This window comes from Anas acuta, chromosome 1 (genome assembly GCF_963932015.1).
Source record: "Anas acuta chromosome 1, bAnaAcu1.1, whole genome shotgun sequence".
NCBI lineage: Eukaryota > Metazoa > Chordata > Aves > Anseriformes > Anatidae > Anas > Anas acuta.
Window position 1 is genome coordinate 90,221,895 of NC_088979.1, and position 70,308 is coordinate 90,292,202.

At 42.0% G+C, this 70,308-nt stretch overlaps 3 protein-coding genes across 9 annotated transcripts; 1 reads left to right on the forward strand and 2 right to left on the reverse strand.

Annotated features, from left to right (window-relative positions):
• Window positions 1-2,223: 2,223 nt before the first annotated feature.
• SAT1 (spermidine/spermine N1-acetyltransferase 1) lies at window positions 2,224-5,150 on the reverse strand. The gene is made up of 6 exons (XM_068687383.1): window positions 4,862-5,150; window positions 4,554-4,605; window positions 4,384-4,467; window positions 3,129-3,230; window positions 3,007-3,047; window positions 2,224-2,714 (listed from the first exon to the last, which is right to left on the reverse strand). The coding sequence occupies exons 1-6, from the start codon at window positions 4,925-4,927 to the stop codon at window positions 2,544-2,546; spliced, it is 516 nt and encodes a 171-aa protein (XP_068543484.1). The 5' UTR covers window positions 4,928-5,150; the 3' UTR covers window positions 2,224-2,543.
• A 4,627-nt stretch (window positions 5,151-9,777) lies between these two features.
• Window positions 9,778-32,690, forward strand: ACOT9 (acyl-CoA thioesterase 9). 6 transcript variants are annotated; one of them, XM_068687323.1, is made up of 16 exons: window positions 9,778-9,926; window positions 10,875-10,966; window positions 12,591-12,617; window positions 15,449-15,494; window positions 19,138-19,308; window positions 19,401-19,438; window positions 21,874-21,957; window positions 22,551-22,654; window positions 23,449-23,522; window positions 26,117-26,184; window positions 27,021-27,132; window positions 28,248-28,338; window positions 28,820-28,905; window positions 29,652-29,739; window positions 29,928-30,078; window positions 30,333-32,690. In XM_068687323.1, exons 2-16 carry the CDS (start codon window positions 10,885-10,887, stop codon window positions 30,389-30,391), a joined length of 1,281 nt encoding a protein of 426 aa, XP_068543424.1. In that variant the 5' UTR covers window positions 9,778-9,926; window positions 10,875-10,884; the 3' UTR covers window positions 30,392-32,690. The 6 variants fall into 6 exon arrangements, with proteins under 6 accessions (XP_068543424.1, XP_068543386.1, XP_068543413.1 ...); XM_068687285.1 differs by lacking the exon at window positions 12,591-12,617 and having other exon boundaries at window positions 9,779-9,926; XM_068687302.1 differs by lacking the exons at window positions 9,778-9,926; window positions 12,591-12,617 and adding an exon at window positions 14,059-14,123 and having other exon boundaries at window positions 10,887-10,966.
• A 2,508-nt stretch (window positions 32,691-35,198) lies between these two features.
• Window positions 35,199-43,935, reverse strand: PRDX4 (peroxiredoxin 4). 2 transcript variants are annotated; one of them, XM_068687348.1, is made up of 8 exons: window positions 43,642-43,935; window positions 41,304-41,421; window positions 40,110-40,226; window positions 39,505-39,627; window positions 38,318-38,448; window positions 36,673-36,707; window positions 35,675-35,721; window positions 35,199-35,323 (listed from the first exon to the last, which is right to left on the reverse strand). In XM_068687348.1, the coding sequence occupies exons 1-8, from the start codon at window positions 43,889-43,891 to the stop codon at window positions 35,320-35,322; spliced, it is 825 nt and encodes a 274-aa protein (XP_068543449.1). In that variant the 5' UTR covers window positions 43,892-43,935; the 3' UTR covers window positions 35,199-35,319. The 2 variants fall into 2 exon arrangements, with proteins under 2 accessions (XP_068543449.1, XP_068543438.1); XM_068687337.1 differs by lacking the exon at window positions 35,675-35,721 and having other exon boundaries at window positions 43,642-43,934.
• Between the last annotated feature and the right edge of the window lie 26,373 nt (window positions 43,936-70,308).

The window sequence follows — 70,308 nt, forward strand, 5'->3', positions numbered from 1 at the left end:
CGCCCCACAAAGTTTGCAAGCTTTCCTCCTTCGGGGCAGTCTCGCCTTCCGCGTTTCCTCCCTGTGGCCTCACAAGGGAGCGAGGGGAGAGCCCAGCCGCTGGTAGCGCTGCCCGCGGGGCAGGACGTTTTGCAATCGCTTCCTGCCTTTCTGCTCCACACGTCACTGGTGTTTTTCCCCTCCACGTCGTGTCCGCGAGACCTCTGCGGTCAGCTGGCGGGGCTCGGCGATGCACAGCTCCCGGGCCAAAGCCGCAAGCACCGCCGGGCTGCTCTCGGGACAGCTCCGCAGCCACCCCTGCGAGGACAAGGAGTGGAGGGGGACGTGGTGTTTGTCTCACACATTTTATGTTTTAATTGCAGTGGTGTAGACAAAAAGCCGCCCTCTGCGCTGTCTCTATGGCTACGGTTGCGAGGGAGCCCGCGAGCAGGAACACCGCGAGCAGTGAGACGGCAGCAAGTGTCCCTGTCCCTGCCCCTGGGTCCTTCCCCTCCACCCGAGGCCACATTTTCAGCCCCACCACATGGGAAAGGCTTTAATTGCGGCGACTTTGCTGGCTCGCCTGCTGTAAAGAGACTCTCTCCAGCCTGAGAGCAAGGGTGAGCGTTGCCCTCCCCCACAGACATCACCATCTCTGTCGTAACACCTGCTTTCCAGCTCTTCCCCAGAGGCAGGAGAAACGCAAGGAGGAAATAAGATAAATAAGACAACCGCGCTGCCTGCAGCCCCCACACAAGTCCTGGGCTGGTTCCGCACTTCCTGCGCTGGAAGGAATCGCTGCCACAATAACGTGAGAAGAAGTTATCCAAGGACTTCTTAGCCTTGGTCTTCCCTCGAGCCAGGCCACAGCCACATCACTCCGATAGAAGCTCTGCCGTCACAGCCACAGGAGGGGTGCTGCTGATTTTCAAAACCCTGCCTCCTAACACAGGTCACATCCAGAAAGTTCAGCCAGTGCCTGTCCTCACAGCTGTGAAGGCTGACCGCGGTTACGGGTGGCTGAGGAAGGTCTGCTCGTTTGCCATTGGCAGAAGGAAATGAGTGAGATAGAAACACTTGGAAGTGGCTTGAAAATTTGCCTGTTTACTTTCCTAATTACAATGCCTAATTAGTTAGCTCCTTGCGTTCAGTCACGCAGCTTTGATAGCCTGATTGTGCTCCTGAAGCCTGGGGCTGGAGTGTCAAGCAGTTCTGTCCCAGATACCTAATGAGCTGTTAATGCAAGAATAAAAACAGTCTTAAACTGCCCTGCTAGTAATCTAAAACCACTGGACTGACACACAGGGCAAAAAGCACCAGCTTAAAGTAATTTAAACCAAATCCCAGTAGTGAAATCCAGTGACTGATTCTGGGCTCAGCCTGCCTGTTTGGCCAGACAGCCCCTCGGACACACACACACCCAGCAGAGCTCCAGGAGCTCCTCTGCTTCTTGCCCCTGAGGTGAGCAGCCAGCAGCAGCAGCTCATGCCTGGGCAGAGGCAGCACGTGGCTGCCCATGCCTTAGTCAGAAACCAAAGAGAAAACAAGAGCAGCAGCTGAATACCCCGCACAGCCTCCTGAAGGAGCCAGGCAGAGGGGTGTCTTGGTCTGCCCTTTGGGTTAGGGGTGGCTGCCTGTGGCTGACGCAGCCACCGCCCACTGACACCCTCCAGATGATGCGTGGTTTGTGCAACAGCCAACATCAGTTCAAAACCTTGTTTCATTTAACCTGCTGCGTGTTACAAGGCACTTCCTTTCTTTGAAGTGAGAAGCAGCCTCTCATTTGGGGGTTCCTATAGGGCAAGAGGAGAGCAAAGTGAAACCAGCACACATCCGCTTTCACCACCAACCCAAGAGAAAGGCAGAGGCAGCAGTGTGAAGCCCAGGTGATGTGTGTGCTTTGGAAGGGATTAGAAGGTGGATGAGAGGCACCAATTTCACTTTCACAGAGGCTGAATGCAAGGTGTGAGCTTTCCCCTGTTTAGCACTGCACTACCTGGAGGCACCTCACCTCTGCTGCCAGCCACACAGCCCCACAAGTGCCAGCATTCTGGTCCAGAGTCATGTGTAGGGAGGACTTCGAAGTGCTTCTGGAAGCACTTCATCACCACCAGGTCCCGCAGGCACACAAGGCCACCTCATCTCTTGGGAACTGTGATAAATAGTGCCCCGCTTGTGAAGGTCTGTTTGGGTGACTGAAGGTACATAGGCTGCATGTGAGAATTAAAGCCAAAACCACCACCGTGAAGTGAAAACTATTTATTCTTATAAAAGGAAATAATTAAAACAAACCCTACCAGTGTGTACATTGTACACATTTGAATGACTTACAAGAATGAAGTTTTACATACATTTCAAAGATTACAAGCCCACACTGGTAAAGGATGCATATGAGCACACTCAACTTCACAGATGCCTCAACTCCAGCTCACAGTACCACTTACTCCATGACCACGCTTGCATAGCATTGGCATTAGCAACCACACTACTTTATTCCACTACTAACACGAAGCAAGAAGTTTATTCAGAGCACATATAGGCAGAACTCAGCCGCTGGAATCGCCTCACTCTTCCGTTGCCATCTTCAGGAGGTACTCCTTGTCGATTTTGAAGAGTCTCCACCCCTCTTCCGTGGACAGATCCGATGCCCCCCTCCTCTTGTAGAACCTGATGGACGGCTCGTTCCACTCCGCCACCAGGAAGTGCATGCTGCTGCAGCGGCACTTGACAGCGACCTGCGAGTACAACAACACCTTTCGGCAGCAGCCCCAGGTAAGCCTGCTAAGAGCCAACTGCTATCACTGCGAGTCATCGAGTTCACTCTACCTCCCAGCTCAGCACTTGTCACTGTTTAACAGCCCAGACAATGTGTAAAGCTGTCTGCTGCCCTGTCAACCTCCTTGAACTCAGACAGGTTAATGACTTCTCAGCACTCAAGGAGAGCTGGCATGCAGTTAAGAGAAGCACAGCACCACCACTATCCTGCATCCATCATTCTGCTCCTTTAGGCTTATCACTTCCACATACCTGACTCAAATTCTTCAGAATTTCTGACCCAATGCCAAGTCCTGAAAGAACAAAAGCAACAGTAAGTTTTAAAATTGAAGAAGCCCCATGGGAAGCAACCTGTCTGATTCCGGAACACATACCTCTGTACTCAGCCATCACATAAAAATCTTCAAGATACAGCAGTTTCCCAATCCATGGATCGTAGGTGAAGTAATACATGGCAAAGCCCACGATGCTGTGTTCTGAAACAAGATGTGCAGCTTTAGCCAGTCTGAATTAAAAAGGTAAAACACTATTTTCAAGTCTTACATGCATGTTTAAATACACAGATGCTGTGACATGCAGCCATTTGCTATTAGGTTAGAATAAGAATTAAGCACAACTGAAAATACAAATACAAACTTATCAGCCTAACAGAATGAAGACTGCCCTCTTCGCACCCTGAAATGCTCAAGAGCAACGTTACATTAAGCACCAAACACAAGCCCTTCTCTACAAATATATACCCTACTGATTTATCAGTATTTACATTCTGGAATGCAAATAAAAACATTACAGAGCAGTTCAGAACCTAGAAAACTGCTCAACTCCGCTTTCTTGACAAACAAAACAGTCTACTGAATTCTAAATAAAACTTCAAAGTGTATTCTTCAGTGAATACTGAGAGAAGGCATGCTCACAAACAATTGTTACAGCAGAATTTCTAGCACTGCAACTTGCACTGATGCTATCACACTCTGATCTTCAGCACCAACAGGTCACGCTAAGTAAAGCTACAGCTTCAAGTAAAATTCCATGACTCAGGAGGGAAGAGAAACCAACTCTTCCAACTGTAGTACACTCAAAGCTAAACCCTGAGAACTACAACCACATCTGCTGTAACACTCTGCACATACTGTAAGAGAAGCGTGCAAACAAGTTTCTGATCTATTGTGTCTTTGGTAAAGGTTTGGGAATAGCACTTGTCCCTGTAGACCTTACCTCATGTTATGATCATCTACTTTATTGTGTAACGGATCTTTTAGTTACCTCCCCGCCCATCCATGTACACAGAAGGGCCATGTACATGGCGAAGCTAGAGACTGTAACCTGAAGATTGGGGACAAATTAAAGAAAAAATGTGATTCAACAGGATTACATTAAGTTAAGTTAGGGTCAAACAAGAAAAGCCATTTAATTAACTGGAATTAAGTACATTGTTTACACCTGATCTTCCCACATCTCCAGGATTAGCAACTACTCCAGATGAGTATCACTATATGTTACTGCATTTAACAGTTAGCCTGCTCCTCCTACCCCAACTCATTGCTGAAACCTTATATATCATGCATAGCATTAAGTACAAGACATCTTTGGTGTGTTTAGCATCTAAAAATAAGCAGCAGGAAGCCTCACCTTCGGATGACCACTGCTCTTTCGGCAACTCAGCAACCAGACAGTGGTAGAAAGGGTGCTCACCGAAGCCATCCTCAAGTAGCTCTGAAAAAGCAGAACAAAGCAGCCCCTAAGCCTCGAGGCACGGCCGCCGGGTCCCCCTCCCAGGCGAGGCAAAGCCTCACACCCACCTTTCTCAGTTAGCACCACTTGATCCTCCATGTCCTCGTACTTGGCTAATTCCTGGAAGGCAGCGACATGTCAGCAGCCCTTCCCCTGGGCCCTCACCCGTCCCCTCCTTCCCCCCCCCCCCCCGCCGCCCAGCCTTGCGCAACGCCTTGTTTGCGACCAGGCAGCGGCCGAAAACACCTCCCCCCTACCCCACACACACACCAAAACCCCCACAACGCCCCCAAAAACCCCCACAACGCCCCCTTCCCAGCCCGGCCGCCCCCTCCTGAGGCACCAACGGCCGCCAACGGCCCCCCAACGGCCGCACCTTGATCAGTCGCAGCAGGTCGGGGCAGTCCTCGGGCCGCGCGGCGCGGATACTGAACGAAGCCATTTTCGACGGCGCTTCCCCCTGCGGCCCCCTCGGCTGACGAGTCCCCGGTGCGTGAACAGGAGGAGCAGCTGCTTCTTCATTCGTGTCCCGGGCGCGGCGGCCACCTGCGGTCAGTCAGGCTGCGAGCATGTCCCGGCGGCGCTCGGCGTGCAGGCGGCTCTCCCCCTCCTCCTCTCGCTGCTCCCGCGGCGGCGCTCCGACCCCGACTGGGCAGCCGGCCGCTCCGCAGCCCTATTTATAGATGCCCGCGCTCCGCCCCCCCCGCGCACTAGCCAATGGGAGCGCCCGCTCTGCTCGCCCTCAGCCAATGGCGGCGCCGCTCCGCGGAATCCTGCCTCGCCCTGCCAGCAACAGCTGGTGCGGGTGTCGCGTGACAGCAGCCCCCCCGCCCTCCCCCCCCCCGCCCGTTATGGCGCCCCCCGGCGGGGCGCTGAGGGCCGGGGCTGTGGGGCCGGGGCTGTGGGGCCGGGGCCGGGGCTGTGGGGCCGGGGAGCTGAGTGACAACCAGAACTGGGTGGCCACAACGTGACCAAGCAGCATCACATAAATTGTACCCCACGAATTTCCCCCGGCACAGCCCTCCGCTCACCACAGGCACACAGAGCCGCCCGGCTTGCCCGCGCTCCCTGGCAGAAAGACCAAACGCAGACCCCTTAAATAAGAATAAATAAATCTGAACACAAAGGCGCCCCCCTGGAGGAGAGGTGGAGCCGTGTAGGCTGTCAGGGGGTTGGCACAGTATTGAGTCCAGCTGCTCACAGACAGGATTGGGGGGGGGGGCTGGAATCCTTCTATCTGTTGCAGCCCCCAGTCTTTATTTATTTATTTATTTTTCTAGCTATGTTTGAATGCAACCTGGTAATTTACATTATTAGTCGTGCTTGTTCCCTAGGACAGAGTAGGATTTGCAAATAGCTGTTTATATAGGGAAAAAAAATGTTCAAAACAAACTGAAGTTTTGCCTTGGGCACATATTCCTGCCTGACAGGAAAAAAAAAAAAAATAAATAAAAAAAAGCATTTACAAGAACCGTAAGTGACCGGGCTGATGAACCTTACCGGGGAGGGAGGAGCAGCACACAGCGGGCAGCAACAGGTGGAAATCTGCCAGGAGTCTGCTCTAAGGAAGGCTGAGACTCTGTCCAGGAGGTGTGAACATCCTGGAGGACAAAAGCGTGTTGAAGAAATTCAGCCTGAATAAGTAGAGCTCCCCAAGGCAGCTTTGGACTCCGAAAGGAAGGAGGAATTATCCCCAGCCTGGTTCTTCTTCCCCTGAACACAACCCAGAGCTAACAGAAATGCATACTGCAGAGCGGGACCTGGATCCTGACCGCAGTGATGTGCCTGTCTATAGGCACACTACGAGGCCGCCTGGATAGAAGTAATTATTCAGAATACACATGGTTTTCTTTACACCCTCTTCTATAACCTTTGCAACTACCATGTCCACTCCTTATTTAGCTTAATCTGACTTGTTTTAAGAGCAATTTCAGGTATGGGAAGACATTAAGTCAGGCAGAGTAACAGTCCTTAAAACCTGGATTCCTAAACTCACTCACAACACTCACACCCTATTTTTCAGTATGTGTACAATGACGTAGGAGGTTCACCTTTCATTTAGACATAGGGGCCGGTATGCAACATGATACTGCAAAAGATTTGCATGGAGAAGTACGTATTCTGGTGGCCACCGTGAGTCAAGAAAATCCTGTGGCATGTAGTGGGACAAGCTTAGAGTCCTGGAAGAGAAATTTTGAATTTATGCAAACGCCCTAAACACAGTTTACCCTCTGCTGGAGCAAAAATTGAGATGCCCACAGAACAGCAGCATTTCCAAAACAAGACGTTAAGGCCAATGGCTAGTAGAAGATCGGTACAGTAAGGGATATGGAAATCCTTTGGGACTGAGCTTCTGGTAGGGAGACTGAACAAACTACCAAAATATAGACCTAGCCTAACCACAAGGGATTCCACGAGCATACATCTTTCCACGTCCTAGAAATAATCACTCCAGGACCAGAAATAGGGGATACCATCTTTGTCAGGCAGTGCTTGTGTTGTCTTAACCCATGTCCATTTTAAATGAGGAAGGCGTACTATCAGAAAGCTTACTGTTGTGTAAGAGCAGAAAGTGCCTGGTTTCTTTCAATTTCAAGTCAGAAAAGTCATGTGATATTAGAAACTGAAGTTTCAGAAAAAAAAAATACTTAAATACTTTCCAGCTTGACTGTTTTTGAGAGTCCTGCTTTAACTAGCTTAGAAATATGCTGATGCTGTTACCCCAGTTCACTGGAGTTATCTCTTGAAATCATAAGGCAGAAGCAGAAAATATTTAAAAAACTCCTAAAGTGTCAAAATAGTTTTGTGAACCAATAGGAAATACAGAAAAAAAAAAAAAGACAGAAAAAAGAAAGATGATAAAACACACGACTAAGATACCTAGATTTCAGAGTCTAAGCTGCATTTTTTTAGATAAATATTACTGTAGTTTGTTTTGTTTTGTTTTGTTTTGTTTTTTCAGTGTAATGGCAAGCATATTTTACAAAGAGCTTCTGAAATAATTCAGTTTTGTGAATAAATCAGACTTCTGGGCCTTGTACTTTAGAGGCAGCTTCTAGGATTTGCCTCAGGTTCGTTCACCTTTGAGAAGGTTTCGTAACATCTTGATGTAGCTGAAGTCAATACTGAAATTCCTGACGACTTCCACAGGGCTCATATTCTGTCCTTGAGCGGTCAGCCTATTTTATCTGCACTTTGGACAGGAATAAGTAGCGTAAGATTCCTGAAAAGGATCAAGCTTTTTCAAATGATATGTGGAAAAAATATGTAAATATGTGTGCTGTAAAGTGGTTAGCAAATGCCATTAACGTAAAACAATGTTGAGTTCTTTCTTCTGGTAGCAACCAGCAGCTTCTTGCACACAGAGACTGCTGGCTGTCTATCGGTGGTTTCACCAAAAGAGATGATACTTTGGTGGTTGAGGGGTAAAATGGTTACAATTATCTGAAAAGATCCTACACATTTATCCCCTCATTCTCATTTTATCTTCTCTCTTAAGTTTACTTGTAAGTGAGGAGACAGAAGATGTAATTTTCTGTACATTTTCTTTACAGTGATTTTGTAAAGTTGGGCCAGGGGAGGTTTAGGTTGGGTGTCAGGAAGAACTTCTTCACCAAAAGGGTTGTTAGGCATTGGAATGGGCTGCCCAGGGAAGCGGTTGAGTCACCATCCCTGGAGGTCTTTAAAAGACATTTAGATGTAGTGCTCAGTGATATGGTTTAGTGGAGGACTGGTTAGTGTTAGGTCAGAGGTTGGACTGGGTGATCTGGGAGGCCTCTTCTGACCTAGATGATTCTGTGATTCTGAAACGCAAAACAGAAGAAAGCAAGCAGTAATTTCTTTTCAAGCATGCAGCAGGAACTGGTGTTAATAAAAGCATTCAGAATGCTATGTATGTTACTGAGGCACGTTTCCCCCACATCCTCAGCAGATGGAAGTCCTGTTTAGTCTCAGGCTACAGGAAACAGCCCTGCTGGTTCCGCAGGACCCTGTCATGGTGACGCGACTTGACAATTTATCAGAGTTGGGGAACCTCTGCTGGACACTCATACAGATAGCATATTTTTTACTTGCATCTAAATATCTGAATTTCCTCTTATCTTGGAGACCAGAGGGAAAGGCTTGTAGTGGGCACCAGTTTGCTTTCTTCAGTGTTCCACTAATCAAACTCTTCTTTACTTCTGGTATTTTAATTTTTGATTTCCTCCTTCGCTGGAAAGATTCCTCAAATTCCTATATGAATGCCTCTCTCATGCCTCTAAGGTTCACTGTTTATAACAAATAAAAGAGAGAAGGATAAGATCTGCTTATTCCACACTAGAATGCAGTGAGCGAATCGTTTTTTGATTACAGTATTAATTGTTCTCAAGCATTTCAATCCAACTTGTATCTCTTTGTCAAATCTCTGGAGCAAAATACAGAGAATGCATGTTCAGTTAGTATTCGCTGTTGACCTGTTACTTTTCCTGACTAGTCTCTGGACAGCGTTCGGGATTCACTTTGCATTTTCAGCGATTTTTTCCCCTAATACTGAGAACTTGAATTGATGAGTTCACAATTGCTTCCAGTTCAGAGTTTCTTATTTTTCGAGCAACTTACAGTAAGGGTTTATCTACACTAGGCCGTACGTAGGAAAATAATACTATTTCCTGTCAGGAAAGTAAACAAATATTGCAGTAGCACTGCTCCGAATTTGGGAGAAATGCAAACTTGTAAGAAATATGTACTAACAGGACAAGAGGGAATGGGCTAAAGTTGTGCCAGAGGTGTTTTAGGTTGGATGTTAGGAAGAACTTCTTTATGGAAGGGGCTGTGAGGCATTGGAATGGGCTGCCCAGGGAAGTGGTGGAGTCACCATCCCTGGAGGTCTTTAAAAGACGTTTAGATGTAGAGCTTAGGGATATGGTTTAGTGGGGACTGTTAGCGTTAGGTCAGAGGTTGGACTGGGTGATCTGGGAGGTCTCTTCTGACCTAGGTGATTCTGTGATTCTGTGATGAAAATGACACGGATGTCCATGTACTGGAGAAGAAAGGATGACTGCTTGGGCTGCTGCTATGAGGACATGTTTTAGGTCATTAGTTTATTCCTGTAAGCCGGCACATTGGGATGCTCACTGTCATAGTGTGAGGTGATGAATTTGGGATTCAGCCACCTCCCGCTGCACCCACAGATCTCCCGCAGAGGGGGCATAACATTAGGCCGGGGGGTAAAAAAATAGCGATGGGGGGTACAAAATCAGAGACAGACAGGCTGTAAGCAGCCGCGGCAGGCGCCGATTCATCCCGTTTTTCTGTCGGGCGCGGAGGCAGCGCCGCGGGGCGGTGCCGGGGCCGCGGCCGGGGCCTTGCAGCGGCTCCGGAGCCTCCCCGAGCCTGGCGCTTGCCGGGCGGGGCCGTGCGGGCGGCGCCTCAGCGGCGGGTGGCGGAGGAGCGGCCGCACGGTGAGGCCCGGGGCTGCCCCGGGGGCTCGGGGCGGATTTTTCCCCCCTGTGCCGGCTCCTGCGGGCAGGGCGTGTGCGTGGGGGCTGCGGGCTCGGGGCTGCCCCTGCTGGCTGGGCTGTGCCGGGCCGGGGGGGAGCTTAACGCTGTGCTCTGCGCTGCTGCCGGGATCAGCGCGGGGCCCAAGGGGTGGCACCAGGGAGGTTCAGGTTGGCAATGAGGAGCCATTTCTGCTCAGAAAGAGCAGTCAGGCGCTGGGACGGGTTGCCCAGGGAGGTGGTGGAGTCACCGTCCCTGGGGGTGCTCGAGGAAAGGCTGGGCGTGGTGCTGGGGGACAGGGCTCAGTGGGTGACACTGGCAGTGTGGGGGTGGTTGGACCGGGTGATCCTGAAGGCGTCTTCCAACCCTCATGGCCCTGTCACCCTGCACGTTAGGGTTATTTGGAGCTGCACCCACGCTGAGCCGTGGGCTGGATGCCAGGGCTGGCTGAATGGCACTGTGCTGGCACCTTGCGATCCCCATCCGAGGGGGTGCCAGCCAGGCACAGAAGAAGTGGCTGTTTTGGAGTCACGGGTGGCTTTTTAGATGTGCACAGCCACCATGTCAGGATGTCCGTGGTGTTAAAGCTGGTATTCGGTCTGAGCTGGTTGTCACAGGGCCTCTGAGTAGTCAGTGAAAAGAACGGGTGCCTGCAGTGAATCACTCGTCCTTCCTGTGTGCAGGTAATGGCAGGTGCTGGCTTGAGTTTCGTCCGGCTTGAAGTGCTGTATGGGCTGTGTCTGATTCAAAAAATCAGGCTGATAATAAGGAGCGGGGTTTCTGAAGTAATCAGTGGCATTCAGAAATAACTTTTAGTGAAATCTTTATGAAGACATCGTGATCTTTATGAAAATAACTTATTTTCATGGCGTTAAAACTAATGACACCAAATTCTCCCACACTGTCTATAGGTTGTGCACCATGTGGAAGCTTCCTTCTTTCCTGGCCCGGACGCTCACTTCTGGGACCAGTGGCTTGCCATTGCTTCCAGACATGGCTGAAGGTAAAGTAGTTGGCTGTGCTTTGGAAGGAGATTTGGAAATGTTTCTGAAGAGGTTATTCTTTCAGGTGGTGGCCCTTAATTAGTTGTTGTGGTTTGCACACATTGCATCTGGGCATGTCCTTGACTGTTTGTACCATGTGTATGTTTGTACCATTTATACCATAGCTCATGGTATAAATGTTCAGGAAGTATCAGAGTGTACGTGTTTGGAGATTGTTGGCTACAAATACATGCAGGACACTGAATTTACAGGCTTAGTGGCTACTCTGCTTCTTTAGACTTGGAAGAGGATGCAATTCTTTTTTTAGAGGAACAGCTGCTCCTTGAGGAGGCTCTAGGTAGAAAGTCCATGTGATACAGAGAGGTGCTGAGGAGCCTGGCTAGAATGGCTGAGAAATGGAGGAACTGAGTGGAAATGAGTCATACAGGACTGTTAGGGTGTCACTACTGCTAATTTCACACAGTGAAAGAAACCTTTTAATCAGATTAGTTTCATGAAAATGCACTCTCTCAATAGAGTTTTGTGTGGAAAGATTGTTTTAATAATCTAATAATAATAAACCAGTGTTCCTGTTTCAGAAGCTTTAAGAATGTTTTCTTGCATTCTTATCCCATGTACTGAGAAAAGGAGAGCAGAAAAAGAACTGAAACAAGATGCAAATAATTCCTTCATGGATTTCTGCTTGTTTCTAATGCTTTCTTTTCCTCTTTGTTTCTGAAATAGAACTTCAAGGTTACCCAGTAAAAGAGAAGAAGGTTATTGGTTGTTAGATAGACATTTATCTAGACTATTGAGAAAAAAACAAACACAAAAACTATAGGTTAAAGATAGTAATTCGGGAGGTCAAAGGAGAGAAGCAAGGATACAGGACGTTGCAAAATTGCAAATATTACCTCGCTCTTTTATTTGGATGTTTTGTGATGATGCTATCTAGAAGGCCAGTAAAAGTAGTGGAACCATCCTGGCCTTGCCTCTGTTTTTGTTCTAAGGGATGCTAATATTTCTTGGACTATAATAGCTGCAGATATTCGAGATTCTGTTCTAAAACTGCAGCATTTAAGTAACATTTTGCAAACTCGTGTTGATATATCAACTAATTCCCTTTAATTTGGTGTACGTGCTTTCACAAAACACCAGATACTCTTACTAGCTTTTCATGTGCTTCCTCCCAACGGTGGGTCCCAGTTGTGAACACCCTCAGTTCTTCCATGGTACTCCTAGAGGCACACCAAATGGATCTTCAGAAGCTTCCTCCGAGTTAACTCCTTTCCTGGAAAATGCTGCAGATAGGCTTTGCAAAGCTGTTAGTCAGCAATAAATGGTAGCACCAAGCTTGAAAAAAATATTTGGACTTAGACTGCAAGCAAGTTCTATGCAGAGCCTGCAGACAGAGGAACTGGAAAGCTGTGTTTGAGGGAGGTGACTGGCTTAATTGAAATCACAAAGATACTGGCCCTAAACCTTGGCAGTGAGCAAGGGCACCTTGCTTAGAGTTGGTTAAAGTTAAGGGACATGTACTTAAATGGAATTTAAGCAGGTGAAATAATCAGGTAACCCCTTAATGGATGTCATTTGTATCATTTCTTGTAATTGTTAATCTAACCTGTGTTTTCCACTCCACAGGACACTTACCCATTCATGTGAATAATGGTGTGTTGTGGTAATCCGAACATATTTTGATATTTGCTACAATGCTAAACTTACTTAGCTACTGTTTTGCCTTACTTTATTGCTCATGAAAAATGAAAACTTCTTCTCTGCCGACTTGCTTACAGCCTCTTTGCCTTCTTTAATGTTGTGAGTCACGATGAGTGAATGTCTGTGGTCATCTTTCTGGAAATGTCCTACTAGGTCTTGGACAGCACAGTGTATTTCTGATGGCATGCTGGATAATGCATTTTTTAACAGCCTTGTGGGATACAAAATCTCCTATGTAGCATCTCCTGCAGTACATAGCTTCATTTTAGACATTGGAATAAAAAAAAAAGGCTGTGGTTCAGACACGGTGGATTTCTGCATCTTTCACTGAAGGCCAGACGAAGCTCTACGCCGGACTGGTGGTAAAACACCCGCGTGGTCTGCCTGAACCTGGGGAGGTACCAGCACCAGGCGCTGTGGATGGCAGAGATGGATGCAGCGAGCTCGTTCAGCTGCCCTCGTGTCCTTCGTTACTGTGCTGTGCAGCTCAAATAAACTCAGGCCCTGCTGCTCTGGCTTTAGTGATCCACTGACCACAGCTGAGGAGTTAGTGTGAAATACGCAGTGTGTTAATGATGAATAAAAGCCATTTGTTGGAACTGTTCTGTGTGTCTAAGACATTTGCCAATGAGAAGAGAGAATGCACGAATTTTTATGCTTAATTACCGAAGTTTATGTTATAAAATCATTAAAATCTAGAAAAGCAGTATAATTTTTCTAGGGGAAGGAAAGAAAAGAAGATTTACAGGCCTTGAGCCTGTAAATGGACTAGATTTAGATTGGCAAAATCTTAGAAACACTTTTACGCTTTGTCCTTTTATTATTCAAATGAAAGTTACGTGGTCTCAGCCTGGCAAATGTTTACTTGTATACCTAAAATCAGAAATATTAAATGGGACTAATGTTGTATACATGTTTGCAGGTTTGGACTCGAGGTTTTTCAGAGCTTTTTACGTCTCTAAAGCTGAAAAGGAAGATGAACCTAGTTTAAACCAAGAGAGAGAAAGTGCTGCACGCTGTTGGAAAATTGAGGTTTTGTGTTCTAGAAGCTATGACAGTGTTTCTGCTAACACTGTGTTAATCAATGCATGCTATGGCATCTTCACAGCTGGAGTGTGAGTAACAGGAAAGTAGTAATTCCTATTATGTAAACAAGCCTGTTGCTTCTTAATAAAAAAAAAAAAAAAAGAGAATCAGATCCCTCTGGCTCTTCCAAAAAATCAGCTCTAAAATTTTCAATCAGTTCTTTTTCATTGAATATTTTTTGTTATTGGAATTAGTAATGGAACTTGTCTTATTTCAAAACGTATTTTCAGCTTAATTTCCAAAAGAACCCAGGCCTAAGTAATCTATTTTTGTCTTTGTCTGTCCTCTTGTCCCTTTCTTCTTCCAGACTCCTTTGTTGCTTGCTGCCAGCCAAGATAGATAAGCACAAATCCCAAACTGTGTTCCCACAAGGTTTGTGAAAACCAGCTTCTGAGTCAGAGGTTTGATAGGGTGCCCGAGTTAGTGCTGCGTGCGGGTCAGCCTGTGTCTGATGGCAGCTGCCAAGTTCCTGGGGTCTTTGTAGTGGCCAGCTGTTAGCTTGGCAGAGCCCTGGGCTAACCACAGCTCCTAACAGTGCTTGGCTGGAGGCCTGGCAAAGCAGAGGTTGGTTTAGAGGTTTGGGAGGGGAGCTGAAGGTGTTGCAGTAGGGGATGAGCAAATGGGGGGCTAGAGGAAGGGGTATGTGATATCAATCCATAGGGATCAGGCTTTGTTAGCTCCAGGGGTCACAGAACAGCTAGCTGAGTGCTGTGAGTACTCTGACCTGGCATTTAGTGTGTGATGGTGTCCCAAGACTTAAAGAGATTCAGCTCATGAGTCACCAGCAGCCCTCTTTCTGTTTGTGTGATGCTTTATTTCTGTAGCCCTTCCCTGATGTGTCACTATTTTGTCCTATTATTTTGGGCCTCTCGTATTAAAAATCTTTGGGAATAAGCAAGGGATTCCTGCTGTCCAATTCTCAGCTCTATTCAGTTATGAATTTGGGAATTGTTGCTGCTTGTTTACAAGTGTTCCCGGGTAGCACATATCCTGTCTCTGTTAGGCAGGTGAATATCATGGTAGGTTTGGTGAGACCCTAGCACATTTAATAGCCCCAGCAGGAAAGAGTAGAGTAGCTGCCTATGCAGAGCTGGTATTAACTCTGATAGCACAACCAGTATGGGAAAGCAATTTTACAGGTCTCACTTCAGTGTCTTGATGTTGTGTTCTTTGAGGCTTCTAGAAGTTTAGGCTATGAAACCCTCCTGGCAGCAGCCTGTCTAATTAAAAAATACTTTTTTTTTTCCAATCCCTGTCTCCCAGCTGCACTGTCCTTTTAATGTTCCTTTTACAGCTTTATGATCTGCGTTATCTCCGCTGTTTGTTTGTGTTTAGGCTGAAATATTTTCACATCAGAATTCCTCAATCCGGTCTTGATCTGCCGTCTCTTTCAGTTGTTAATGCAATCAAACGCCTGCGGTGCTAATTAACAACCTCTCTAAATGCATTCTCTATTGGCTGTACAAAATAAGCTACACAATCATGTTACTCAGTCCATTGTTGTGATATGCCTACTAACAGCATCAGTGAATTCGGCCAAACTTTTGTTTTTCAGGCTTCTATTTGCATGAATTTGCTTAATTTTTGTTTGTTCTGGGATGAGGACTGTGCCTTTTCGCACCAGGCAGCCAGCCTCGTGTTCTTCCCTTGCCCAACTAAGCTTTGTTTGCTTTGATTTTTTTGTTTGTTTGTTTCAGTGCGAAGCAGATTGAGGGAGATAGTGGGAGCATCTACCAACTGGAGGTACAGTGTACATTAAATGTATTTTACTTTACTTGTCAAACATGGGGAGAGCTCAGAGTTGCAGTAGAAATGTGAATTCAAATTGAAAAGTAATGCAGACGCTCTTGGATTGTTACTTTGTGGATCACAAACTGCTGAGATTTTTCTAGCAGATCCTCAGCACCAAGGGAACAAAATGCAAGGTCCTGATGGTTACAAGATTCTCTTGCGACCCTGGAATCTGATGGAAGTTTGGGAGCTTTAGGGCCGTACTGGAAACGTTATGTTGCAATTACCTCTTGATTTATCTGCTGGTGGACTTATCCTGGTCAGGTGTAGCTCAGGCATTTCTTTTCTCTGCCGGAACTTAATTGTAGACCAATTTACATCTGCTTTAAATCATCTAAATTTTGGCTTGCCCAGTTTACCTGCCTCCCCCTCTGTTATCATGGATGAGCCAGAGTTGCCTGTAATCCTGCAGCTGCTAACACTTCTGAGGACGTCAGTGTAGCCATCAGGGGAACTTGTGTTGCTGACTGGTTGGCCCCGCATTTATTTTCTTGATGGGTGATTATCTTATGACTGTATTTGCTGAGCTCCTGTTGCACATTTTTAGAACTGATAAGGAAAGGAAAAGGGGTTTGCCTGGATGGAGTGTCTGATGGCCTTCTGAATAGGTTTATCTCAGCGGCATTATAGGCCTGCTGAAGAAAATGCCTGAATTGGGGAAGTTGAGCTTTGTTTAGGAAGATTGGTAAGTAAGCATCATGGGGCTTGCAATTTTTATAAGGAGTCTAGAAGATGGCTCTTAAGAAAGCCTTTCCAGCAGCCCATAGTGGCTAGGGAGGAACCATTCCATGTGGAAATACCACCTGAGGAGTGAGGCTTTAGAGGGCCCTGGTCAAATCTGATCCTCCATCCATTTCTTTTCCCCCTACCAAGTCTAGGTGCATTTCTTGTGCAGTAAAAAATGCAACAGAAACAGCTGAAGCATGCAGTGCCTTGCAAACTGCCATGAAGAAGGAAGCCCCTTGTCAGGAGTGCTTGAGAATGACAGGCTTAATTTAATATCTGGGGAGGTTTGGAGGATGTGGGTCGTGTAGACTTGGAGAACCCACTTTTATGTTGGACTGACACAGAGTTGATACATGTGGAGGGTCAACAGCCAGTGCTTTCATCAAGCTAGACCACGGAATGACGAGAGGGGACCGACCCAAGAAAAGAGCTTGATAGGGTTGTGAAATGGGAGCTGGGGAAGGACTGTGAGGGCCTGATGCGTATCCATCTGGGTTGCTGGGAGGTGTGCGTTGGGAGAACGCTTCGAGCTATTAATTTTGCTGCAAGGAAGCTTTGGTTCATGATTTCTCTTGTAAATGTCAGTGGTGTTTTGTTTTAAAAAGTAACACCTTGCTTATAAATGCCTTCTGCTTTCCTACCCGTGTGACTAAAACAATGAGTTTGCTCATCACTGATATAGCGCAGTGATTCTTATTATAGGTCTCACATAGGTATTAGATCTAGGTTATGGAGGATTTAGACCTTATTGAAGTCAGTAAGAATTAACTAATCCACTGAATTAGAAGGCCTGTAAAATTTGTCTGGGGTACAATCTGATAACAGATTCGTGGGGTGACTTACATTACGGTTTAGGTAGAGTTGTAGCCATTTCAGAAACAAATAATGCCATTTCCCAGAATGTTTTGGGCAGCTATTAATTAATACTTTGAAATATTGTTACTGTATGACTGATAATTGCAGGATGTAGAAGTACTTGGCCATTGAAAACGTTATTGCCTTGAGCCCAATATTTCTATATATTGAAGAGTACATTCTGAAGGCAAAGTGAGGAGTTCTGCTGCTGCCCTCAGAGGAGCCAGGATAGGACTGGTGAAAACAGAGCATAGTTGCATTTTTGTCACTTGTTTTCTGTGTGTTTGTAGTCAAATTTTTTATTTAGTCTCTGACTGATTTCTCTTAAACCTTTCAATGAAAGCCCTTGAAAGCAAACCTTAAAAAAAAGCAAATACAAAAACCAAACCACCACCATAAAGGAGCATCGTCTGGGACATTGCACCTTTCCTTAGTCATCTAGGATATTCTATTTCTATGCGGTTGCCCAACTTCAAACATAAACATACTGGAATAGGTTGTTCCCTTTTCATTTTTTCTGAACTCTGCAGTTGTTGTGTTGCCCAGGCAAGGTAAGCTGTGTTTCATATGCTTATAAACAGTAAAATTTAAAAGAAAGATTTTCTGCTAAACCTTTACTGTCTTTGATTATGGATTTACACTTCCTCCAGAATTATTAAAGAGCAAAGAGGGAGTATAAATGTTGAAATGTGACTTTTCTACCCCTTCTCTCCCAAAAATAAAAACCAAAGCTAAAAAAGTTATACTTTTAAAGTATGTCTGATACCCAGAATTCATCCAAAGTGAAAACTTCGGAAGACAAGTTTTTGGTGAGCTTCTTGGTGAAAAGCTTCTTTCTGTTGTTTAAGATTTTTATTTTTTTTTTGGCCTTATTGAACAGAGTGGCTCTCAAATCACAACGGTACAGCATGCACAGCTGAATGAATGGCGCACATTCTCCACAAGTTTAAAATTATGTTTGGTTACTTGGAGCATGAGAAGGCATAAAACACCACAAATTTGATTAATAGTTGTGCACACTCTTTTGATTTTTGTCTGAACTGTTGCATGCTTAACTTTCATTTATGTAGTGCTTTGTTATTGATTCTAGGGATGTTATGAAATACTTGCTTTATTAGTTAGGCTGCGCTTCTAAAGGGAGGGTGCTTTGGAGGAACAGGCAAGAGGGTATGTTGGGCAAGGTTGCTGTTATCTATCACAGATTCCTGTGCAAGGAACCAGCTTGGAAAGAGTTGGAAAGAAGTGACAGTACATTGGCCCTGTCTTCCTTGTGAGATTTGTAATCTCTCTGGCCTCACGGTGCTGAAAAAGCATCTCTGAATTAATTGTTCCCTTTTTTGTGTTATTTATTTTCACACCTTTCCTGTGTAGTTGTAAAGACGACTGGGTAGAAAGGGAAATATGTAGACTAACTTTCCCTTTTTTGTGTGCCTCTTTTATGTATGCTGCATGAATAACAGTTGTTGCTGTAAAGGAAGAAGTCATCTGTAGGTGATAGCAATTCCTACCAGATCAGCTCTCTTTGTCAGTGCTGACCAGTACTGTACATCTGCTTTACTCCTTGAGAGAGATTCTAAGTTGACAGTCCTGTAAAATTGACGCTGTAGGAAGAGTTGTAATACAGTAGCTACAAAAAGTGTGAATGAACGTAAAACCTTATAGGTTAAATTAGGCATGATCTGTTTTTTTTTTTTTTTTTTTTTTTTTCTGTTAAAACTAAGTTGTTTTCAAGGGGAACCATTTTTGTAGCATTCAGAATTGTATAAATTAAATTTGTCTCGTTAGTATGTGCTTGCAACTGGTACACAAAGCTATTTAAAACTTTTTGGCAGTAGTCTTCCTTTATCTGATTATGTGCATTTCTCTTTCTTTTCAAGACACACTTTGTCTTCCTATCTTTAATTTGTTTTTTTGTTTTGGTAATTTTCAGTGGGACATCTTTTAGCTAGAGAGAATTTCAGCAGCCTAATATACTCTTCTCATACTCCAGATGAAGTGTTTCTTTTCTTACTAGGGATCATGTGCAAGCAATGCAAGAAAGAAAAGCTCTCCACACTTTACTGGCAAAACGTCAGGAAGATCTCCCCCCTAGAAGAATGAAAGATAGCTATTTGGAAGTTATCCTGCCTCTAGGAAGTCAACCTCAAATAAGAGAGAAGTATCTGAATGTATACAACAGTGTAAGGTAACAAAGTAAATATATTACACATACAGGAAAGTGTTAACTTTAATGTATTTTGGAAACAGTTATTTAATTGTCAAAAATGTATCTTACAGGTTTGGAAGGATACTTGAAGACCTTGACAGTTTAGGAGGTAGGTATCTGTGCCCTTGAAAAGAATACACAAATAATGCAGAGTGAATTTGACTACTGATACAGTATGACCTCAGCAAGGATTGCATCAATGTGCTGTCTCAGAGGGGAATTAAAAAAGATACTGATGCTGAAGGAGGATGAAGTATAAATAGGAACAGTCAGAAGCAAAATGCTAAGCTTCAGCTTCTGCCAGTTTGTAAAGGAGCAGCTATAAGAATAATTACACTCAGTCGCTTCACGAGTTAGCTTTCTTATTTTATTTTTCCGTGTCATTTATTCATGGTCTTTAAAATATCAAGATCTTTGATTCCTGTTTTGCAGCTAAAATAATTGCTGAGTTGTTAGTATGACTTGATCTTTTTCTCTTAGAAGTGAGCAGGAAATTCAACAGAGAAGATGTCAGGTTCTACCCCTGGGACAGAGCAATGCTGGACACAGGCACAGACTGGGAGCCGGGTGTCTGGGGAGCAGCTCAGCAGAAAGGGACCTGGGGGTGCTGGTGGCAGCAGGCTCAGCATGAGGGCAAACCACTTTTTGGGGTGTATTATACACAGCACAGCCAGCTGGACAAAAGCGGTGATTGTCTCACTGCATTCAGCGTTGGTGTGGCCTCGCCTTGAACGCTGCATGCAGTTCTGGTCAGCAACATGAAAAGGATGTGAGGGCCTTGAAAGTGCCCAGAGAAGGGCAACAAAGCGTGGGAACGGCACAAAGCTGTGCCGGGGAGGTTCAGACTGGGCATTAGGAAACGTTTCTTTGCCGTCACACACTGAAACAGGCTTGTTAGGGAGGTGGTTGCTCTCTGTGCCTGCTGGTGCCCAGAGGCGTCTGGACAGTGCCCTCAGTAATAAGCTTAAGATTTTGGTTAACCCTGAAGTGATCAGGTGGTTGGACTCCACAATCTTTGTAGGTCCCTTCCAACTATTCTGTTCTGTCTTAAAATGTCACCAGATGACGTCTTTCTTCAGTAAAGTTCTGTAGCTGGTCAGTAGCATTCTGATGGAGCTTTTTTTTAAAAAAAAATGAGTGCTTGTTAAGGGAAAGGTCTGAGGGGGAAGCATGTACGTAATGGTTCCTTCAGCAGGACAGAAAGACCTTCTGTGGGTCCGGATGGCCAAGAGTGAGGCAGGCAGAGAAACAAGTGACTGTGTGTCACCTTTCTGTGAGGATAGGCAAAAGAGCTAGATGACTTGTGTTTTGTGCTGGGAGATGGAAGATAGTAGCTTCAGGACCTGTCCTAAATTAGAAAAGGAGACTTGAAGCTGGTGGTTCATTTCATCTGATGAGATGAGCCTGTTTTTCGTTCTGTGCCTTGCTTATTTTCTCTGTAGACCTGTGAAGATCTTGGATTTTTCCTGGTAACAGCACAGAATGTCCTTGCCTTGTTGTAGTCATACTTGTCTCCAGTCAGCTCTACTGGGGATATATTATTCCGGAGAAATCAAGATTCTGTGCCAGTTACACAGTGTTCAGAATGGTGGTAAGCGGTTTTCATGGGAACAAATACCATTCCACCCTCTCCCCAGCATATCCAGTGATCTTGGCAAATGTGCCATGTGAATGGCTGATCAATTTCTAAGTTTTTGTCTTTGACATTAGGGTTCTGGTAAATCCTATTTGGACTATTATTGATTGTATTGATGCCATGACTGATAGGCATCACAATTTTTAGAATTATGATTTTAGTAATTTTTACTTAAATTTCCTGGAAAGACAGAGATTTTCCTTTTCTGGAAAGTATCTGCACCTAATGAGATGCTTTTGAAATCTTTATTGAGTGAAAATTACTTGAGTACTAGGAAGAATAAGTCTTTGCAACATTACTCTTCACTATTGCTCTGAGTCTGTTATTACTCTGAGGAGTCTGTTTACTTGCATATGCCCTCGTGAGCAGAGCTTATTAATCAAGTAATCATTTGGCTAGTAATGATTACGGTGTGATAATTACCTCTAACTATGCTTTCATGCCTGTAGGGCACAGTTTATCTAATCTGCACCTCTTTAAAGGAATCAGTATCTGAAAACAAGTCTGCAGATAGTATGTATCCTTGAACAACCTGCATGAAATCGAAGTAGGAGGTAGGAAGGGAATGAATGATCTGAGAGAGTGGGCTACAGGGATAAGGGAACAGATTATGTGGGATTGGAAGGAGTGGAGTGACAGGTTGATTTAAAGCACTCAGTTAAATTTCTCATTGTAAGTAAATATACACGTAGCTGAGACAGCTGCCGAATCACTGTTTTCTTTATAGCATTCTCCTGAATTAAGTACATGAAAATGTGTAAGTCGTGCACTCCTACGCTGTGATATTTCGGTCTGTGTTTTGCAGGTACCTCTCATGCTTCACAAAGATGGGTTTGATCTGCTCTGCTAAAATTCTTGTTAAAATACAAGAGAACTAAATGCTGACTCTGTTTTTGGTCTCTCCACAGTTCTTATTTGCTACACTCACACCAAGCAGGAAGCGCAGCCAAGGTCTCCCTTATCGATAGTTACAGCCCTGGTGGATAAAATTAGTAAGTGGCAATTTGATCAGCAGGAATAGTTTCATCTGTTTATCTTCCTCATTCAGCAGCTACTGCATTCCTGTTGTTGTTACTGGGGATACCTTCTTCCCTCCCCCATTGAGTTGCCTTCATGTTGCTTTGCCTTTGACCTCTTAAATATTCTGCCTTTTATAGAAGGGAGGAGGGGAAGAGGGTTAAGTGGATGCTTTTCAGCATTTCAGATTTCCCTTCCTTTAAAAGCACAACTTCAGTGTCTCCTGCACCTCTGTGTTTGGTTTTGTATTAGCATGTGAGTTTCTTAGCTTCATTTTTAAACAGTGTGTGTTCTGGTGAAGTTGGACCTTGCTTGTGTCGCATGTCCTGCTGACCACCTCTGTGGGTCTGCCAGCCATGTGCCTGTTTCTTCCTCTTCTGGTTTTAGTGAAAACAGATAAGGCAGGAACTGCAGGCTAGCAGTGTGGTCCTGTGCAAGAGCCATCTCTTCGGGGTTGTTTGTGTGCTTTGCTGCTTACACAACACAAGAAGACCTTAGAGGAACCAGTCTTTCTAGTATTAGACCTGAGTGATCTGTCTCCAGTAACCTCTAACGTTTATTCCTGCAGATTTGCGCAAGAAGGTCGTACACCCTGACTGCGACATCAAATTCACCGGCAATGTTTCTTGGGTTGGGAAGACCTCAATGGAAGTAAAGATGCACATGCTGCAGGTTAGTTCCTGGCACTTCTGTCTCTCCTGCAGTAGTCACAAGGTGTTTCAGAGTGAATTCTGGATGATGACACTAACAGCCTAAATTACATTTCTAGAATAACCAAGGTGACTTCCAGTAGGTTAGGTAATACGTTATTAAACACTAAATAATTAAAAATAAATAGGTGTTACTACTCTACACTGTACAGGAAGCAAAATGAATATTAATTTAATTAAAAATCCCTAATATTTCTATTGAATACTTACAGTCAGTTGATTAGTTAGCTGAAACATTCAGTATTTTAATTATTTAGAGTAGCGAGGGTAGTCTACTTACGTGATAGGAGTGGCTATGAGTCAGATAAACAGGTAAATATTTTTTGATTCGGTTTGTGTCCTTAAGTGAAGTCTCTGATGTAGAAGATAACGTTACACCTTTGTTGTCTGAACTGCCTCCCAGTGCTGACAGTGGTGCCAACTTGGTATTACTTATAAAATTGTTTAGGCATTTCTCAGAATAAAGAGGAACTGGGCAATTTACAATTTTATTTTATATTTTTTTTTCCCTAGCTGAAGATAGTAGTTAATCAGCATTCCTCTGCTTAATGGTTTTGTTACAGAATTCCCGAAAATGGAGTTCTAAGTTGTGTTCTTTCCTTCTGTTCAGCCTACTGTGGGAAATCTCAGAAGGGATGATAAAATGAAAGTAAACATTGTGATAACGATGTGAGTGTGTAGGTGGTACCAACTGAATAGCTTGCACTTTTTATAATTTTAGAGTTTAAAGATAAAATTCTTTCCTGTCTCTCTCAGCTGCATGATGGTGATTACTGCCCTGTGTTAGATGCAACCTTTGTCATGGTGGCCCGGGACCCAGAAAACAAACGGTAATTTGTAGGACAGGGAAATAGTCTCCAGGCTCCTGTTGTGGTGAAAGTGGCAAATGTGGCAGCTGTGTATGTGTGAAGCTGTATGGTGTGGGTTATAAATGAATCGTATAGTTGATGTTTTCTGTTGACAAATGTTACTTTCCTGAGGCAAGCATCAGAGCTTTGAATTCAGGAGTCAAATGATACCAGGCATTGCTGTTAGTCTTTGGATCTGTCCCTTTTCCATAACAGATTTTCCCTGTGTTTGAATGACTGGCCTGATGAACAAAGAAGTAAATCAGTGGACTACTGACCCATGTGCATTGTACAGTAACTGTTAAAATTGATTGCTTTCTTGCCCTAAAAAACAAACAAACAAACAAACAAAAAACAGAAAGATTGAGTCTCAGTGGTTCAGAATCACAGAACAGCTTAGGTTGGCGGGGACCTCTGGAGGTCATCTAGTCCAACCCCCTAGCTCAAGCAGGGGCACCCAGAGCAGGTTCCCCAGAAGCACATCCAGGAGGGTTTTGAAAACTCTGTGCCAGTGCTCTGTCACCCACACAGAGCAAAAGTGCTCCCTGATGTTCAGATGAAGCTCGTGTGTGCCAGTTCGTGCCCATGGGCTTTTGATCTAGCACTGGCACCACTGAAAATAGCATGGATCCATCCTCTTTTCACCTTCCTTTCAGGTAGGTTAAATAGTTTTTGAGTGTAATAGTATCATTAATTCTGTAATTTGGTATGGTAGGTGTTGTCAGAATACTTCAACCTAAATTAGATAAAAATGTATGTAAAACAAAAAACAAAAAAACATGGCCGTGGTGAGTATTCTCACAAAACAAACAAACAAACAAAAAAAATCATGGAAAAAGAGGAAAAAAAATCAGAAAAAAAATGTTTTTCACCCTTTCTGTAATACTTAGTTGTTAAACAGACTGCTCAGTTTCAGTTTTGGTTTATATGACTCCAGTACTAGAAAAAAATTACATCTTGTATTTCTTACACCTTGTATGACTTTCAGAAGTAATAAACGATTTTCTTTTTAAATAGTTTAAATAATTGTCTATGTTTAATGAAGAAGGGTATTTATTGGAGGGGCTTTGCTTGACATAATTATTTAATCCTGATACTATTATAAGGAGTTACTAGTATAGTTTTCTGTATCAGATTTGTGTTAGTTTTAGATCCTATTAGTGCATTATATGTTGAAAAGAGATATATGTATATATACACTTAATTTTATGGTTCCCCCTCTTTTTTTTTTTTCCCCCAAAATTGCAAAAATGGCATTATACACTAGTAGACTGGCTACTGTAGCAAAACAAACAATAATACTCCAAGCAACTATCCAAGGCAGTGTTTTTATTCTGCTTTACAAACAGGCTGAGGACAACTGAGGAGATAAGCTGTCTGCATAAGCCCATGTAGATAAGACTTCACTCAAACTTCAGTGTCTGTTCTTCGAGCCAGGTCACCACAAACCTGGTGTGTTCTGGAAGCATTGTATGTGAGGCAGAAACCTTTCAGAGAGCTACAGGGTATATTAGATTAGGTATAATGCCCCGAAATCTGGTTTCGTGGCTTTGCAGACCATAAAAAACTTGCATCTCGGGGGCTTGGACAGGAGAGCAAATGGAGATGTGTCCTGAGCTGAAGAGAGGGGGAATGAGCTGTGCAATAGTGCAGGAGCTGGTGTGTCTTGAAAATCCAGAGTTCTAGCAAACAAGGGAAAAGAGCAGGCTGTTCCAATTGAAAGGTCTCTTTGTATGCTTCTTGTTACTAGCCCAAGTAAAGTCTGAGGACAGAGGTTCTTAATATGCTTTGCAGATTTACATATTCGTGTGTGTGTGTGTATGTATGTGCATATATGTATGTGTTTATTTGCATATATATCTTGTTTTGAGTATTTGTATAAGTGTTTAAAAATAATCTGTGGGAATCATGGGGAAAAATGGTACTTGAAAATAAGCATTTTCCCTGCTTTGTGAGAAGAAATAATTAAGCTTAATGCAATTTTGTTAGAGTGAATTTATTTGTGCAGTTAAGCAAATGTATGAATTGGGACTCAAGGCAGCCTCATGTCATCTTCTTTGATAAGTGGCGTATGTGGTAAACAGCTTTTGGCTGTTGATAAGGCTGTCATGGGAACATGTAGATTGTGAGAACACTCGCTAGCTACAGCACTGTGCTCTTTCTATTCCAGAAGGAATGCTGCTGTTCAAGTTTTGTGTATCTATTTTAGACTATCCTAGATCACCACTTCATTTATTGAGTTTCTAAATAGCTTTCTGCTTTAATGATCTTCGTGTAATCTATGGGTAGAGATATAGCTCTTTATGAAGCACAGATGTGTCAATTATTTTGCCTTAATTGTACTAGACTGTGGTTGGATAGCTTCAATTCTGAAGAGGAAGTTAAGCAAGTGTGATATTCTGTTGGCAGCTGTCAATTATGAAATAATGTATTTATTTCTATGGTATAATCTGAAGTATGGTATAATCTGAAGGATGTCTTTTGATCTTGTGTATGTATGTAAGCAAAAATGAAACACGGTGTATTTACAGGGCAAATTCTTGTAAAGTTTGTAATTTACAAATCTCTGTCCATAGGCCAGCGTTTGTTAACCCACTCATTCCTGAGAGCCCCGAGGAAGAAGAAATCTTCAAGCAAGGGGAAAGTATGTCATGTGCAGATGTAGTGTTTAGTGACATGGTTTAATGCTGGACTGGGCAGTGTTAGGTTAAAGGTTGGACCAGGTGATCTTAGAGGCCTCTTCCAACCTAAATAATTCTGTATTTCCTGGTAGCATGTAAATCTGCTTTTGTTTCAAGTTAGTAGCTGGAAGGAAGTAGACTTCAGAAGTTCTTCTACTTAGAAATGGTCCTCATTTGTTCAAAAGCAGATTTTTGTCATGTCTCATGTGTCAATATCATTCAGGTTTTAAAAGCCTGCTCTCACATTCTTGGAAACTTTTTGGCTAAACTGACAGGCACTCCGTGTCAGTACTGAGTACTGAACATGGAGGGGAGAGCAGAAGAAATAGCATAGCTCTGTTTTCTTTTGTTTCAAGCTGGAATTTCAAAGTTGGGAATTAAAGAGAAATGTTAAAGACTGAATAAACTGAACAGAAGATATTTTAAGTTAAAATTTCAGTCATTATGGCCTATGGCAGTGAATTCATAAATTTGTATTCTTGTACTATTGGCAAAACCTGAAGAAGGTTGCTATTTAGTGATTCTTGCTTGATACGTTTTTCTGTACTTCAGGGGGAGTACCTACGTTTCCTGTAAGGGGACTGGGTATCAGCTCCATTGGGTCTTTATCTTTTTTCCTATATGCAGTCAGTTCTAAAAGCCAAACCTTTGTTTGAGATAGGATTGTCAAGCTCTAGCTTTTAACTTAACAGAGGAAAAAGATATGAAGTCAGTTGATTCCAGATTCAAATCATCAGAGCCAAATCAATTTTTTTTTCATTTAAACTCTAACATACTTTTTTTTTTCTTCTCTGCTTAGTGAACAAGTTAAAGAGGATTGATTTCAGCACCGCTTCCTTACTGAAAATGGCTCCCACTGCAGAAGAAAGAAACATTGTTCACGACATATTCCTTAATACATTGGACACGAGGCAAGAAAGGGAGGGAGGGGTGGAGGAGAAGTGGTGTTTTGAGGAAGAAAATTCATGTGCATTTTGACTGGGCTCTTAGAGGGCATACTGGCATAAAGGCACATGTTTGTTTTCCTATTTTTCTATTTAAACTCTGGGCCATTTTGCTTGAAATACAGGTACAAACTTTGACATGTCATTTGTGCCTCTTAAGAGGCTTTCATCATTGAGGAGTGTTAGCTATGCCAAGATGATGAAAGTGTTAACACAGAGAGCTTCTGAGTAAGATGTTAGGAATAATCCTGAAGAAAAAGGTTAATGATGTTTAACCATATAAGGGAATGCAATGGTTTTGCACTGTGTGATTTATACAATATAAGAGTTTTCTGCCAGGTAGGTAGAAGAAAGCCTGTGAGGGCAGGAATCGGCCATATTTTGATCGGGTAATTTACAGTGTGTTTTAGGTATAATTCTGGGCAACATTAGTTGGGGGAGACTAGTGTTGGCACACTTCTCTTGCAGTTCAGATTTCTGTGAAATCATCCAGTTGCCAATGGTTGTAGAACAATGTCTAATAACATTAGCGTGCTATTGTGTTTGTGGATGATTTCTTTGACTCACTAACCTTACACAGTTGTTATTTTCAAAGCTGTTCACCGAAGTGAGACATACCTTCTGTTAAAAATAACAGAGGTGTTTTGTACACAGTCTGCCTGGGTTTGAAAACCTCAGACTGTCTGCATGTTTGATGTTGAATTATTCTGTTAGCTCGTTACTTGCTTTTAATTTATACTCTGACTTAATAAATAGTGTAAGGCTTATCTGGGAAAGTGTGTTTTGTGGATGTGGCTTATCTTTTCTCTAATGTACTTTTCTCAAGGTGAGATTGTTTGTTCATATGAGTTTGGACATTAGCAGAAGTTTCCAAAAGAAGAGACACGTAGACTTGTAATTTGTTATTGCAATCATAACTATCTCTTTAGATACAGCTTCAGGCTCAGTTGGAGCAGCTTTCAGTGACAGCATTCCTGGATGGTGGCTTGTTTGGTTTCAATTTTTATATTGTTTGTATTTGTCTTTTGCATTTTTGACCTGTTGAAATCTGCTCATGTAAAGTTTTTGTGTTTCCTTCATAGGACAGTAAGTTTTCGGAGTCGTGTATTACCACCCAATTCAGTCTGGATGGAAGATGCAAAGCTAAAGGGCCTACAGATTTGCCATCCTCAGGTATTTTGAAAAATATGAATAAAGTACAGAAATGGCTACCGAATTATGAATTGTCTTTTAAGACTAATTAATACATTATTTTGTTTAGGTTCTGCAGTGCTTGAGTTGTGTTTAGATCTTAGTTTCTTTTGCCATTTTTCTGTTAATGGAATAGAAAATCAGTATCTACTTGGATTGCCAGTGCAAAATAGAGGATTTCTCATTACTTTCTTTCCTATGACTGCTTATTTTGTGTAAAGAAATTAATTCCCAATTTATTTAATTTGGGCTTCCAGTTTATGATACAGCCTAGAGTTTTATGTTATCAAATAAGTGCCTATTAAGCAAAGGTGCCTCAGCCATTTGGACTTTTGCATGCCTTTATACATTCAGGTGCTCGAAGTTCTGTTAAATGCTGTGAACTGAACCGCAGACTTCAACACAGTGCTTTGAGAAGAACATACGTGATGCAGCAGTCTCATTTTTCTGTTTCTATGTACAGGAGCGGAACATCTTCAATAGGATCTTTGGGGGTTTTCTAATGAGAAAGGCATTTGAACTGGGATGGGCAACTGCTTGCAGCTGTGGGTGAGTTGCAGACTTTTTATGTGTATAAAACCTGGAACATTGACCATGTATGGATAGGTCAGGAAACCATGCTAGCCAACCTAATGACAATATGATCAGAAAAGACTGACGTGTTTAAGAGGAGGATGCTGCAGTATTATTTTACAGCACTATTTTACTTAGAGCACCTGTCATATTTGCAAAGAGATTTGCATCATGCTCCTTGGAGCTTGGTTTTTAAACACTAAACATAGGGATAGAAACTGCATCTTTTTTCTGTTTTGTTCTGTCTTGCTAAGCTACTGAGACTGACTTTGAAGATATGATTTTTATTTTCCTAAATGTATAAAATAAACGTTCTCCTAAATAAATACTGCACCTTTTAATTATGTACTCAAGAGGAATGGTTTCTGAACAACTTGTAATAACTGCTTGTGCTTAGTAAGTGTGACCTGTCATCACCCAGCAAAGATCTATGCCTGAGCTTAATGGAGCATGCGTAGCCTAATAGAAAGGTGCCTGTGTCAGTGCTTGGAAAACCAAGGCCTAAGCTGTGGTGGCATGAAGTTTGCCTAGGGAGTGTAAGTCATAAGATAAAATATGATGCAATAGTGTAACCTACAAGAGGTTTCCTCCTCTTATTTTTTGTCTTTTAAAGAAAGATTTATTTTCTAATAACCCCTGATTGAAATGCTGGGAAGGAAATAGTTTAAATTTCTCCAAATATACTAGTTGTTCTTGAGATGAAATTTCTTTTTCTCTCTCAGGGGTTCCAGACCTTTTATTGTATCTGTTGATGATATCATGTTTCAGAGGCCAGTTGAGGTTGGATCCTTATTATTGCTTTCTGGACAGGTAGGAGTTTTTGTCTGCTCTTCAAAGAGAAATAACTTACCCTTCTTGTTATCAGTGTTAATCACTGATAACGAACTGTGCATTATGAATGTTTTATGACTTCTCTTGTTAAGCCGTAAAATCGTCTGTTACAGTTTTTCAGTGCCAGTGATGAAGTATGAGCTGTAACTCCTTTCCTAACTGTGTAGGTCTGTTACACGGAGAAAAACTACATCCAGGTTCGAGTGCACAGCGAGGTGTATGATGCAGATACTAGAGAGCACCACACAACCAACATCTTCCATTTTACATTCATATCAGAAAATGAGGTCCCGCGTGTTGTGCCCAAAACATACGGAGGCAAGTATCCAGTTAATGCATTGCCATTGAAACTGTGGAAAAGAACACTTCCTTTCTGCTGAAATGTTTGTCATTTTAATAGATGAATTATTGGCATTTGGATATTTTAACAGGATTTCGTGGCAAAGCACGTTTATTTTATGCTGTGATGACAATGTGGATTGCTTCTTGATCTTACCATTCTGTGTAGTTAGTTGCCCGATAATGATACTAAGTTGTTAATGTGTTTTTCTCTTTTCTTCACCTGATTTCAGAGTCCATGTTGTATTTAGACGGGAAGCGACACTTTGCTGCAACCATGAAAGAAATCTGAGACGTGCTGAGTACATCAGCAGTGTAGCAGCACACTGCCTTAGACTGAATGAGTCATCACCAAGGATGGCTAACAAACAAGTGCTCTCAATACTAAACCAAAATACCCCCCCCCTTTTAGTACTATTTATGTATTTGAATATAAGTGCATTTTTTATTCTCTGCTACTAGGATTTCTTGAAATTTCCTTTGACACACCAGTTCTGTTAGGAAACGAGGCTGAAAAAATACAATCATACTTTGCTTTGAGAGATCTTATTACCCTCCTTGCTGTCTTGTCACCATCTGCCTTCTTTCCCTTGGTAGCTCCCCTTTGTGCTTCTCTGACAATGGATAGAAGTTCTATCAGAAGAATGTGCAATAAGTAGATAGACACAGATGAAGCCATTTGACCTGTATTCTTATGTAAATTAGGTGTAGGGTCTTTTTTTTCAAGAAGGACATGGGCAGCTGGGTAGCAACAGAAGCTCAGAAGTTGTTAGTGTGCAGTGTACAAGCAGGTATTTTCCATCAGTTTGGATTTTACAAGGTTGTTGCAGCTTCTTTTTTATATGGTTTCATGCTCACTCGGTAGACTTGTCTGCAATGATGTGAGGTTGCTAGATGGTCTGTTCTGACATTGTAGGCATACAGCCAGCCCTGTCAGCCTCTTCTATTTTTTTTTTTCTCTGCTGTAACTGCACACTAGTTCCTGAATGAGTTATTTCTCGTAACCTATGGAAGAGTGATCTGATTGGTGAAATTTTGTAAGACTGGGAAATGGTAGTGTAGAGCGGAACCGGGAGCAGAGAAGGAAAATGCTGCTAAAATGGTAATGGTTATGTTTGATTTCTGCAGCAATTCAGGGCCCAGGGAATCTCTGCTGAACAGTTCCTGAGTCAGGTGCTGAGTGGTGAGAGGTTTTTTTTTTTTTTTGTTGGACTTGCGGGGTGCAGATGACAGCCTCCACAGCTGGGTTATTTGTGTGCTTCCTCAGTAGGTTGTAATGAAATGTGAGCACTACACGGCTTTTAAAGTTGTTGAGTTTACCTATGAAGGATGGAGCAACTGAGCACCACAGAGTGGACACCAAAGTGGACATAACCATGGTATATAGGTAGCAGGAAGAAAGTAGTTGATACTGAAGTGCTTCTATGCAGTGGAGAAAGCTTTCATTGACAGATGAAGCCGAATATACTGAAATTAGGAGGATGAGTGATGGAAAGCATCAGCTTTTAGCAGTGGGGATGAGTCACAAGCACAAAATGTGGCCTTGGATACCTTCAAATCAAGATTGATGTTCTGTATTAGCAAGGCGGACACCTAAACTGGAGTAGTTGGGCTCCATGGCAGGTTAAATGGATGAACTGTGGTGTTTTATAACCCAGGAGAATAGACTCATCTGGCCCTTCTAGGTTCAAAATTTGTGAAATCAGGAAGCACTGGGTAAAAGTGGTATGACAGCACAGACGCATGAAATGAGTTGATAAAACAGTGTTGAGATTTTTATTTCAGAGTTAGAAAGTTTTAAAAAAAATTAATGTTTAGAAGCAACTTTATTTTTGCTAGAAGGATAGTGTGATGTTCATGGCTCCTAAAAGCCGACTGTTACTCCTATAAAGAGACTGAATGTTACAACTAGTATGCAACACATTGGCCTTTCCTTTCGAAGAACGTGCTGCTTGTATTTGTAAGTTAGGCAGCTTTCCAGTGCAGGAACAGGGATGTTACCTGATGCAGATGGGATTAATGCATCGCAGAGAGATCAAGCTTCCAGATCCTTATGGAGTTTCTCCCTTCAGTTACGCTCTGTTGCTGATTCAGCTATTTTTAATAATTTTTTGTAATGGTTATGCCACTCTGGGCATGTATTTTATATTTTCTGTTTTCCTGATTTTTAAAACTCTTTCGAAGCTGAATATACTTGACTGACCAAACAAATAAAGAACTGAAAATCTATCCCAGCTTTTTATATGTATCAATATTTCAATATGAATTTATCACAGTTTCTAAATTCAGCCTTCGGAAGGGGGTGGGAGAAAAAGGTTATAGAGTAGGGAGCAAGGCTTGACATCAAAACCTCTGGATGCAGTGAGGAAAATGAATCCCACAAATGAAGTTGCTTAAAAGAACTGTTCCATGAATGAAGCTGCTTGAGAGAATTGCTGTGTTTTTGTACTTCATGATAATGCAATCGTGTACCACAACTGTGGGAGTTATAGGAATGTATTTACAGTCATGCAGAACCTCTGTGTTTATATATGCAGATATGTATATGTATGTTACATCTTTTACATATGGTAATAAATACACAAAGAATTTGTGTCACCTATTTTTCGCCTAGGACAAGAACTCCAAGCTGTCACCATCTTTGATAATAGGTAAATGAATCTTCAAGGAATATCATTTATACGTGTCTCTATGTACACTTGTGTAAAATAAAAACTACTTATTCTTAGATATCACCCTGAGGATAGAAATATTTTACCATAGTAATTAATGCTGAGCTTGTATTGTAACTTAACGACCAACCCCTCACTGCTGTGATGAATCAGTACCACTCGAGCCTGGAGTTATTAATAGAAAATCTTTTTATTTGTAGTGATCATACCTGTGTAACTGGCTGTAGCTCTGTAATGGAAATGTTCTGTGCCATCGTGTCATGGACTACAGCAAGGAGGAGATCTGTGCTAGCTGGATTGCCTCCCCTGGCCCTCTCAGTTGTTGCTGATGTAAAAGAGCTCTGGCATTGGCTGAGCTCAGTGTCTGAAAAAGCACTTTGTTTTAAATTTCTCTATTTTCCCATGTTTTTTTTTTTTTTTTTTTTTTTTTCAAAGCCTGAAGTTACTTATGCAAACTCACCCTAACAGCTTCTGGTAGTCCCTCTTCAAATATTCATGAGAATTTTGCAACTAAATCATGGAAGAAACTTGCTGGCACAGCATAGCCAGGGAGTGAGGGTTTTAGTTCAGAAACATTCTCTAAAATTACTGCATATTTAATTAATTTTTTTTTTTTTTTTTACTGTATGTTCACTCTTTGTCTGCTGACAGGCTTGTTTGATTGTCAGTGCTCTGCTGAATGAATTTTATACTAGGTATGTACGTGAGATACGGCTTTATGGACTTGGGCTTGAGGATAGCTTTTGCTAAGGCTGGAAGAAATTGGAGCCCTGGAAATTTTGTCTTTTTTCCTTTTCAAAAGACAAGTTCAAAATGGCAGTCTGCATCTGCACTTCACGTACTCCAAGAGAGGCCAGTGAATACTGGGAAGTGTTGGCCCTAGGAAAGGCTGGGGAGGCAGAGCTGTGTGAGCTGCAATTTGCCACCATTTCAGATCTCAGGTGAAAGCACGGGCTGAGCAGACCACTGTGTCCTCTGCAAGAGAGCATTGCAGATGGCCCTGCCCAGGGTATTTGAGTTAATTTGAGGTGGTTGTGATGCCAATCAGTATTTTTCAAAGCAGTGTCTCTAAATCAGATTCTTAGATTCAACTCTGTGCACCGAAATTGGAAAGGGGCATGTTTTGAGCAGTGCTGAGGATGCTCAGTGCAACCTCAGTGGGTTTTGCTGGTGGTTTTTCCTTTCAGAAGATAACATCGCTTTTATTTGTTGCCTAAAAAATATTTAGGATTTCAATTTTGGTCCTGCTTGTACTTATTTGAAGCTCTTGATCCTCCAGCTGGGCATGAAACACTTCCAGGTATGCTAACAGGACCTTGGAAACCCTTAAACCAAGCAGTAGGGTTGTGCACGTAGAAGAGGGGTGGGTACCTACTGCCTCGGCACTTCATTACCATGAATGATTCCTTAGCCCATTCCTTACACGTGTTTAGAGGACTGAGGCCTTTAAACTTGGCACAGCTACACTGCTGTGCACCTAAACGTGCTATTTTCAAAGAAGTGTGCAGATCAGGATCTGAGTTTTTTCCTCAGTTAACGTCTTGGTGCTGTTTTCTTTTCCTGGCTCAGGGTTCATACAGCTTTCCATGTCTGCTTTTGTTTGACGCTGTTGCTGCTGCTATCTGCTGTCGTGATCCAACCTGTGGTTTTGTTCCTCCAAGCTTCTACTCACCTGGCTCAGCAAGGTGCCGTAGGCTGGAAAACATTTAAAACGCAGGCGGTAAGTTATCTCTGTTTGTGTCTCGTTTGCTGGCTCGGTGTAACAAAGGTTCTTTCTGTCAGTACTCGGTGGGAACGAGTGGCCTTGCCAGAGAGGCAGGCGGAGTTTTACAGGTGTTGCTGGAGAGGAGGGCACAACTGCTACAGTGCAGGCACATACATTGAGCTTATTTTGTGCCTTGGGATTACGAACAGCCACGAGGCTGGGTTTGCATTAGTTGTGCTGCTGTTGCTTGGAGTTATTTGAGCACGTCGACATCTTCGGTGCTTCAGGGTTGCTGAAGGCTGTACTCAAAAGGCCGTAAGGTGCCTCTGCCCTGGGCATGTGCTTAGGCAAGTACTCTCGGAGCTGAAGCAGCCGCCTCTGCCTCTCTCCGTGCAGTGAAGTATCCAGGCAGCTGGTCAACGCTGCTACTTCCCCTGGATCTAATGTACCATAACCAAGTGACTCTTTTCTAGCGTTAGTTTCTAGGGTGTGACCAAGCAGACAAGATTTTTGCCGAAATCAAGCAATCTATCCATAGCAGTCTGAGCTTATATTCGTAAGTTTTGCTAAGAAAAATAACTTTTGGGAAAACCAAGTACCTAACCAAAACTTACGGGGAGAACACGTACCTCATAGGAATAACTAATGAAGTATCCATGCTTCAAGCAGGTTAGACTTGTACTTGAGCAACTAGAGTTATATATTAATCAAACTCATGAAAGTTAACAAAATTAAGGAAATTTTATTGGCAAAAATCAAGTTGAATGTGACCTATGTAATTCAAGAGAAGTGAGCTTCAGTTTAGTTTATCAAAATACTTCAGTTTTCCGGCTGGATCTGGAATTATCTGTGCAAGAAACAAAAAGGGAAGTGTTAGCCTAAAAACAAACCCATGCAAATGCAACAAATTGTGAAACCAGAACAGCACAAGATTTCAAAAGATGATGCCAAGGCCAACCCACAAGCAACACATGGAAGAGTAATTTATCATTTGACCTGATATTAGATTACTGTTCATCTTTAAAGACACCTAACAGCAGCAGCAGAAATATTTAATTAACTGGGGGAAGAAGAGAGTGCAGCCTCCCAAAGGAAGAGTTTTGGCAGATGAGAGCAAATACCTCTATGTCGCTTGCCCCCAGAACAAGGTATTTTAATAAACTTGTATCTGTAATCAAGTGCCTTAGAATTTACTTACAGTTCTTCCCTTGGCCACCACACTCTCATGGCTTCCTCTGGTTTGATCTAATTAAATCAAACACATTTACAAGGCATGGCTACATCTTTGAGAAAGTGGTTCTGAACTACGCTGCTATTTAAGTTATCCGCATCTTTTGCAAAGAGGAGAAAGAGAACTGCCTATGTATTATTTGGTAATCTGTGGTTATGGAGGGCAGAACTTTTCAGTGCCAGAATGTGTCTTTCTATGAGGTCAGCAAGCCCCCTTTCACCTTATGCTCTTAATATCCAGCTTTGTCCACTAAGACAATCTTCTGCTGGCTTTAAAGAGGTGACTCCAATCTTCCTGGAAAATTTTCATATCCAGTAAAGAAACGTTCTTGTTTTTATTACCAATTAAAATGCTCACTACTCTCCTTAGTTAGAGGCTGCTGGGACCTGCTTTTTGTTGAGACAGCCCTGAAACAACAATGCTCAGTCATCACCAGACAATTCAGAAGAAAGCCACATTCTCAAATGAATGACCATGATCTCATCTCAACTAGGCAGCTCAGACCTCTAGTAAAAGCTTCGTTATTCTGCTGAGGCTTGACCCAAGCGCAGAGAAGACAAATGAGTTCAATGGGTGTTTATCTGAACCTCAGCTCTTCTGCTTGTCTTCACTCATAGGCGAGTACTGAGAGGCAGAAGAGCTCCTGCACAGCAAAGCAGTGCTCTCTGCTGGAGCTGTGATAGTAGCACACTGTCTCTGTCAGACACGAAAGCAGCCTGTGAGCTTGCATCATTTTTCCTGGGGAGTGCCTAGGATCCACAGTGACTCCACAGAACCAACAATTTGTATGGTCAAATAACTGGAAGCAGGAGCTTCCGACTCCCACTCAAGCTTTAACCATAACGTTGTGAGTCAACTTACTTCATCTTATTGAATGTTGCAAAGAGTTTGGACTTGATTTTAGTGGAAATGATAATTGTATGTTTTCCAAGAATACATGCATTTAAGTATCAAAAGTGACTTACTGTTTCACTGCCAGGTTTCCAACCAGCAGGGCAAACTGGAAGAAAAAACAAACAAAGATAGTTTATAAAAATAACACACTTAAATTTTGCACTCAGTAAAGTTATAGACACTTCCCCTTCTGAACTTGAAGTAAAACAGCACCAAGTGCCAGATTTAAGTATCTGCCACTAATAGATACACAGTTTTTGTTACACAAAGGATGGTGTCAGTACCAGTCCGTGACTGATACCCCCTAGCACTTCTGTTAACTGAAAACTGCCCATTTCTGGGTGGATGTCTGTACCTTGGTTTAATTCTTAGGCTGTTTTAGACAAAGCACTGGTAAAATAGCATCTAAAAACGAACACCCATGCTGTCTGGACATGAATGTTTCATGATGAAGTTCAGGTGACTACACAGAGACCTATCTACCTTTCTCAGTTCAGAGTTCCCAGAAGAGACTGAGTGATTTTATTTGAAGCCCTGTTAAGGAGCAAAGGGATTAAAGCATGCAGTTCACACACAATGTGACTAAATGCTCTGTGACCATCCGTGCAGCTGCACGTCTATTCAGAGGTCTCCTTGTGAGGCTTTAGCCCAATGGGTTCTGTAGTATTACACTGCTTTAAGGCGTGCTATCAGACAAAAAACATACAACAAATACAATTTAGGAACTGTGAAGAACTTTTTCTCCTGTTCTGTGCAAAGAATCCAGTAAAACCTCTAGGGAGGCTCTCAGCATTCATGCAGAAGCTACAAAGTTTTCATGAACAGGTGGAAAAAATGATATCCTGGACAACACACTGCACAGATCAAGATTCTCTAAGACAGCTTTGTATCTAAATAAGAGACTCAATTTCCTTACTCAAGTACACACATCCTAAGTATCAGCATTTAGCTGTTAAAATTCTTTACAGTCAAGCATAACAATGATTTGTACTTTCAGATAAAGGTACTTCTAAATACCAAGTGAAACTGAGTTAAAATGGAGGTTAGGCTGCTGAATCTGTGTATTAATAGTTAAACAAATGTTCTAACTGATGTATTTGTTTAAATGTATTATTTAAAAAAAATCTGTGAAGTTTATCCTATGCCTGAACTGTAGTGGGGGAATACAGCCAGCTGTACTTGAGACAGGGTAATGACAAGTCAGTGAAAGCTTCTTTGTCAGGGGAAAATGATCACGTAGTGCTTGTAAAGAACACAGGAATGGCAGTCTAACACAGCAACACCGTGTTTCTTGATGTGAAGCACTCTCAGTTATTTGTCACAGACCATCAACAAATGATACAGGACAAGGACTGCCTGCATCTCAGTTCTTTGAGGATGTCAGAACATACTGAAATATTTGGCCTGGTTCTTCAGGGCATGGTGTTTTAAGAGCTTTTTGCTTTTGACATATAACACACAATGCCTCTGTTCAGGCTGGGGAATGCTTTATGCTCTGAGTTCACATAGATGTGAAGCAAAATGAAAATTACTACACTAGAAACAGCCTATGAGGGAACGAGTACTACAGAATCTTGTTGCAGGACAACCAAACTACTTCATTCAGTTCGTAAAGCTAGTCTCTAATGCTCCTGAGTAACCTTCTTCCAAAAGCTACAAAGACAGCTTTCAGGGTAAGTAAAAGTATCTTCAACTTGAAAGAATTTAAAAGAGCACCTTCTCCATGTTTGTCTGTGTACTGGAATGCCTGTACCAAACGGAGAGTTTCATCCACTGATCTCCCAACAGGAAGGTCATTCATGGTGATCTGTCGAAGGATTCTCTTATCATCAATTATGAAAAGGCCTCTGTTGAAAAAAAAAATATATTTTTTTGTAGGAAACATAACTAATTACATTGTTTTTTCAAACACTTCTATGTCTGCTGGATGGGAGGAATTTGATCCCTGCAAGTCCTATACAATACCCACCTCCTTAGAATACTACTGACCCACTGTTCTCTACCTGGGCTATTAGAGGAGCTGAGGGCAAATTAAAAACAAACAGGTAGTTTCATGCAGAATGTAAAACTAAACATTGGCAGGTTCTGCCAGGGGATGTTGCAGATGCTATGGTGTCAGGCAGTTCCCAAAAGGAATTGATCAAGTTTACAAAATATACAATTTTTAGAGCTGTTAGTTACCAGCAGTCTTGGCTCCAGTCTTGACTTGGGAAGTCCCTGAATAACAGCAATTCTGGGGAATTCTCACTGCATGCTTGCCTTGCCCTTGCATCTGCTGATGCCTGTTGTTACATTGGGTTATCAAATATGCCCCCTGTTTTGATTCATTACAGCTTTTTTTTTTTTTTTTTTTTTTTTTTTGTGTGTGTGTTCTTGAGTACTTATTTTGTTTCTGGGCAAGAATTCTCAAGTCAAAACCGCTCTTGCTTTGCGACAGTACCACATTCTGGTGCTGCATAGCTCATCAACAAAGTAGTATGCCTGCATCTGTGGGGGGTTACTATGACCCCAATCAGACTGCTGAGTCCTCCTATTTTTCAAGAATTAAAGGAAGACTTCATATGAAAGTTCCTTAACACAAATTACTTTCTTTGTATGAGGATACAGATAACTGGCATGATGTATTATTGTGACATTTAAACTGGGTAAATGGGAAGGTAAGCTCTTTTGTATGTATATGCTGCAAGTTAGTGGCAGGCTTGCCGATATACCATAAAGAGGAGCTTGAAGTGCTCACAGTGCAAGATCACGGGATGTGCTATTGCACACACCCACAAAAAACACTTTGATATTAGTATATATCGCTCAATGGAGAGCATTAAAGAGAAATTCCAAAAGCATCTTTAGATATGAAACAGTAAGTGCTACCCCAAAGCAACACGAACTGTAACCAAGTGAAATACCTAAGGGTATGCCCTTGGTCTTCCAGATATACACCATAATCCTTTGAAATCTGGTGTGTCAAATCTGAAAGAAGGGGAATCTTCATAGGTCCAAGTCCTCCTTGTTTTCTCGGAGTATTAATCCTTTGAAAGAAATGAGATACAGATGTATTCTTCATAAAGATTTATGTTCTCTACACTAAATTAAGTAAAAAACAGAACAGTACAGACAGAAGGATTTTGTGCAAGTAACAATTCTCTTTTTTGCTTTGCACACAAGGAAGATGAATGCTATCTATGGTTCAGTAGATCTTCTGCAGTATTTGGCCATATCTACTAATAAAGGCCTCTTTCTACTCAACCGTATTTGCTTTATACCAGTGTAGTCCAACATACTAATGGATTTGGAGAATGCAACTCACCTTTACAGAGACTGGAATCCTTATCTCTTTTTTTGTATTTGACGTATTTTGGAGTGGAACATGACATATTTCGAGGAATGCATATTAAACAGGCTTCAAAGATAGAGGTACTTTTCACACACTAGAGTTAACAGAGGACACAGTTCCTCAGCTCAGATGAACCCATGAATAATTTTTAGTAAAAGACAAGCGTAAGATACATACCATGCTAAGTGAGTGAACTTTGAGTCCACAGAACATGCTACTACTTCGGTATTTATTGCTCTGAATTCTTCAATTCTGTCACTGAAGGCGATTATCTCAGTAGGACATACAAATGTACTAGATAATATAAAAGAAAATACAGTCAAAATTTCATGATCATCTAGTAGGTTCTCAGCTTAACTAATAAGTTGCTTTTTCAAAGCAGTTAATTTTTTTTTAACTAAAAAAAAAAAAAGAGCAGTGTATTTATCAGAAATATTTCAGCCTTTACTTATCTTTTTAATGCTTCTTCAATTATTTACCAAAACGCTGCCTGACAAGTTTTCCAGTCTGATTCTAGCTTTGATACAGTGTATTACTGAATATTAGAAACCTACAGTCAGTCCGTTTGCAATCTGGATAATAAGTGTTCTTATAGTTACTTTCATTTAGACTTCATGAATATTAAGGGGCTGAATTTAAGCACAACATGCCAAGTTTTTTCAGAGGAATATATTGGTAACTTCTTGTTACAGCATACATCTGCAGATATTGTCTATTTTGATTTGAAATTTTTCCACTACAGAAGAAATGAAGTGGTAAAAAATCACAATTTCTAGGGCTTTGAAACTAAGGGCCAAGAGGCAAGTTACTCCTCTATATAAAAGCAAGCTAGGTACGCATCTTTGTCACTATACAGCTTCCTTTTTTCATTTTGTGGGAAAGAACGGGATTGTTTCGCAGAAAGTAGAAATGTTTTCACTCAGCCAGTGGACTTACTGCATTCCAAATAAAGGGGAGTAATGTTAAATGTTCTTAGGACGTTATGGGATGAACTTAAAGGGAAAACACTATCTCTTAACATCCTAGATGTAATCTGGAAAATACCGATGGGATGCTCTCCTTTGTTTGCAGCAGCGACTTACAGCACAGTGTGAAACATAGAGGTTGCCTGCTGGGTACTACAGACTGCAGGTTTTTTCTATACGGAGACACAAAACAGTGGACACACTAGTATGACAAATATTGTGTTGTACTTTTACCAATGCACGATGAAAATACAAACGCAAATAATGCATTTTCTTCTATCACTCCCTTTTTCTTTTCCAAATCCTTTCCGAACAGAAAAGACCTCCCCCCAAAAAAAAGAGAAAAAGGAATGAATTAGTGGTCTACTGTAGGTGCACCTGATTTGTCCACTCAGGTCATACTTACAAGTCAAGAGGATAGAAGAAGAACACAAGATATTTTCCTTCATAATCGGTTAACTTCAGCTCTTTAAACTCTCCATTAATGACTGCTGTTCCTTCCCAGTATGGTGCTGGCTTGGAGACTGGAATACAAAGAACATTCAAATTACAGTCAGAGTACAAAGCACATGTTCAAACAAAGCTGCTTATTAGCCAGCTCATGCACAAGGACGACTGTTCTTTCCTTTGCTTGAATAACAACCTACCGCACACAATTACAGAAACAAACTTACTTTAGAAAGTTCAAAGCTGACAGAGGTTACAGAATGATGAAGACCTGTACATTTAAGTATGCAGGGAAAGCAATTAATTGGACTTACTTGTGCTATATATGAGCGTTCTGAATCACACAATTGCATAACCAAGGCCACACAAACATTATCTCTGCATATTTAACAAACCACATGTTCACTAGCAGCTCATGACAGAACATCTGTCAGACTGCAGGAGAAACTCTTTTAGATTTCAGGAAACTACATTATTTTTGTCTGAATAACTGCTGTGAAACAGAAGCATAAGATGGTCTAAATTCACATTGTTACTCTTTAGAGTAATACTCTTTAGCCATGAAAAACTACTTGCAATTCAAGTCCACATGAAAATACATGCTACAAGATGTTTAGAAGCAAATGCCTGAAAATGCAGTATATGTTAAATTACAACTCCTAAGCAAATTGTGTCTTGAAGATGGCTGTATTAAAAGAAATCAAGTTAAAACCGATGAAAGGTATTTACTATTCTTACTGAAAGGGATTAACCTTGAATTTTAAAGTATTAGAAATTATTCTGATAGGTATTATTTTCAATGTGAATTCTGAGACAAATGTAGGGTACGCTGGAGATATAAGGTCCAACCCAACTGATTTGAGTATACTTGTGATGTCAAGGACATTGACATGCAGCCCCAGGAAACTATTTTGCTGTTGAGAAAAATATACAGAATCTTAATTATTATCTAGATGATGACTACATTGTTAGTCGTTTTTTCTCAGGCAACCCACAGCTGCAAAATATAGTTAGAGGGTATATACAATAAAGATCGCAAAAAAAAATACCCCAAAACATCAGACACAGCCATGCAAGTGGTAACAGTCTTTGTAGGTTTCACTTTGTATAACCTACAAGGGATACAGTAACGGAAGTACAGAAAATCAGTAGCCATGACTGATAATTTCAGTTTACTTTGAATTTTTTTTTAAGAAACGTTCTTCCTTCTGACTCTTCTGTAGAATTCTTTCTATCATATACCAAGCTCAGGACTTCTCTCCAATGCCTTTTTATTGAGTCTTTGTAGGTAAGGGACAATTTTCAAGTGAAAGCTGGTATTGATATCTGAGTTATTTAGAGCTTTTCAGAAGTGTTTCAAGTATGTCGTTCTTTCAAAAAAAAAAAAAAAAACAGCCACCCCAATCATATCACGTTGTAGGATATGAGTGAAGGTCAGCTAACCTTCAGATATGGAAGAAGGCAGCAGGGAAACTAAACGTGCTGTATTTTGAGATTTTTTTTTAATTAAATACTTTTTTTTCTTTAAAAACATTTGTCTGGGATACTGTAATAACTTGTATTACAAAGGGAGGGAAAAACAATGTTGGTTACACAGATCTTGACTGCTTTTTCTCATTGCATCTCTTGGCAAACATTCAAAATGGAAGTTACGTCCTGGCTTGGTGCAGGGAAAGCCTTAAAACCTTACAGCTGTTGGGCATCTCTCCCCTCCCTGCTCCACACAACTGGCCTCTCTACGGGCAGAGGTGCCCCTGCACATTATTACACTGCACCTCCAGCAAAGCTGCTTGCACCTGCACCTGCCACAGAGCAATTAACCCGTGTAGGCACAGAAGCGATGAACCAAACCCAGTGATGGCTGTGAGCTGTCCTGCTGTCTAATTAGCAGCAATTTTGCTGTTGTGGGGAGGTGTGACCCGCCTGCCCCCTGCCTGTGTGCCCTCACGGCGCTGCCATGTGCAGGCGGTGCAGCACAGCGTCTCCCTGAGGCACAGCGTGCCTGAGGCGACCTTTCGCTACTTCGCCTCGCTTCATAACACGCCTCCCTTAACCCACCGACCCTTCCGTGAAGGCAGGCCTCGGGGACGACCCGTTAAGCGCCACATCAGCCCTCCCCGTGCCACGACAGAGCCGCGGGGCGGGACACAAAATGCTCCCGGCGGGACCCCGGGCACGGGGCGCCCCGCCCCGGGCGCTCAGCCTGACGTGGCGGCCCCGCCGCCCCCCACAGCCGCTATCGGCTCCGTGCACCCCCTTTTCCTCCTCCCTCCTCCTCCCGCCGGCCCCGCACCTACTCTTGGCCTGGCTGAGGTGCAGCGAGTGGTCGGTGACGGGCAGGCGCGCCGCCTCCCCGGGGTAGACCTGTCCTCCGGCGTAGTAGTGGCACTGCTCGTCCCCGCGCTGCCGAGCCGCCCGCGGGTCCTCCGCCTCCGCGGCCGCGCCGCACACCGCCAGCACCGCCAGCACGGCCACCAGCAGGGCGCTGCCCCCTGTCCCCGTCCCTGTCCTCGTCCCCGCCCGCAGCCCCCGCCGCCCGGCCTCCATGGCCCGCCAAGCCGCTGCACGTCCCCGCCGAGGGGCGGCGGCGGGGAGGAGCCTGGCCCCCGGCCTCGCCTCACGGCGGCTGCGCCGGCATCATGGGGGGCGGGAAGGGGTCGGTGCTGTGCCTCTCCTGAGGGAAAGAATAAAGGAAAATGCGAAAAAAGAGTGTGTGTGTAGTCCCGTGCGTGATTGCAGGGGGGGACTGCAGCGAGCTTTCTCCCATCTCTTATCTCGTATCTGCGGCAGTGTGGGTTCTGCGGGCATTTCGTCATCCGTGGTTATATCCATCCATCTACACTGACCCGAGCTTTTGTTTTCTACCCTATCAGATGAACTAAACGCGTGCGAACATACGGCGTTAGGTCTAGGATCTCGAACAGCTGCCATATAGGCATCAATTCGTGAACGAGCCCCATGTCACGCAGGTGCCGGCTGCATGAAGAACGGGGTTAAACACAACTGAGGCTCACGACGTGCCTCTTAAGGCCAGTTTGTTTGCCTCATGGGAGACCCTTTTGCTCAGTGCCGAGTAAAATGCGGTTCATATAACAGAGTAGCTGCATATGTCACATGTAAGCACACCTCGAGGGTAATTCAGCAGGGAGCAAAAAAATCGACGACTGTAAGTAAACTGTGACAAGCTGTAGGTAAGGTTTTGCAGCACAGCATCTGGCTGAACAGGGCTTTGCCAGGTACATCTATTCACGACGGTTCAGGTCTGAGAGTTAAATTGTAACCAGCATCCATGAAAGTGAAGATGAGAGAAGCTGAAGGCATGCCTCATCCAAAGTGGGGGTGCCATCAATCTTTTGCACTTGGAGCTCTGTGGATGCCATCCTCTGGAGAAACCGGTAGTTCAGGCTTTGACAGAGGAACATCTGCATCACCTCCGATCTCTGCAGGTGATCTGTGTTAGATGTACTTTCAGGATGGTGCAGTACCTGTGCCAGAATAGGCAGTACCATTTTTTGCTTTTAAAAACGATACAGAACATATCGGGACGTAACTTTCTGGGACATTAAAATGTAGAGCTAAAACAAAATGCTGAGGAATGTTTTCAAACAATACAGGCCTCTGTAAAGGAAGGAATTAGCAATGCACCTGTCATAACATATTTTGTCTTGAACACATCTTACTATTTTTCTGGCTTTACTACAACAGAAACCACACTTTGAAAAGATAGTTCATAAAAATAATTTCAAGGAAGTGGGAGAAACATGACTCTACAGGCATGCTTGCACTTCTTGACGTGTTTCCTTATCCCAAAGTTCATACTCCTCTCCAGGAGTTTGTTTTCTTTTCACATCTTAGCATGTTTGCCTTTCAGTTCCATTCTTTGTTCTACAGGTTAGGGATCATGCAAATAAAATGACATTCACACTGATGTTGTCACAGGAATAATCAGACTCAGGCATATTTGCCCAGCTCGAGAGACTGAAGGTTACCAAGGATGAGCCAAAGAAGCTTCTGGAACAACCTTCTGACAGGTATGGAAGCGAAATACCTACACAGCTGTAGGGCTTGATCAGTATGCATGAGCAAATTATAAGAAGTTGTATTAAATGTCTACCTGCAGGGGAACTGGAATTGATGGCACATGAAGTCCTCTTGTCTTGTTTTTTCACAGTGAGTTGATAGTGGCCAGTCTCTGATTATACTTTCAAATATGTTGGAAGCAGGATAAAGTCTGATCTTCAGTTAAATGCTGCCATTTAAGTTTGTCTTTCCTCCTCAGGGACAAGTCATTAAAGGGAAGATGGGCAAAACCCATTGGCGTGTGCAAAGTGTTATGCGCTCTGGGCCTGGTAGATAAAAGTGCTTGACGAGTCCTTGCACTCCCACTGATTTCGGGTTCAGGTGACCTTATGGTTAAAGTTGCTAAAATGTGGTGAGAGAGTACTGCCTTACATGATCCATCTCTACTACTACTGAATTTAATACCAAACTTTCCTAAACGTCACTGCTTGTAAGGAAAGTGACAGTCATGGCCTTCATGCATGCACAGAGAAAATTATTGTGGTTGTCCTGCTCTTCTCTTTTTTCTGGTGTTTTGAGCCGTAAGAAAGAGTAATGATTTGAAGAGTAGTCGTACTGTAAAGTTGAAAAAAAAAAAAAAGAAGAGAGGTTGAGAGGTATGCATTTCTCATAATGTTAACATCCTGTAGATCTTCCAAAATACGAATAAATGAAGGAGAAAACCAATAAAATCAATGCAGCAACACAGAAAAGAATCAGGCCACTTTTGAGGGAAGGAAGTGCTGAAGGACAATGGGTTTTATCTGCAGAATATAATGTTAAATAGCACTAATTTGAAGTTCATATGTGATTATGTGTGTGTAGGCATTAAAAAGAATTCAAAAGAGCAGCAAGAAAGACTTTCTGGCTTCTGCTGCACTATCAAGATTTCTGGACATAATAAAAAATGAAAAATGTTGTAGATGGAATCCACAATGAAATGCAAATATATATCAATCTTCAGTGTGCAAATGGAGAACACAAGCACCATTCTTTCTTTGTCCAGTGATGAAATACCTAAACCAAAGACTGATTTTTGTGCTTAAATTGATGGAATTAAGTTATGCTGTTAATATGAAGTAAGAGAAATACTCTGCTACATTCATCACTGTGCTGAACATCATCCATTTGTACAGCTCTTCTGAAGTTGGTAGGGTTTACCATGTCCAGAGTGAAAGCCTATAAATCCTTCCTTTCCTTAGCTGCATTAAAGGCTGTGTTATTGCAAGCCATGCCATATTCAACCCTTCAGGTATGATTCAATTTGGGCAAGTGCTTGTTTGTGGCAGGGTGTCGTTGCCACCATGGCATTTAAGTTACAGAAGCAGGGAGTGATTTAGGATACTGACATAGCTTAAAAATGGTTATACAGGTTCTGTCTGTACATTTAAATGACCTAATATAAGAATATCTTGGAAAAATTAGCATAGCATGCTGTAGCAAGATGCCTGTCACCATTTCCTGGAACAGATGCCGCAGATGTTCAGTATTGTGCTGGTGAAACTCACAGCTGGTTTTATTCTCCTCATGGTTTATAAGGACATTTTAACAAATATATTGTATTGCTTGTCATGGATGACAGAAACTCTAGAGCATAGAAGACTTTGTTGGAGAAAGGATGGTGGAAAACATCTGTGCAATAAGTGTTACTGGATCAGAATGACCACAATTAATACTACCAATTAGAGAAGCCTTTTCCTTGTTGGCTCCTGTAAAGGCTAGACTAGTGGGGCTAGCTGTGTGTCTGCTGACTGCTGAGGGTGCCTGAGGATCGTTGAGGGTCCCTGAGGATCCTGTCAGGCTGGTGGTGGTGTTTGTCTCTATGGGAGGTTCATTCTGACTTCCAGCTGCAGCTAATACTGTCACTGCTGAAGCGATACGCTGGTTAAATATGAACTGAAGCTTTGTGAAGTCCACCATTAGGTAGTGTAGAGGTGTAACTGGTATACTCACTCCTGTAGCTTACCTTTGGGGCATATGCCAGTGTTTGGGGATGAAGTGATATTTTTCCTCCGCAAACACACCACCCACAGGAAAGTTGCGTTTAACTTCTTTCCCTTTCTCCTCCTTGTGAGTGGACTGAGGCCAGCTCTGTTTCCTCACGGTATCAATGTCAGACACCCTGCGGGGTTCCTGTGATAGTAACAGGACTGAACATGTCATTAATGTGTTTGAGCATGACAAAACAGAGCGCTCAACTTGATGCTTCTAGTCATGGTGAGATGTGGGAATACAGTTGCTAAAGCACCATCCGGTCAAACCTTTCTTTTGCCTGTGTAAGTGATGACAGAATCTACAGAGTGGTGAAAACAAACAAGTTCTGCAAAGCTGTCTCCTTGACCTCATAAATAATGCCATCCCCGCAGGGCCCTATCAGTTCTCCTTTGGCTGTCACCTGGAGGTGGGTAAACGTGTTTACTTTGTATTTCTATTCTCACTGCATTAAAAAACAATTATTAAAAGAAAGTGCTCAAAATTTCTCTGGTCATTACTGTAATTTTTGGACAGTTGTACCAACCAGTGAGGACAGAGAAAAACAGCACTGAACAGGATCTGCTAGGCGTATGCCATCCTCTAAAAGTTGTTGGTCTACCCAGGAGAGTTGAGGTACCACACCTGAACAGAAATGCTGAACATCAAGACCTGCCCCAAGCCATCACAGCTGGGAGCCTGTGAGCAAAACCAGTCCGACTAACTTTGTGCAGTGCTGCTGACCAGGGAGCCTTTGACCCATAGAGTGATAACCCCAGCTGTGTCAAGTTCAATGATCCCTGCCAGCGTTGTTCGTATTGGTTTGTAGGGATCTTCCCTTGGGGTCCTGACTTTGGTTCTGCCTCCTGAGGTCTGCACTTAGGTTAGCTCATTCTTGCCCAAGCCCCTAGCTCAGTCTGCCTCCGGAAAAATGGGGAAAATTTGGCTCCTCAGTTCAGACAAGGAGACAAGAAGTGTTCCAGCCCTCACAGGGGCTTGCCAAAGCAGCCTTATGGATGGAAAGACACCCTGTAGAAACCCAAATCCATCTCCTCTCAGACCAGAACAGAGACAGAGGTCACTGATGGTTGTTCACACTTGTCTATGGCTCTTGTGTGGGTGGTCACTAAAGCTGTGTTTAATATTATGGGTGTACTGCGTACTTCTCATTTGGGCTAAATGGAGGAAAATGAAATGGTTGAAAAGGTAGACCCTGCTGCCCAAGGCGTGGAGCACATCAAGGTATTCCAGAGAAGAGGAGGCGTCATTTCCGTGATACAGGGATAATGAACGGTCTTTAAGAATTTCCACCTCCTCTTCTTACTCCTGCCTGCATCCTTCTCTTCTCTCTCCTTGGTTGCAAAGCTAAACCTTTTCATATTATAAACCTTCTAGCACCATTCAATGTCTAGGGTTTCTTTCTCTTTGGACACGTGTAAGAGTAAAATCGCTTTTCACCAGATCTATTCACTCACCTTAATGTGTTGGTCGCTTCTACATTGCCCACTAGGTGGCAGTAAGATGTTGTTATACCGATTAAAACAACTGAAGCGCATTCTGCGAGTGCCCATAATGTTCTAAAACCTGGGGATCTGGTACAGAAGCTTTTGTTTTGGTTTGGTTTTTAAATTATGAAACCCACAAGTGTAGGAAATGCAAGATGAAAAGATATATTCAATACTTAACAGCTACCCCAATTTCTGTGAACAATGAAGGTAATCAACCTTGTTTAATTTTTCAGTGAGAAGTTTTCTCTAATATGTCTCTTAAGAGGAAAGAAATTGGAAGACTAAAGTAGTCTTTAAAGATTTTAAAGACTTTAAAGGAGGATGAAGTGAGACAAAAACTAGCCATAAGACTCTTGGTGAAAGAGGTGGAAACAAGTTACAGAAGATAACTTTTAACCCAGTCACTATGCAGTACTGAAATTGATTTTTGTTTCTACTTCCTTTTTGCTAGCTACATACATTTTTTTTTTTCTGAGAGTTTAAGCAGAAGTCCAGAAAAGTAGAATCTCTACTTTAACTAAGCTGAACATATTGAACCTTCATTCTTTTTTGCTGTTTCAGAAATCTCTTTGCTCCATTTAGAATTACTATAAATAAATGAAGACATTACCATTTTTTATGGCAATATCCTCATCTGTTCCAATTCAATTCTGCATATATTTCAGAGGTTCAACTCTTTGAACATGTCAGCTTGGTGTAGTGCAAGGACCTAGACATTTCCTTGCAAAGCAAAATTTTGTAGTTGGAAATGAAATAGACAAAATATACTATAGCTATCTCTCTTGAATCTCTTTCCATTACCTCATGTATTTTTCACAGTTTAATTTAGCATTTAAGCTGTATTGGTGGTGAACTGTACATGGATTTCAGTCAACACAAACCTCACCACTTCGTGAGCCAAAGCTCCTTCTCTGCTTTGGGCTATCAGCTTCACATGGGACCTTGAGAAGCCATGGCTCTGGGCAAGAGCCCATATTTGATCTACCACATCTAAACTTTAAAGAGTGCTGTTGTTTTCCCATAACTTAGGAAAAACAACAACAACAACAACAAACAAACATAACAGCAAAACCCATGATGAATTACCATCTAAAAGCTTTATGTATTATTGCTCGCTTACTTTTGTTTCTGAAGAGCATTATTCATAAAAATTTAGACAAGTTTGCAGGTTTATGAACTCTTTAACTAAAAGCATAGGGATTTCAAGATAATAAATGTGTTCAAGATATTACGCTTAAAATATACTGCTTGTGTTCAATGCATTTGTATGCTTATACCCTATGATCTTACTCACCACTACAGAATCAAAAAATGGAGGAAAACATTTAGAAGAGACTAAAATTTCTGTGGTCGTGTGCAGCTGATTTGCTTGTATCTGCTGCTCTCTTCTTTAAAGGGTATGGTAAAGCATGGTGTGCAACGTTACTACTGAAATTAAAAGGGTAAAAGCCAAAATACCGTGACCACTTTCTTCTGTATGGAACCTAGAGTGTTAAAGTGGTGAAAAAGTGGATTTGGTCATGCTGTAATATGAAAATAAAATCGCATCTCTGCTTCCAGCTGTTAAGCATGCACGCAGTTCTTGTTGATGCATAGGGGTGCTCCCTGTGCTTTCAGGAACAGCAAAACCACCCCAAAACGGGTACGGGTACGGGCAGGGCAGGGTGACTGCGGAGCTGCAGCCCTCTTGTCAGAATTCGTCTCATCTGTGCTGTTCACCATGTGGGAGGCAGCGTTAAACACACCCTGTTTTTTAAAAAAAAGATTTTAAAACTGCAGAACCTTCAAAGATCTTTAAGATGGCTGGCATTGGTAAGAGAAATAAAAAGCAGTGTTGACCTGCTGCACTGCTAGCTGTTAAATGGAATTTCTCCTCAGGCGTATGCTTTGAAATGCTTATTAAAAGTTGGCTGAGTGAGCTGAAGTTCCCAGTTAAAGAAGTTGATAACGCAGAATAGTTTTGGGGGCAGAGTTCCTCTCTTAGACCTGGGTGTTGATTTCTGAGATTAGATTCCTGCCAGATGGTATTTTTAATGGAAACAAGACAGGCAGCACTTACAAAAAAAAAAGAAAAACCACACCAAAAAGTCAGGTTCCATATCTCTTGATCTTCCTGTAGGAAAACAGTCTTCAAGGTCATTTGCAACATGTGCTGCTGTTTCACAGAGGGCTGATACCACACTTTTATTCTTGGTGAGCCTGTAGCCATGTTACAAGCAGACTGGAACATATGGCTGCTCAGCAACGAATAAGTTAAGAACTGCCCCATCAAAAATGCCCCAAATCGCCTCTTTTGTGATTCAATTTCTTTTACCTCTAAGGTCATTTTCACTTACTGGAAAAGTCAGAACCAGCTGTGGTGAGCAGGCTTGGCGGTGCCATGGGTTTTGTCTGCAGGTAGCAGCAGCGCGCCGTGCAAGTCGCCTGCTCCCGCACCTGGCACGCAGCTCTGCGGGGCGTGTGAGAACAGGTCACCATAGGGAACGGCTGTTTGTGTTTACCAAATTATTTGTTAAGGATCAGCAGCTCATTGCAATCCCACGCCGTTTCGTGCTTCAGCACATCCGCGTTTCCCATCTTGGTGCTCCTGGGCGCTTCTGATAATGCTGGGAGAGCTGCAGGGTGGTTGTCGGGGGGGGGGGTGGTGGTGGGAAAAGACTGTCACCAGTAGCCCAGAGTACGTCCCTCCTCCCCACGTCACTTAGTGGACACACTACCTAGACCTGTTTTAATGCTGGATGGGTGATTTTTTGAAAAATGATGAATAAAGAGCCAACAGAAGATGCAGGTGACAGGATATGTACCGGTCAGTAAGTGTGCTACCTCCTTCTGCACCCCCTCAAAAAAAAAAAATGCAAATCTGCTCCGTCTGCAGCCACAGAGGCTGGCTGTTTTTCAGAAGCTGCTAGGATTTTTGCTTTTAGCCTGAAACTCTGTGGTTTGAAGCCTGCTGTCGGTGCCGGTGCTGCTCTCACAAGTCAGCAGCGTGAGGTTTGCTCAGCGGTGGCGATATGCTTCTCGGCACAGCAGCAGAGGAAATAAATTGATAGAAACCGCCCCCGCTCCCTCGTCCCCAATGGCACAGAAAAGCCCCAAACCTGTCAGGCAACCAGTTTCCTGGAATTTTGCAGATGTATCTTTGTCCCATCACAAAGACAAACTTGCAATATAAAAAAATCCATCTCAGCTGCAAGAGCTACCTGGAAGAAAGGCAATGTTGAGTCTTCTGTGCAGCATTGCCAAATCCAATGCTAAAAAGTCGGCGGGGTTGAAATGGTAACAGGGATGGATTGAGGAGTGTCTTCTTTTTGCCATGGGTCAGAGTTGGCCTGTGTCCCTACACTGTGGCTGTACACAAGTGCTGGGTGCAGCTGCTTGGCGTGAAAGATGAATGCAAGGAAACTGGCCTAGCTCTGGGCATCAGGACTTACTCTGCACCAAAAGACACAAACACTGCTGAAATATTACATGAAATGAACATTAATGGAGAAAAAAAAGAGGAAACATTAGCGAGACGTGCTGGGCTGGAAACATTGCTGTGGCTTTTAGGTTTTAATTAGCTGGAAACTGTTCATTCACACTGTGCTTCTGTGCAGTGATTGTCCAAATGTGGTTGAGTTTGGGATCTAACGCGGCTGGGTTTTCCTTTCTTTATGAGTGCTAAGTACTGAAATATTCGTTATGCATGTGTCCTCCTGGCTGCTGGAGTGCTGTGGAGGGAGGTATTTTTGTACACTAAATTTTGCAGTAAATGATACTAGTTATTGACTAGTGGCACTTGCTGTAGCTCCAGTGACATAAACGGCCCCATCCAAAAAGCATTTCATCTGAAATGAATCGTTTGAATGCGTTTCCCAAGGAGAAAGTAGCACCAGCGTACCTGTTTCACATTTCAATTTTAAAAGATGTGTGAGCTGCAAAGCTCAATGCATGTGTTTCTACAGCACTCCATGCGCTCTGTGTCCATCCTTACGTCCCTGTACACACACAGGCACGGGTGTCAGTGACAAAACTCCAATTCATTAGTTTTCTTCCACTGGTTTCTTTTTCCTCATCAGTGGAGAACAATCTATTAATGTTAACATGCTTCATAAGATCTGCTTTCAGAGGCAAGAGAATTTTTAATGTCCAGTCTTACTTCACATGCATGGATACACACCTAGCCGCTCAGAGCTAACTGGAACACTGCTAACCTGATTATACTGGCGTATTTTTGGGCATCACTGTGTGGTCTGTTTTCCAGCTTGTTGTCTGGAAGTCTTTATCTTTACTGTCTTATCTGTCTGATGCCTTCTGGAAACAATTTTCTCTTTACACCACTTCATAAAATTCTGTATACACTATACTGCAGCTAGGACTGGAGGTTTTGGGCCACTTGTCACATTTTGTAATGAATTTTGTGATTGAATTCTTTTACAGATAGTGTTTCATACATGAAAAACAGTGTCTAAGATCACGGTGTTTTTTAATTTATTGTATGTATAAAGCTCTAAGGACTTGTGCCATATTCTGAGGTGGTGAGTTGCTTTGTCACTGAAACTGGCACATTTACATATTTCAAGGCATTAAGTGAAAAATCAGAAAAGGGCTAAGGTAAAAACAAGCCTGTTAACATAAAAACAAGCAAAATTAGAAAACACTGAAGTATGTTTGCAAAGCTGAATCTTGTTTGGAATAACCAAATTAATTTGGAATAACTACCAGATCTGTTGCCAAATGACTGGATGCTATTAGAAGAAGTCTGTCGCTGGCATTCATTTGTTTAACATCTCAGGCTTTAGATGAGTAACCGTAACAATAAGACGATGAACCCAGAATCATCAAGGGAAGGGTCAGTGCAGCTGTGTGGGTTCAAACTTTTCATCAATGGGCAATCCACAAGAGTTGCAAATGGAGTGAAAGCCAACTTGCCATAGCTGAGGAGAAAGGCATACACCTCCCCTTCGCATAAATCCTGTGTACTGAACGACCACAGAAAATGAAAATGGCAATTTGACACCAGTTTTTAAAGGGACTTCAGGAAAGATCCTGAAGGTCCTGAAGAAGCAACATTTCTATAGGATGAAAGGAAAGATCCCCTCTGGGACTGATCAGTAGCTAAGAAGGGGATGGGAAGGGTGGGAATAGGTGGGCAGCTACTTCAGTAGGAGAATGTAGCATATGAAATACCATAGGGGTCTGTGCTAAGATCTGTGATGTCCAACATACTCATTAGTGGTCAGGAAAATGTCCTAAATAGCGATGCACTAACTGTTTCTTTAAGTTATTAACAGTAGGAAAAATAAAAATCTGCCTTACAAAATGTAGAAAAATCTCACAACACCAAGTGACATTGCAGTGAAATGGCAGCATGCAATCAGAGCCAACAAGTACAAAATAACAAACGCGGGACAAAATCAACCCAACTGTACATTGCTGAAGATGGGCTTTAAATTACCCGTTGCCTCTCAGGAAACAGAGCTCAGATTGGCTAGGAGTGATTCTAAGAAATGTTGGCTTGGGCAGAACGATGTTCAAAACAGCAAACAGATTGTCAGAAATTACTAGGAAAGACATAGAAAACAAAATCATTTTGTTGTGCAGTCACCTCTTGATTACTGCAGGCAGTTCTGGTCTCCCTGTCTAAGAAAGCACAGAGTTGAGCCATAAAGGAACAGGGGAAGCTGACAAGTATTTGCAGAAATATGGAGTGGCTTCTGCATTGAGACTGATTAAATAGATTCCTCAGAGGGAAAAAGAGAAGGTAGAAAGGCATGTGATGGCCATGTTTGAAATCATGAGTGGCACAGGGAAAATAAGTAGCAGATGATTATTTGTGTTTCTCTGAGAACAAGAATGAGGGACATCACGTAGAATTATCGGGTTGCGGTTTAGCAAACAACAGCAAACATTTTCCTCATGATGTGCGATTACGCTGGAACCAGCCTCACAGCGTCCTGTGGGTGTCAAGGGTTTGGACGGGCTCAAAAGTGACCAAAGTAAAAGGAAAAATAAAGCCATCCAGGGCTATGCAGCACAGAGATGATATCTCTGCTGCAGGAGTCCCCTGGGTGGCTGGCTGCTGGGCATAGAGCTGGGAAAAGGCCTGCACAATGACTCTTTTTAAAAGATTATTTCCCTTAGCATCTGCTACTGGCCCCTGTCAGCAGCAGGACACTGGACCAAAAATGGGCCTTCAATCTGATCCGATATAATTCTTCTGAGTAATTTTTTTTTTTTTTTTTTTTAATGAGGGGTCAGCCTGGGAGAAAGGCACATGAAATACCCCAGAGACCCATGAGTTCTGTACTGATATAATGTAGATGTAGCCTGGATTTCCCCTTAGAGTCCCAGGGCAGAAAGTAGCTAAAAGGCCACATTGATCCAGCCACATGAAAGAGGGAAAGCCCTGAGGACTGCTCTGATGAAACAAAGAGCCCCGTGCTTTTGGGTGTTGAATTCAGTTCCCCAAAGGATGAGGAAACAAAATGAACACTGGCGCAGCACCTTGCACGTGGTCCCACGGTGCATCTTGGTGGGATGAAAAGCGTCATTTGGGAAAGGTAAAGTGTGCTGGGCAAGCATGGCACACGGCCTCCCTCAGCCTGTAACTCAGTGCGTTGTAGCTCCCTGAAGAGAGCTGGCTGGCTCCCCTTTTTGCGCTGTATGTGGTATTGCTCTGATTGCTTTCTGAGCCTCTGCACAGCAACAAGCTGTGGTTAGGGACTGCCTCTCCAAACCAGTGACAAAATTGCTCTGTAACTAAAAGCACAACCGTGAGCACTGTATTTCAGCGTGACGGTACCGTCAAGCTGGAGTTAAATTGAATGTCCGTTTCTTCAGGGAGGGTAAATTTAATCAGGTGCTCAAAACGAAATTAAGGTGGAAATCAGTTTGGAAACTCACAAGAATTATAATCCAGCTAATGTCCTGAGGTAATATTGGGAAGAAATAGGAAGAAATTTGTTTTCGTGTAACATGAAAAATAGTTTCTGTGGGAGGGAGCTGCACTTAGCTTGCAGTAGCCCTGCATTTCCTTCAGGGAACAGTCACAATGTGCTGCCCTTGCACTGTTTGCTTCCCCTTCATTACAGCGATACCAGGGGGTTTTACAGCGTACTCCAGCCTGCCAGGGTTTCTGTTGTGGTGCTATTTTCTAACCTGGCCGATAAACTGGAAGCATTTTCCCAGCCCAGCTTGAAACAGGACTGCTGGCCCACGAAGGAGTGTTGCTTCTTCTTTAGAAACGCAGGCAAACAGGGATTGTGTGCTGCCTGGGAATAGAAAATGGATCCCACCTTGGGCTGTGGTGGTGGTGGTTGGATTTTAACATCCATGCAGTTTAGTTACTGTGAGGGAGCAGTGTGGCCTTGTTCAGCCTGGCTGGAAAGGGCAAGTCCTTCCCCTGCTGATTTCCTCCCTGCAGGAAGGGAAAACTTCAGGGGAGCTGTGGCTTAAAGGCACTGCAGCTGTTCTTGTCCCCAGGGTGTTCCTCCCTGACATGAATTTGTCTCTTTTATTGATGGAGAATTTGGAGACGGTGGCTGGAAGCTGCAGCCATGGTTTGGTGTGAAAGGGAAATGTGCTTCTCTGATATCACCTGGAATTGCATTCAGCTTGAACCAGCACGATGCCTTGATCTGCTATGACCCATATCCATCAGGAGTTATTAGCTAATTGAATTCAGAAGGTAACTCCCTAACTGTTTTCAAACTAAATTAACTTGCTTCAAGGGACCAACTCATGTTTGTATTTCCACAGAGATAATGGGTTTAGGCTTCAACTGAAACCTTGCCAGATAATGAGGAAAAAATAAATCAATGACCTCATTCTTATCTGGTCTTAACAGGCAGGCTTTCCTTTGCTAAAAGTGACCCTGAAATTGCCTGGATTGATTCGCACAAATACAGGGTGCCACATCCTGCTAAGCGGAGCCATTCTGTGAAACGCTTTGCTCCAGGAGGAGTGCTAATCCAGGCATCAGCAGAGGTGGAAGTGTTTGAAACACTGCTTTTCTTAGAGTCAAAGCGAACGCTTCTGAGAAATTCAAAAGCATGGTAAGATAAAGAGTTAAGGAGCAAATCAGCTTCAATACTAATTAGAGGGGAAAAAAAACATTCTTGCAGTTGTGCCTGGGACCGAGTGGTCTCCATAGGCATATGCTTCTCTGATTATTTAATTATCTGCCATTGTTAAATAAGACATGCTTTTCAGGTATTAAAGGGAGATCACTACCTGCTGTGAAGTGGGGTAGCTGTATGGATAGAGATCTTACCTTTGGTATCTTGGAAAAGGTAGACAACTCAGAGATGTGCCCCTCCAGTACTGTATACCTCCTTACTCTCTGTATGAGACTCTCAAGTGACGGATTAAATCTTCAGGTAATAAATATGATTAATAACAATTTAACAAAATATATGAGGCAATTTATTCAAGTACACAGAGGTAAGAGTCAAGAGTTCTTAACTACTGGTGAAGAATTCATAAAACCTACTCTTAAAGCCTATGTAAGAAGATTGAAATTTTATAGTAGCAACAGCAGTAGTACTAGTAGCAAACACTTTGGTCTAATAAAAGATGTGAAATTTTAGGGAGAGAGAGTATATTTTATTAAACCAGTTGATATAGGTTTTATAGAAGCATTGCTTCTTTTAACATTGAACTTTATTGGAAAAGATACCAATAGGCAAAACTTGTGCCTTTCTGCTAAAAGGCTGGTAAACATATTCTGAGCAGGGGATTGGACCACATGAGCTGCCTTCCAACTTCAACCAACCTGTGATTTTTTAAACTTTAAATACATTTTTTACTCAGAGGTTAGGACCTTCTCGTGAGAACAGGAGCAGAGAACAGAGCGCTGGTGTCCTGCAGAGTTAGTAAAAGGTGACTCCAAAAAGGTTCACTCTACCGAGTCAACCTGGGCTCCTTGAGATCCTTAACATTTTGCCCTTTTTCTGAACAATCATGCAGCTTGCATGCAGCCTTCCTCCTGGGGAGTCACTGTAATTCCAGAGTTATCAACCAGCCTGCCATGCAAACTGTGAAAGCTTAGCCCGTGGCTATAAGTGGCTACCCTATATTTCACCTCACCTGGCTATACCTGCTTAAAGGCCAGACTTTTTAGCTCTGGTGCAGTTGTGGCTGATTTTTTTTTTTTTTTTTTTTTTGAAGCAGAACTGACCTCTCATACGTATTAGCAGGTTTGCATGTGCTGGCTCAACAGTTTCAGCGTTGTGCTCCATTGAGTGTTGTCAGCACGGCCAAAAGAATAAGTGAACCTATTAGGGAGGTGGTTTGATCTAAGCATAAAATTAATTAATTCTAGTAACATCACAGGATGAAGTAAAATGGACACAACGCTCCTAGGAAAAAAAAAAAAAAAAAAGAAAAGGATGCAAAAATTAAATATCATGACTCTAAGACAGAAGCTGAAAATATTCTATGTTATGCATTTTCTTTACCCAGTATGTGCATCAGGAATTTTTCTTTTGAAATGGAAATATTTTTGAAAATATTTCAATTTAAAAAATAAATAAAAATGTCATACTTCATACTTAAAACCTTATTATCTTTTATATTTTGTTTCTTCAGAAATTATGGTTAAAACAAATGTTAAGATGAAAAAACAGGTGTTTGAAAAGCTAGATTCAGACATTGTCTTCAAGCAGTTGCCATAACTTCTAGGTGACAACTTGAAGACCTTTTTATTGTCAGAGTGTATTAGGAGTGAAGAACTGAGGCTTGCACTTCAGGGGAGTTGTGGGAGATTTTCTGCCAAGGAAAATTAGAACCTGAATATCTGCACCTGGTGGAAAACTAGTCACAGACTACACAGAATGAAACCTGCTGACAAAATAAAAATAATAAAAATAATCAAAGCCATGCTCATGGTGAAGAAGTTTGTGAAGAATCGGCTACTGTTTGACTCTAAACCATAAATACATAATTTCATCAAAGTTGCTCTAGTCAGCTAGATACACAGAAGCAAGATCTTTATCTAATATGCAATCCACAACCTCGACTCAGACCACAAAGCTTTCATCTTTGTTTAAGTTGTTTTGTGGAAATCAGACACTTCCTTTCCTGTAAGCTGTTGCACTGTCCATATAATGCACTCCTGAGCAGGATTCACTCAACAACCAGCACTCCATCAGTTTTATCGATGGCCATCAATTATCAGCAATTATAGAAAGCAATTTCCCAGCCTCTGGACATCTAATGTATTTGAGTAATTTTTTATTTTATTTGGGGCATTTTCTTCCTGCATGAAGCTTATGTGAGCTCACAGATGTGCACACTTGGACCCCAAACAGACATATCTGTTCCCTTTCTCATTTCTGGTCCTGCAACTAAATGAGATTGAATTATCCCAAATGATAAGACTGAATGTCGAAAACAGATTGAAAAGGAAGGTTGGATTCCTACAGCTTGGGGTTTTGTGTTTGGATCCTCTGCAGCCTACTAAGGTACAAGCACTCAGTGAAGCTTTTCCCACACTTGAGATACTCATTACTGCTTGTTGTTTTCTCTCTCATTTGCAATCTGGTTCCTAAAGAGGTGGGAGTTTGCCCGACAGCCTTTCCCTTGCAGGCAGCATTAATGAGGTCTTTCTCTTCTACCCACGCCCTATTTTCCGGAAATGTGTAGGAACTTAATGTCTTTGAGACTTCTTCTTGCCTGTCGTATTAGAAGAAAATTGGCCAACAGGCTCACAAAAGGTTAGGAAAGAGACACTGAAATGAAAGACAAACAGGCACAGATGTATACACCAAGCCAGCGTTGTTTCATGGCCTTATTTCCTTAAGAAATGTTAGCATTTTAGTTTTTACTCTTAAAATAAGAACTGAAGCTGATTAAAGGAAGGTCCAGAGAGAAACTGTGTTTTTCTGCTCATGCAGGTCTTTGGGACTGAAAACCTTCATGACAGGGGCTGAAGGAATCTGGCTGCTGGTGCCAAGGTCTTTCCTGTGCTCGATCATTTTGGGTTACCTGAACATCACCCTTGGGTCCTGTTGACCCAAGAGGAGACTAAACAGGTTTATTCTCACATTAGCTGACTCTCCCTTAGTCTACATCTCTTGGTGGTCTTGGTTTGAATTCCCACCAGGGCACCCACTTGGTGTGAAGGAGGACATCATTAGCATGGGTCAGTGTGCATAAACATTCTACTAATTTAGTCCTTTAACAAAATATTCAGAGTTTTGTTTTCCTCTGGAGCTTGCTTGTAATGATTCTTCTTTCTCCCCCTTTCCATACTCAAATGTCATAAGCCTGAATAGATGAAACCACTTGTGAAAGTGCTAGTATCCAAATCAAAAAGTATCAAATTTTTCCCTTAGAGGCTTTAGACTGGGCCATCCTTTATTTTTCCTCTTCGACCTATATATGAGATTTTGGACCAAATTTTTGGACCTGATGTCAGGATTTTCTATTTATCAACTTATTTATCAATTTATGTATTTATGTATTTATGTATTTATTTATTTATTGTGTTGTAATTCCAGCTCCTTGTGCTATATAAATCAGGGAATGCTAGCTTGAAGGCAGTAGGTGATTACAGATTTTGTAATGTTTAACTTTCAGAGATACCGTTGACAGAAAAGTGGATAGACTTACAGGTTTTTGGACTTTCATTTGTTTAATGTGCCAACAGAAATGCATCAAAATAGCTACAACTTACTGAAGAGGGAAAACACAAATTTAATGTGGAGTTGGTACTCATAATTGTGTTCAAATTTTGCTTTAATAATGTTGTCCATATTTGCAATACTGTAAATGTGAAAATGAATTTGGTTGAAAGAGTGGCAGTGTGAAGCAGCATATCATTTTGTTTTTGTTTGTGCTCTACTCTGCATAATTACTGTGATTATGTATATTAGGCTGTTCTGTGTAATGACACCAGAAGGTAGATAACTGTCAATAACTGTAGCAGTTTATATACATCTTGCACCATCCTCAGAAGTGCTTTGAAGATCGTTTAATGCTGCTGATTTACCCATAATAGGTCAGAAATTATTGCTGGTGTTTCCAGAAAGTCTACCCAGAAGAGATGTCTTCCAGAAAAAAAAAACAAGTGGTTGTTAAAACAATAAGAATTTTGTGTCTGAGAAAATAGAAAGCAATTAAAAGGGCTCACACTCTCAAAAAAAGAAAAATCTTTAGCTAGCTAATAGGGCTAATATCAATATAATATGACAAAGAGCTACAGCAGCTTTGAAATCCTTGGAGGTATATTTCAGTTCATATATTTCAGTTCAGATGATATTTAGCAGAGAAATTTCAAATATGCTTAATCCTATTTATTTGTTTTTCAACAGAACACATTTACATGTACTGACCTAAAACTGTAATTTTTAAATGATATTAAACTGAAACACATTGTTGATAGAGAAGACAAGCTGGGGAGGGAATGCAGGTGGAAACCAGAGTCAGGGTTAAGTAGGCATGAAATAAAATATTCGTTAAACACAGAGGTTCAAAGGGAAGTTGGTATTAAGAAGGTGATTCCTTCAAATGCTCAGGAAAAAAAGAGAAGTTGCCTTTTTTGATGAATAACATAATTGTTAGTGGTAATATTATGTTAATTACAGCCTTCAGCCATTTTCTAAGAGGACTTTGCATAGTAATGGGGGATATGGCCATGGTGTTAAGGCTAGCACTCCCACATCTCCAGCTCTGTGTGGTGGCTGCTCCCTGTCACCCACTTGCAATGGGTGAGCCTTTCTCAGCACCAAAAAATTGCGTAAGGCTTCTTTTCTCCAAAAGAAACATGGGTGGATGGATAGTGACTCACTTGTCAGAAAAGTTTGGAAACTAGTTGCTGAAAGCAAAAGTGGAGTTGTCTGGGGAGATGAACAGGAGGCATGGGGTATAAGGCTGTCGTGATTCACTTCTGTATTTTCTGCTCTGTGTACTCTTCAAATTAAGACTCAGTTCTGTGGGAAGGAACGCCTGAGTGACACTGCTAGTTAGATGTCCTCAGCCCTGGTGAAGCAGGAATGTTGTTGCTAGATAAGAGTAATTTCTCTGAGAGGATCCACTCTTTCTTTACTTTTCCTTGGATTTACTCTGAAGTTCAAACTGCATGAAAGATTTCAATGTCATTTTTAGCTCTGCTTCAACAGGCATGGTTTGACAGGGTTGATTTAAGATGCACAGTCTGTGTGGGATACACTGTTATTTATCATGTATTGATCTGGCAATAATAGCCCGTGCTTTTGTGAGATTTAACAGTCATAACTCCTTTTTTGTTTAGTAAAATTGACCTGCCACTTGCAATTTATCCAAAATTCAGTAGCACAACTCATCATGGATTTGAGCTAGCACATGCATCCTGCTCTGTTTTCTTTTTCACCCCAATCACAGTAGCTATAAATATATAGGGGACTAGAACTGGTTGTATGTAAGATCCTCTCCTTGACCTCTATTTGATGTGACTCTGCAATCACATGCCTTGTGGGATTCTTGGTTTTGCTATCATGCAAGAGGTCAGAAAGTAATTAAAAATTTGCTATGGTGGTTCTGGCAAAAGGTCATTTAGTCCTCTCTGAAAGGTGGCAAAATTAATTTTTCAGTCTTTAGTGCAGCCACAGGTAAACATATTTTTCTGAGTGATGTGAAATTATGATTGTTGCTTTATTGATTGATGTGTTTTTCAGTCAAGCCCACTTTTACTGTGTTGACTTTGTAGAGTATTTAAACTATCAGAATGTTTTATCTTTGTTGGTCACCTCAAACATTATTGCGCTCTTCAGATAAAAATGTTATTATTATTTTATTTTTTTTTTTTTTCTTTTAAAGTCACAAAACTTGCAAAGCATTTTTTATCAGCATGTCATCCCAGGGAAGAATGCTGTTTTAATTTAAAACTCAAATCAAACCCTCCCCTTAATAAGCAGGGTCAGAAAGTGCACTCAAGTGACAGAACATCAATTAGAAAAGATAAAATTAATCTGAAATTGAGAATTAATTCAGATGGTGAGATTTAACTGGAGTCTAGTCATCTAAGGCAAGTAGCTGGACTGTCACTGTAAGAACATAACAGAACAGAATTTGAGCAGAACAAGTTAGTAAGTTGTCTATCAAATTCCAGGATTTGTAACAAAATAAAAATAGTAAAATGACTTATTTTTTCTTTTTAAAATCACACTGACAACTAGCACTATGATAATGCAAATCCAAGTTTTAAAGCAACTCTCCAAAGAACAATGATGCTCCCTGCCTAGGTCTGTCCCATCGCAATGGGTTAAATATGATTGGCTTCATAGGGATTTAAGCATGTGTTTAGTATGAGCCCTCGTCATAGAATCGTAGCATATCCCTAGTTGAAAGGGACCCACAAGGATCATTGAGTCCAAATCCTGGCTCCACACAGGACCACCCAAAAATCAAACCATGTGTCTGAGAGCATTATCCAAACACTTCTTGCACTGGCAGGCTCAGTGCTGTGACCACTGCCCTGGGGAGCCTGTCTCAGTGCCCGATCACCTCTGGGTGAAGAACTGTTCTCTAACACCCAGCCTGACCCTCCCCTGTCCCAGCTCCATGCCGTTCAGAGAGATTACATCACCTTGATTCCATTGGTCAAGGTGGATAACCTTGTCATAAAAGGAAATTATGGACAGGGACAAAAGGAAATTAAGGCAGGGACACCTTCCATTAGATCAAGTTGTTCAAAGCTCCATCCAATCTGGCCGTGAACGTTTCCAAGGGTGAGACAAACATAACTTCTCTGGGCAATCTGTTCCAGTGCCTCACCATCATCATCATGAAGAATTTCTTCTTTATGTCTAAGCTAAATCTACCCTCTTTTAATTTAAAACCATTACCCCTTGTTCTGCCTTCTATCACTACACTCCTTGATAAAGAGTCCTTCCCCATCTTTCTTGTAGGCCCCCTTTAAATATTGGAAAGCTGATATAAAGTCTCTCCAGAGCCTTTTTTTTTTCTTCTGGAGGCTAAACAACCCCAACTCTCTCACCCTATCTTCACAGGAGAGATGCTTCATCCCTCTGATTATCTTTGTGGCCCTCCTCTGGACCCACTCCAACAGTCCTTGGTCCATGGTCCATGTCCTTCTTGTGCTGGGAGCCACAGGGTTGAATGCAGTATCTGGGTGGGGTCTCACAAGAGCAGAGTTGACGGGGAGAATCACCTCCCTCCACCTACCATACATTGGCTCGTATTCAGTCTTTTATCCACTGGCAATCCTAAGTCCTTCACTGCAGGGCTGCTCTCAATCCACTCATTGCCCAGCCTGTATTCCTGTTTGGGATTGTCCTAACCCAGCTGTGGGACCTTGCACTTGTCCACATTGAACTTCATGAAGTTTGTATGGGCCCATGTCTTAAGTCTGTCAAGGTCCCTCTGGATGGTGTCCCTTCAAGTCCAATTTCTTCTTGGTAGTTTGTGAATGTGGGTTTTATATTTAGTGTGCAGTGAGCAGAAATCTCTTGGGCACTCCTCCAGATCAAGTACACCTATGTTTTGGTACTCAGATGGGAGCTGTGGTTCACCATAGCCTTCTGGAGTGACTGGTGAGGCTGGGGCTGATTTTGTTCACATGTACCAGATGTCTGAACAATTTCTTCAGCCACTGCCCACCCTACTTCCCCACAAGTTTGCTAGGTGAAGAATCTTTATGTCTTTATGCTTTTTTTTTTCTTTTTTTTTTTTTTTTTTTTTTTTTTTTTTTCCCAGATGGCAGACAATTTGTAAACTTTGCTAGCTGCTGCCGGGCTATTAACTCTCTAGTTCTGAGAACTCCTTTATCACAGTTTTTATTCTGTATTTTCATTCCCAAGCTAATTTTTGTCATTTATATAGAAGTATGTGGCAAAAAGGAAGTCACACAGGTGGAATTAATAGCCTCACTCTGTGCTGTGCCTCTCTAGGTGATATAAGTAGCTCTCAGAGTGCTTCCTATGTGGTCGAGCATACAAAGTGTACCTGAAAGGTTTAGATGTACAGCTTCATTCTGTTTTTCAGGAGATCTCACATGAAAGTCTGCTTTGTTTTGATGCATGAGACTTTACTGGTGCTGCTTGCCTAAACTAAATTCTCCAGCATAAAATCAATCAGATATAGTCAAACTTCTATAGTGGAAATTCTAAATGTCATTCACTTACTTGCAAGGACATTACAGATCTTTTTTTTTTTTTTTTCTTTTTTTCTTTCTTGACTTCTTAAAAATAGTGAGTTGCTTGCACTCCTTGGAATATGAAAAAAGAAGAAAAAAAAGGCATCTAGGAAAACTGATATTTTCTGATTCTTTTTCTGAATTCTGGATATTAAATTATAGCCAGTACTCATACCTAACATAAGAAAAGACATACAATGTCAGACCAAAGACCGCTTATGCAGATATGAAGTACATTGGAATATCTTGTGTGTGCCCTGTGTCACAGGCTGTCCTGGAGACCTCTTCTGCCCACATCCAGCTCTGTGAGAAATGCTCATCTTGGACTGGCAGGGGCACAGGGCTTGGGAGCAATGGGAGCTGTGAAGCAGAGAAGGCCATACCTTAAACATTAGAAACCACACCATGACAAATAAGTCATATGCTGAGAAGATCATGAACAAACAAATTTTTTGGTTAAGTTTGGCAGCATGTCCCCAGAGAAGGACATTTTAGTTTTCCATAGAAAAGCAATTCAGTCTGTTGTTGAATGAGTCACTTAAATTATTGTTTATTGTGGGGTGTAGGAGTGGATGCTAATCAGCTGAAAATTGAGCAAAGTACCATGAATTCTTTTGTTATCAGTCTCATGGATTATAGCTCTGACTTAATGAAGAAAATCAATGTCCTTACATTATTGACATGTGAGAAACATTGGTCTTAAAATCCACTGTGCTGCCAAATAAGGTTTACATCAAGAAGCTTAGACAATTGCTTTCCTTTATATTTTACAGGAAAAGCTCTGGGACTCCTCCATGTATTTTTCTTGCTAACATGATTTCTTTTTCTCATGTGTTGTGTATCTGTACAGCAGTAATGTCTCATGACTTGTTTAATTATTTTCTTCACCTTACATCTTTTATCTGTAACTATTACATCAGCATATCCTATGTGGCATCTAAGTGACTTCAGATGTAAGATCAGGGACTCTGCTACTTACTCTGGTAGAACCTAAAAGCTAAGAAGCTACATCTTTCTCCTTGGCCTTTACTTAGTTGCTTTCATTTTGCAAAGTTTATTAAAACCTGATTTGGTTTTGGACTGATAGAGATGTCCAGATAGATGTAGTAGAATGCAGTAGAACGCATATGTAACAGTATCAAGCACCTTCAGTTCAGTTATTGCACAGTTATACTTCATTTAAATATTTAATATTTTTACCACCAGAATAGGCAGCAGTGTTCTACCTGTGTCTAGCTGTATCTCTCTGTATACATACAAATAAAAATATACATATATATATATATAAACACACACATAACAAAGATTGATATTTGCATATGCAATTATGCACGAGGGATCATTTTCTATGTCTTTGCACACAGTTATAAGCAGGACATCCTCACTTCTGTTTAATGAGCGTATGAGTTGCAAACTGTATGTTCTTTCTGAAAGGGCACTCAGGGAACAGTCTGATGTCCCAACAGGAAAGCATGCAGCTCCCCTCATCCTGAGACACATCGGGCATTTTGAGTGAATACGCCTTTGAAGGCATAAATCTTGTTCCCTAATTTGTTAAGCTTTTGTCATTTTTAAGAGAAGTCATTGCTGCCCCTTCCTATCTTCCACCAGATAAAAATGGAAATTATATTTAGGAAAAATATACAAGAGTACATACTGTACAATAATATTTGACTTTCTTGCCTTAGATCTTTCTTTAGATAGTTACTTTCAAGGTTGAAAATAACAACATGTGCCAGCGTAAAATGATTTACCAGTTCCCTAACAGTTTATGTTGAGAAGAAAACAACAAATCCAACAAGGAGAAAAAACAAGGGAATAGATGCAAATGCTTATAGGCACAGGAGTGAATACAAATACAGGTAATTCAGGTTATTCTCTGTCTTGCGAGAATGAAGGACTATTCTTAGAAAGGTTCAGACAATACAGAAATACAAGTCCTTTGGAACACTGCAAATAAATTCCCTCTTTAGAGGCTCCATTGAAAGTAAACAGGGCTCAATCTATGATTATCATGACTATTAGCCTACCCCCCCATCGTTTACGCAGCAGAGGGTGAAAGCTATGGAGAAGGGCCTGTAGGTTTACTGAAGTCCCTTCAATCTTGTACAGTGGAGATAATGGCAGCTTGAGTTCCTGTCCTTAAAGCAGCACAGATGGGCAGATAAGGGAGCAAAGAAATAAAAATGTCCAGACATTTTGAGGAAATGTAAACAGCAATTATATATATATATATATATATATATATATATATATATATATATATAATTCTTCTGCTATTTTTTAAATAATTTCTAGGATAACTGTGGATGGCCTGTCACTAGCAGGACAAGGCCAATGATCCCAGATGCCTTTATCATTCACCCTAGTGGTGATCCTGATCTTTCTAACTGCTTCTTGAGCCGTGTGAGCCTTTAGGGATTTTGGTTTCCTGCACTGTATACCTGGAGCTTGCTGTAGCTTGCTGCAGTACTGTGACTGGAAGGGAGCAGAGGTCCTCTGCTCTACCTGTGACTGCTGGGAACTGGACTTGAAGTGACCCATAGCTAGCTTATGTCCTTCCTTGAAGTCACTGTCTCCATCTTCTCAACCCACATTATCTAAATTCTTCAGTTGCTTTTCTGTCTGCTATGTAGAAAAGGATCTCAAAGGTCAGGAACAGTGCAGAATGGTTTTAAAGGTGAGACCCAGACCTGCTCCCCAGGGAGCAAGGCAGCAGTAGACCAAGGCTTGTCTCAGCTGCTGTGTTTGTCAGCTGCAGCTTTGGCTCTGCCAAGAGGTTGGACACTCTTCTAGCCCTGCTCCTCTTGTGGCTCTGGATGTTTCTTTGCATCTTCTGTGTCAGGTGCAGAGAAGTCTGAAGACTTGGCCTGGTCAGAGGCACGAGCTGCACGTGTCCCACACTGAATCAAACCTCCACTCCAATGAGATGCATGAAATCAAAGCAAAATTTTAGCTCTCTGACTGGGTGTTCCTCAGGCTTGAAAAATAGGGCATCATTTTTCACTTTGATAACTTTTTCTGTGAAGAAGATGGGATGAAACTCACTGAAATTATGGATGAGCTGGGGCTACAGAAAGCCCTTGCTGTAGTGAGAGGCGGTGCCAGTACAGCCACTGCTGGTGCCAGTGCAGGCTCTGAGCTGACAATTGCTGACTTCTAAGAGGAATCCTGAAGACTGCAGAGAGAACTGAAGTTATACACAACCATAAATATTTAATTCCTATTATTGCATGCTGAGAGTTGCAGCACTGTCTGCAGAACACTATAAAACATAGCTGCGTAAAACGTATCAGCAATGCAAATATGCTGTAAATATTGTAGGGAAACAGGAGCATAAAATTAACTCTTATGCTTATTTATAGCTAGAGAGCTCAGGATTCTCTTGCGCATTGTGGTGTTATTTTGTAATTATACCAGCAGTTCAAAATGACCAATTTTTTCCTGGCATAAAATATGTTGTGATTTAATTAAAGCAGAAAGCTAACTTAAGTGGAATTAAGAAAGACTAAATCAATTATGAATAATTCTATTATTAGATTTGAAAGTCTAGCAAAATTAGTCAAGTTGTATAGCACTATGTTTTCTCTTTTTTAATGTAAGAATAAAGGTTACTCCATTGTTTTTTCCTATGAATCAAGAAGGATAATTCCCAAAATTTGAGGAGGCAACATTTTCAGTCATTAAGATGTAATAAAATAACCACTCAGACTTCAATGATATTCTGGCAGAAATTAGTACTTCTTTTCACATATAAAACTACTCCGGCCCAAACTGATGTCTTTGGATTTGGAAGTGCTGTGCCAAATCCTTCTGAAAGCTGTCATTTACGTTCCTCATGCTCCCATTCTGCCCTTAGGCCATGTTTGCCAGAACTGGTGATTTTCACCTGAGTGAAGAGGAATGATGTCCTCAGGCATGATGAGATGTGCAGCTGGACCACAGAGCATTGCCTACAGCAGAGGTGACGCGAGTCACTCAAATGACAGTTACTACTTGCTGCTTTGTAAGTGGTTTTGATAAATATATAGATATATATCTCTATATTACTTGAGATTTTGCCTTTTTTTTTTTTTTTGGCTTTACAACTGTTTCTGTTTTCAATCTGAATATATTAGGTAGTTTTAAAAAGTTCTTCTCCTTGGTGGTTGCTTTTCAAATACATGAGTATGTTGAGCCTATTGATCAAGTAGCAAGTGAAAGTGCTAGAGCTGCGTTTATTATTCCTGAATGTTATGATGTGCCAGAATTTCTGCATTGCCAAAGAAGAACATTGCATCATCTCAATACATATTCTTCCTTTTGCTCTTCCCTGCCCGCACAGTGGGGTGTTTATAGAAAACTAATGAGTTCTCTACTGAAATAAGGACATTATCAACTTTTCTAGGTGAGGAAAACTTCCCAGAGGATAGTTTAAGAGACAGGAGCTGCTGGCAGAAGTCCTACCAGTGTGATTTCTTTGAAATCCTGTGTCTGGGGAGCTGAGACCTCGGAGGGCTGGCTGGAGGGGTAGCGCTGAACCTTTGCTGATCTGTGGTTTGGGGGCTGATGTTTCTGCCTGTTCTTTAGAGGGATGAAGAAGTGGCCATGAATGCAGCCAAAATAGTATAACAGGGGTCCCAGGACACATCTTCCGGGGTCATAGGCGTAGGTTACTGCTGAAGATATATAGTGTAGTGGAATAGCCATACTGCCCAGCCCTCTTACGGGATCACCAGACAAGTGTAAAATCCAGAGTTCAAGTGGCTCAGGAGGTTTTCAGATCAGAAGCTGTTGTTGCTTAGCTAGCTCTCAGAATGTAAGCTATTTGTTGAAACTGTTCAAACTGTAGGGTTGGTAATTGCTACCTCAATATCAGTGCTGTCTCAAGCTGCCAGAGCTGAAATAATCCAACCCACTTCACTTTGTACTAAACTGGACTGCGGATGTGTGCAAAACCATTCACTCCATCTCAGATAATTTTGAGCTGAGCAGTAGTATTTTGGTAACTCACAGTTGTATAATATAGCTGTAGTCTGCATAAGCTTCTAAGAGCAAAAAGTGTTACACTTGGCATTGTTATTTATACCAGGGATATGAATAAAGAAATGAGGTTAGCTAAAGTGATTTTCCAACAAAAATACTTCCATGTTGTCAGGTCTAAAAACGTCATATGATCTTATTTTTCCTCTACCTCATTTCGTCTCTGTTTCTCTTCCTCCCTTCCTCCCTTGCTGTATATACATGGGGAGATGACTATATTGGCAAATATTCCAAGAGTGAACCTTGCCCTAGATGAGGTGAGAATAAAACCCTGCTACAGGGAACAA

Excerpts from the sequence above, each read along its gene's own strand:
- SAT1 (XM_068687383.1), bottom strand. The coding sequence starts at position 4,927 with ATGGCTTCGTTCAGTATCCGCGCCGCGCGGCCCGAGGACTGCCCCGAC. Across the intron at positions 3,048-3,128 it reads TGTGATGGCTGAGTACAGAG|GACTTGGCATTGGGTCAGAA; the intron begins GTATGTGTTCCG and ends TTGTTCTTTCAG. Across the intron at positions 2,715-3,006 it reads TTCTGAAGAATTTGAGTCAG|GTCGCTGTCAAGTGCCGCTG; the intron begins GTATGTGGAAGT and ends TTGTACTCGCAG.
- ACOT9 (XM_068687323.1), top strand. The coding sequence starts at position 10,885 with ATGTGGAAGCTTCCTTCTTTCCTGGCCCGGACGCTCACTTCTGGGACC. Across the intron at positions 28,339-28,819 it reads TACAGATTTGCCATCCTCAG|GAGCGGAACATCTTCAATAG; the intron begins GTATTTTGAAAA and ends TTCTATGTACAG. Across the intron at positions 30,079-30,332 it reads TGTGCCCAAAACATACGGAG|AGTCCATGTTGTATTTAGAC; the intron begins GCAAGTATCCAG and ends ACCTGATTTCAG.
- PRDX4 (XM_068687348.1), bottom strand. The coding sequence starts at position 43,891 with ATGGAGGCCGGGCGGCGGGGGCTGCGGGCGGGGACGAGGACAGGGACG. Across the intron at positions 40,227-41,303 it reads TTCTTCTATCCTCTTGACTT|TACATTTGTATGTCCTACTG; the intron begins GTAAGTATGACC and ends TATATTATCTAG. Across the intron at positions 39,628-40,109 it reads AAGTTCACTCACTTAGCATG|GATTAATACTCCGAGAAAAC; the intron begins GTATGTATCTTA and ends TTTCTTTCAAAG.